Here is a 72,089-nt window from a genome sequence, read left to right on the forward strand (position 1 = left end):
AAAAAAAAATTAAGCATTTTTTTCTACAGCCTTTTCCGCAAAAAAAAATGCTTTTAAAAGTAAAAAAAAAAAAAGTCTGATGATCACGCGGCTCAGCTGGGATCGTCAGAGGCTTTTAAAAGCATTTTTTTTACAATCTCTTTGGCCGAAGAGGTTGTAGAAAAAATGGTTTTTAAAAGTAAAAAAAAAAAAGTTGGTTACGCCCACCCAGTCACAATACCCCACCACCACCACCACCAAGCCACGCCCACAGAACCGGTAGTAACAAATTTTACATTTCACCACTGCTCTGCACTATATTTTACAACATCTTGAATCTCCAAAGACCTATGCAAGGGTCCTCTTTGTAGACTTTAGCTCAGCATTGAATAGCATCATTCCAGATATTCTTCTACCTAAACTAAATCAGCTAGCTGTGCCTGGCCACACTTGTAAGTGGATCATAAGCTTCCTAACAGACAGGAAGCAGCAGGTGAAGCTAGGCAAAATTACATCAGATACCTGTACAGATACCTGCACAGTGCCCCCCCGTCTCCACTTCTCTCTATATACCAATGCCTACATCACAAAAGACCCTTCTGTTAGTTTGCAGATGATACAACAGTGATTGAATCTCCATACAGATGGAAGGTTGAACAATCTTGAACTAAACACACTCAAAACCGTAAAAATGGTGGTAGATTTTAGGAGAAAGCCTCCTATACTACCACCTTCTTAACAATACTAGACAACACAGTATCAACAGTAGAGATCTTCAAGTTTCTAGGTTCTATCATATGTCAAGACTTAAAAGAGACACCAAACATCAAAAACGTCATCAAAAAATAATGTTCTTTTTCCGCCAACAATTGTCCTCACTGTTAGGAAGTTTCTCCTTAATTCCAGGTTGCTTCTCTCCTTAATTAGTTTCCATCCATTGCTTCTTGTCCTCCCTTCAGGTGCTTTGGAGAATAATTTGACCCCCTCTTCTTTGTGGCAGCCCTTCAAATCCTGGAATTCTGCTATCAGGTTGCCCAAGGAGCTGCTGATAACAGTTCTACAGAGGAATTATTGAGTCTGTCATTTGCACCTCTATAACTGTCTGGTTTGGCTCTGCAACCCAACAGGACAGACACAGACTTCAACGGATAATTAGAACTGCAGAAAAAACAATTGCTACCAACCTGCCTTCCATTGAGGACCTGTATACTCTACGAGTCAAAAAGAGGGCTGTGAAAATATTTACAGACCCCTCACATCCTGGACATAAACTGTTTCAACTTCTACCCTCAAAACGACGCTATAGGGCACTGCACATCATAACAACTAGACACAAGAACAGTTTTTCCCCTCCATCAAGTCTATGTGGGACCTGGAGACAGACTTGGAAAAATTGTAGCAGCAGGTGATATGTTTTGCAGCATATCACAGTTTCCATTTAGAATAAAATAGAATAGAGCTGGAAGGGGCCTTGGAGGTCTTCTAGTCCAGCCCCCTACTCCATCAGGAGAAACTATACTATTTCAGATAAGTGACTGTCTAGTGACTGGTCTCTTCTTAAAAACCCCCAGTGATCATGATTTCTGAAGGTAAGCTGTTCCACTGTTTAATTGTCCTCACTGTTAGGAAGTTTCTCCTTAATTCCAAGTTGCTTCTCTCCTCGATTAGTTTCCACCCATTGCTTCTTGTCCTCCCTTCAGGTGCTTTGGAGAATAATTTGACCCCCTCTTCTTTGTGGCAGCCCTTCAAATCCTGGAATTCTGCTATCAGGTCGCCCATAATTTTTCTTTTTTAATTTTTGTAATTTTTCTATTACAAATATTATTTTTTCACGTAGAAATCTTTTTAAGAAATTGAAGCCAGCAGCCGTTCTACCGAGGCGCTTAGGAGTGATCTATGGGCATGTTTGTAACCTTAAATATATGGGATCCCTTCCTTTTGCTAACAGCAAAAAACGCCTCAGGGCTTGTAGTCGCTTTGGAGAAAACGTGTTTCCAAGGTCCCATAAACATTTCCCAGGCTCCCTTAATCGCTAAAGTCGATCTCGAGAACATGCTTCAAAGGTCTCAACAATTTGACAACCTCCCTTAATCTCTAAGGCCGATCTTGACTCCAAAGGCGGTTAATCTTTAAAAGGATGTGGGGCGATGGCAGAACACACCCGTCTGCAAAAGGGGCCGGGAAGCAAACAAGCTACTAACTAGACTCTAGTAACTATAGGGCCGTGCCTTTCCCAGCAGGTTGGTAATTGGATCGCTTTAACGGGCGGCTTTGCGAAGAAGAGGTTATACAAGAATTTAAACGGCCGTCAGCCAACTCGTCTCCAAAATCCGAGCAGTCGACCGAAAGGAGAAGGAAGCGATTCGCTTCGGGAATTTGCGCAATAGGATTTGTTTCGGGCTGCCGCGCAGGTGAGTCGATTGGGCTGTCGGGGATCCGGGTGAGCGGCGGAGTGGAGCAATAGAAATCCTCAGATTAACAGAACGGGAAGGGAACCTGTAGGTCATCTAGTCCAACCCTCAGCCCAAGCAGAGACAGGCGATCTTTCGTTGCATTTGGGTTTTGCACGCGACCCGTTTTAAGAAGATCGGGGTGGGTTTTTAAAAAAAAATAACGGCAGAAATGAAAAGTCTGGGTTTGTCGCCCGAGAGGACTCGGAAAGAGCTTCGTGGCTGTTTTGTAGAACAAATGATTGGCCGATTCATGTAGATATTTACACACACACACACACACACACACACACACACACACTACTCTTTTCAGAGTTTGGAAATTTATGCAGAAACTTAGGGTAAAGGCGCCACGCGGTTTCAGAGCGATGCTGCCCTGCATATTTGTTTGTAATGGAATCATTATCATTATTAGCGAGATTATACAGATTAACAGAGTTGGAAGGGACCTTGTAGGTCATCTAGTCCAACCCCCACCCCCGACCTCGAGCAAGAGATCCTACACTAATTCTGACAGACGATATTGCTTTCATTTGGGAAGTCCTGTGGCAGGTGATTATTTTATTTTATTTTATTTATTTATTGGTTCGATTTATATGCCGCCCTTCTCCGGAGACTCAGGGCGGCTTACAATGCGTTAAGCAATAGCCTTCATATGGTTTGTATATACCTGCTTAGTAGGGCTTTCGGCCCCCCTCCCAAGCGGTGTTCTTTTTTATACAAAGTCATCTTATTGTCCCCACAATCCGGGTCCTCATTTTATCTATCTCGGAAGGATGGAAGGCTGAGTCAACCTTGAGCCTGGTGAGATTTGAACTCATAGTAATTGCAGGCAGTTGGCAGCTAAGTGCTACTTAACAGCACTTTAGTCCCCTGCACCACCAAGGCTCATTTTAAATATGTCGGGCTAATATGTCGGATTAAATATGTCTGGCTAAGTAACTGAAATGCAGGAGGTAAATTTATCAAAGGTTGGGGTCAAGTGATGGATAGAAATGCTCAAAAATGTATGTGTGGAGGTGGGGGGAGTTTGAAAACCAATTACCTGCACTATGAAAATAAAGGCCAATGCAGTATTGCAGTGGGAAAATCACATGAACTTTTAAATTAGGGAGCAATTTCTAAGTCATTATACCTGGCAATGCCAGTTTGTTTCATTTCAGTCCCACAATAGAGTATGTTTCAAGATGAAAGGCCTTAAAAAAGATTTCATTAAAGTCCCACTGAATTCAGAGGGGGCTGACCCTTAAGGGAGTTGGATATAGGATTGCAACCTAAGCTGGAGAAAGGTAAGCAAGTATTAAAAGGAACAAAATCTAGGGGAAATAACTGGAAATTAACGTTGAGTTTGCATATTATAGGAAACTGCAGATTAATTTTTGATTTTTAACTTTTTAAAAAAAGAATTGTATTTTAACTTTTTGAATAAAATAAAATAGACTGCAGATTAACCATGGTTCATTGAGTATGCCACAAATTCGCTTGATTCACAAATCACACTAAGCCATGAGTACCAAAAGAAACATAGCTGTGGTCACAGAATGCTAATCTAAATAAAAAAAACATATTTCTGTTAACATGGTTATGTTCAAATCATGATTTATGACGCGACTTAACACACTTGGAGTTACTCATGGAGGAACTGTTTCATGTGAGCTCCACCACCGTATTTCTCTCTGATTTCTCTTCATCAAAGTGACTTTTCATGTGGTGGAAAACAATCTTGGGCATGGAGTCGCATGCAGTCATATGAATATATTGCCCAGAGATTTCATATGCTTTGAAGAAAAATCAGACAATGAACTAATAGTATAGGATAGGATAGCCTTTATTGTCATTGTACATAATATATACAACAAAATTGGTTTAGCCTCCCTGGTGCAATCCATAACAGAAAATACAAAACAACATACCCGTATTTTTCAGACTATAAGACACACCGGAGTATAAGATGCACCAAAATTTCGAAGAGGTATACAAGAAAAAAAAAGGTTTTTCCCTCCTTGGCCCCCATGAACACTCTGCAGGCCTCCCAAACCCACTGCGCGTCCTGTTTTTCGCAAAAACGAGGCCTGCAGAGGGCTTGGGAGGCCTGCAGAGTGCTGCTGGGGACTGGGGAGGACGAAAAAAGGACACGGGGGTTTGGGAGGCCAAAAACGGGCCCATTTTTCGCAAAAATGGAGTCCAGAGGATTTCGAAGGCCTGCAAAGTGTTCCTGGGGACTGGGGAGGGCAAAAACACCCCTGTTTTTGCAAAAAACGGGCCTGTTTTTGGCCTCCCAAACCCCCCACGTGTCATGTTTTTGCCTCCCCGGCCCCCAGGAGCACTCTGCAGGCCTCCCAAGCCCTCTGTACATCCCATTTTTGTGAAAAACGGGCTTGTTTTTGGTAAAAACAGGACACAAGGGGCGGGGTTTCGGGATGCCAAAAATGGCTGTATTTGGGGTATAAGATGCACCGACATTTCCACCCTCTTTTAGGGGGGAGGGGGAAACTGTGCCTTATACTATGAAAAATACGGTAAATAGTATAGAGAATAATACCTATACAAGTAGAGTAATATCTATACAAGTAATTGGGGAAGAAAGACTAGTCATACGTTTCTGTATGTTCGTGGAGTGATTGTGATTGTGTTTCAGAGTTTTGATAGCCCTTGGGTAGAAGCTGTTTTTAAACCTTTTGGCTGGCTGCCTATGCTTTGATGTCTTCTGCCCAATGGTAGAAGAGAAAAGAGACACTGCCCAGGGTGTGAATCATCCCCAAGTATCTTCCTTACTCTGCTAAAGCAGCGAAACCTGGCAATGTAATCTAGTGGTTTTAGAGGGCAACCGATGGTTTCTTGTGCCGAATTGATCACTCTCTGTAGTGCCTTCATGTCCGCAGCTGTTAGACCAGCATACCATACTGTCCACACAGTATGTGAGGACACTTTCTGTCGTAGACAGATAGAAAGAATTCATCAGCCGTTGTTCCACCTGATTTTTCCGCAAGACTCTGAGGAAATGAAGTCTCTGTTGAGCCTTACTAACCACCAGGGACTAATGTTTCTGAGGCTGTCACTAATATACATGCAAGCATGGGATTAAATGTACTTGAGTTTTTCATTTTATCAGCTCTAACTGTATACAAGTAGTCCTCAATTCATGAGCACAACTGAGCCCAAAATTTATGTCGCTAAGTGAGAAATTTGCTTAGTGAGTTTTGCCCCATTTTACGATGTTTCTTGCTACAGTTGTTAAGTGAATCACTGCTATTGTTAAGTTAGTAACATGGTTGTTGAGTGAATCTGGTTTCCCCATTGTCTTTGCCTGTCAGAAAGTCACAAAAGGTGATCGCATGACCCCGGGACACTGCAACCGTCATAAATGTGAGTCAGTTGTCAAGCATCCGAATGTAAATCACGTGACCATGAGGATGCTGCGACGGTCATACGTGTGAAAAATGGTCATAAATTACTTTTTTCAGTGCTGCTGTAACTTGAACGGTCACTAAGCGAATTGTTGTAAGTCGAGGACTACCTGTAATTGTAAGGGACAAATGTTCTAGCACATCCTATCCTAATATATGGGACGTACTTTTAACATTGATCTGAACTTAATAAAGATATGAACATAAGTCAGATCTTTAATACTGATCTGAATATTGATCTTGAACAAAGAGATTCATATTGTTTGAGAGCATGACTCTAACCCGGTGGTGAAATCTAAAATTTGTTACTACCGGTTCTGTGGGCATGGCTTGGTGGGAGGGGATAATGTGACTGGGTGGGCGTGGCGAATTTTTTTTCTTTTACTTTTAAAACCATTTTTTCTACAACTTCTTCAGCGAAGAGGTTGTGAAAAAATGCTTTCAAAAGGCTCTGACTATCCCAGCTGAGCTGCTTGATCAGTAGAGCCTTTTTTTCTTTTAAAAGCCTCTGCCGATCAGGCAACTCAGCTTGGATCGTCAGAAGCTTTTAAAAGAAAAAAAACCTCTGATGATCGCGCGGCTCAGCTGGGCATGGGGGGGGCAGGGATTTTTGCTACTGGTTCTCCGAACCACTCGCCTCCATCGCTACCGGATCGGACGATCCGATCCGAACCCGGAGCATTTCACCCCTGATCTAACCCTATAAATCTGGGTGTTGAAGCAGTATTCCATTCTGAATTTTTGGAGTCTGACAGCCATTGGTCCTGGTATGGATACTGTGGAGTTATGGTTGAGCAATAACTGAAGGGATCACAATTTTCTCACCCTTCCTCTAATATTGCAAATGTACTTTTGTGAGGGGGAAAAAGTCTTGGCTATATGCTATCTCTCATGAAGTTTAAAGCAGTGTTGAAATGTAAAGTTTTTTACTACCGGTTCTGTGGGCGTGGCTTGGTGGTGGTGGGGTTTTGTGACTGGGTGGGTGTGGTCAACTTTTTTTTTTTTAACTTTTAAAACCATTTTTTCTACAATCTCTTCAGCCAAAGAGGTTGTAAAAAATGCTTTTCAAAGCCTCTGACGGTCCCAGCTGAGCCGCACTATCATCAGAGGCTTTTTTTTTTTTTTACTTTTAAAAGCATTTTTCTGCGGAAAAGGTTGTAGAAAAAATGCTTTTAAATTTTTTTTAAAAAAGCCTCTGATGATTGTGTGGCTCAGCTGGGCATGGGGAGGGGGGCAGGGATGTTTGCTACCAGTTCTCCGAACCACCCGTGGACTATTGCTACCGGATTGGGCGATCCGGTTCGAACCAGGAGCATTTCACCCCTGGTGCAGAGCCATATTAACAGCATCATATGCCGATGGTTTTCAGGTGGGCCAGCACTAGCCTTTCAAAGGTTTTCATAACTACAGTTGTTAGAGCAACCGGTCTGAAGTCATTCAGTTCCTTCATGAACGGTTTCTATGGCACTGGGATTATAGTAGAGCATTTGAAGCAAGAAGGAACATAGGACACCTCTAGTGATTTTTAAAGATGCGGGTGAAGATGGGGGCCAGTTGGTCAGCACAAGCTCTTAAGCAAGAAGGAGTTATCTTGTCTGGGCCTAGCGCTTTTCCTGGCTTTTGTCTGTGAAATAGACCTTGCACATCATTTTCTGCAATCAACAGAGGTGGGGGGCCCAATGGGATGGGATCAGTTGTAGTCTGAGATGGGGATTGTGGAGATAGGTGGCAGTAGTTTCCTCTCAAACCTACAGTAAAACACATTCAGGTCTTCTGCCGGTTGTCGATTTCCTTCAGCATGGGAAGGAGGTCTGCTGTAACCGGTGATATTTTAAAGAGTTTTCCACATGTTTGCTGGTTCGTTTGTTGAGAACTGATTCCTTAGCTTTTCAGAGTAGCTTCTTTTTGCTGCTCTGATCTCCCTTGTTAATACATTTCTGGCCTGATTGTACAGAATTTTCTGTAGGCTTCCTCTTTGGGACAACATAGCCGCTTAAGTTTAGCTGTGAACCAAGGTTTGTTGTTATTGTATATTCACAGGTTCTGGTTGGCATACATAGGTCTTCACAAAAACTGACATATGACGTTAAAGTATCTGGGAGTTCATCCAAGTCTGCAGAGGTATCTTCGAAAACATTCCAATCAGTGCAGTCAAGGCAAGCCTGTAGCTTTAGCTTTGCCTCCTCAGTCCAAGACCTCACTTTTCAGGTCTTCTGGATGAAACAGGGGTGAAATCCAGCAGATTCTGACAGGTTCTGGAGAACTGGTAGTGGAAATTTTGAGTAGTTCGGAGAACTGGCAAATACCTCCCCTGGCTGACCTCAGAGTGGGGTGGGAATGGGGATTTTGCAGTATCCTTCTGCCACGCCCACCAAGCCACACCCACAGAACCATTAGTAAAAAAAATTGGCTTTCACCACTGGGATGAACCTAATCACTCCTTGCGTAAGGTGTAATGATTAAGTCTGTACTGTGTTCCCAGGTGTTCATAACTTATATGTGCAAGTTAAGAAATCTGCAAATATTGCCACATATATAATCTGATTCCCCCCCCATAGCTGAGCCCAAAAAAGCAAGGAGGGAGGCATTTCATGTTGGAGTTGTCTATTTAAAGTGAGGTAGTAGCCTCGTTCTCTGCCTGACTTGGTCTCCTGTGGACCCCAACACTACAAATAGGCTAGGCATGATTTAAGTTCCAACCTAACAATGTAGGGAGGATCATTATTTGTCCATCTAAGTTATTTTGTAATTTAAGATTTGAAATTTTTTAAAAGCGAAGAACATTTGCTATTAAAAGCTCCTTAAAATACAGGAGTTGGCTTGCATCTTCCCCCCCCCCCCGCCCATGGTTTAGTTTATCTAAGAGTTTGGGATCGTTCTGCAAAAACAAATTGTAATTTTTAAAAAATAGTGTAACTAAAGCTGGTGCTCCTAAACCCGGGGATATAATATCAGTCCTTGCCTTATCTAAAGCTTATCTAAAGCTTTTGCGTCCAATCTATGAAGGACTAAAAGATCCGGTCCGAACCGGGAGCATTTCATCCCTAGTTTAAAGTAATATTAGAATTGTCATTGCTTATCATCCTTATGAACAGGCTGGGAACTCACTGGGAGCAATGGGATTCGATACTACCACTGGCAAGTGCAAAGAGACTACATATCTTTTTTTGGAAAAGATTCTCTTCATTGTTATGTCTGAATAAGGAAGGGCATGTGTTATGAATTGGATTGTTTTTTGCCTACATTGAGGACATCTATTGTTCTAGAACTAATAAAACAAATCTGGGATTTTCTCAGTTTCTAAGTGAAAGGTATTGCCAGCTTTGGCCAGGAGAAAAATAATTCTTGGGAATCTAAACTTCAGGAAATCACTGCACTAAAGGAAAGGCAAAAGCCATGGTGGTGCAGGGTTAGAATGCAGTATTGCAGGCTGACTCTGCCCACTGCCTGCAATTCGATTCTCTCTGGCTCAAGGTTGACTCAGCTTTCTGTCCTTTCGAGCTTGGTAAAATGAGGAGCCCGATTGTTGGGGACAAGATGCTGACCCCGTAAACCTCTTAGAGAAAGCTGTAAAGCACTGTGAAGTGGTACATAAATCTTAGTGCTATTGCCATTGCTTTAAAGTTGCCAAATTCTTATTTAATCATTCAGGTTGTGGACAATGATGAGGGCAAAGGCTTGGATTCTGAAGAAGCATTTTGAAGGGCTTCCTAAGCAGAGTGACTTTGAATTAATAGAGATAAACCTACCAGATCTAAACGATGGAGGTAAGAGGAATCATTTGATTGTGTATTTGTATTACTTGTTCCCTATGTCAACAACCTTTGTCCTACTGTTTTTTTTTTAAATGATGATTCCTGCCCCAAGCATATCTTGCAGAAAATATTCAATATATTACACTAAGAAAATTGCTTTGAGAAATTGCATTATGAGAAGTGCCTTCAAAGATATTAATTTAGGGGGCAGAAGATAAATCCTGAAAATTAATATATGACTAGTGACTTTTTTTTTTAAAGTTCACAAATGAATGTGTGTTCTGCCCCAGCTACGGACCCCAAAGAACGCAGCACACACAAAGTCTGTGCAAACCTTAGTTTACTAAAATAAAATCAGTTTTTCAAACAAAGGCTGTTAATTAACTTTCTGAACAGCCTGCAAGAATCCAAAGAATAGATAATCTTAATCTTAGTATGGTTGGCAGAAAGCCCAGAAGCAATTTACAGAGATCTAAGTTCAAGGCACGAAGGGGAGTGAAAGGTTGTTCTCTGCAAATTGCTTCAGTCAGCATTCCTCCTTAAATAGGCTAAGGGAGTGGCCAATTAGCCCCAAGCCTTACTCTTGAGGAGACCTCCTCCTGAGGAGCCACTCCTGCCTTTTGGCAGCTCTGCGTGCCCGTGCATCGAGAAGAGGCTCCTCCTCTTCGTCCTCTTCACTTAAGGGAGCTTCTGGAGGTTCTGAAGGCCCTGGCTGAATCCCCGCCTCTGGCACCACATCTTCTCCAGCCTCATTGTCCGACTCGAGTGCCAGCTGCACAGGCTGCTGGCACAGCACCTCACTAGCCTCCTCGCTGTTCGAATCAGCCACCAGCCACATAGGCTGTGTACTGACCACAACAATGTGGAAACAGTACAAATGAAGTCAAGATTGGAAAGTGAGAAACTGTATCATTGAAAGCTGATTAATTAAATCATGGACCAAGAATGTTTGGATATGACTATATAAAATGAAAGACTGTTTTCAGTGTTGAGTTGCTGAATTTAGAAAATACGTTTTTGAAGTGACCTGCTCTTACATAATTTGGCCAGAAAAATTCATTGAGGAAAGCATTACACAACTTAGATGAAAAGAACGCTGTCGAACATGCTTTATTATCTATTCATCCAACTCCAAAATTTCTAGGTTTTTTTGCTCTCCATCCCAGTCCTCTAAATTGAATGAATAAACAAATAAAACAAATATTTTGAAATGTGTAATTCCTTGCTATTCCCACTTCTTTATTGGTATAATGTATTTCCATTTCTTACTTATTTTCTCTTAACGCATATAACAATAAGAATTTTAACAGAAACATAGTATAAAACTACAGATTTTGTATAATTGGTAAAATGGCATGGGATAAACTCTTTCCCTCATGCGCATAGATTGCATTTCCAGACTAATGCACTTCTCCAGTTTTCTGTCCACTCCTTCCTGGTTTCTTTTAAAAGAAAACAGAAGATAATCAAATGGTAGTTCTCTCTCCAGTAGTATATTAGCTTGATCTTTCATAATCTTTTCTTCTGTGTTTCAGAGATGCTGCTTGAAAGTGTGTTTCTCAGTGTTGACCCCTATATGAGGTACTACTGTTTGTTTGACTTTGTGTTTCAATACTAAAACCGCAGTTTATTCTGACATTTAATTTAATTAATTAAATTTATATGCCGCCCCTCTCCGAAGACTCAGGGCGGCTCACAATACATTTTAAAAAATCATTATAAAAAAACATTGAAAAATTAAAAACATTAAAAACATTAAAAACTCATTCACACTTTTCATGGCCGGATCTCGCCAGATCACAAGAGCGAGATCAACAGCCCCAGGCCTGACAGAAAAGTGAGGTCTTCACCGCTTTTCAGAAGACCAATAGGGTGGAGATGGTCCGGACCTGAGGAGGTAACTGGTTCCAGAGAGCTGGAGCAGCAACAGAGAAGGCCCTCCCCTGCAGGCCCGCCAGCCGGCATTGTTTAGTTGACAGGACCCGGAGGAGACCAACTCTGTGGGATCTTACCGGTCACTGGGAGCTATGCGGCAGAAGGTGGTCTCGAAGATAACCTGGCCCTGAGCCATGTAGGGCTTTAAAGGTAATAACCAACACCTTGAATTGTGACCGGAGACCAATAGGGAGCCAGTGCAGCTTGCGGAGAATTGGTGTAATGTGGGTATAACTAGGTGCACCCACAACGGCTTGCGCGGCTGCGTTCTGGACCAACTGCAGCCTCCGAACACTTTTCAAGGGTAGCCCCATGTAGAGCGCGTTGCAATAATCTAACCGTGAGGTGACAAGGGCATGAGTGACTGTGAGGAGAGCCTCCCGATCCAAGTAGGGTCGCAATTGGTGCACCAGGCGAACCTGTGCAAAGGTCCCCCTAGCCACAGCTGTCAGATGTTGCTCTAATCTTAGCTGTGAGTCTAGGAGGACACCCAAATTGCGAGCCCGTTCTGAGGGGGACAATTTCTCCCCCCCCCGAACCAATTGACCTTTCTCCTAATTTACCAATTATTTAGCCATCTCTCAACAGCCTTTTGAGCCACTGAGTGGTGGCTCAGTGGCTAAGATGCTGAGCTTGTCGATCGAAAGTCAGCAGTTCAGCGGTTCAAATCCCTAGTGCCACATAATGGGGTCAGCTCCCATTACTTGTTCCAGCTTCTGCCAACCTAGCAGTTCGAAAGCACGTAAAAAAATGCAAGTAGAAAAATAGGGACCACCTTTGGTGGGAAGGTTACAGTGTTCTGTGTGCTTTTGGCATTTAGTCATGCCAGCCACATGACCACGGTGACTTCTTTGGACAGTGCTGGCTCTTCGCCTTTGAAACAGAGATGAGCACCGCCCCCTAGAGTCGGGAATGACTAGAACAAATGTGCGAGGGGAACCTTTACCTTTACTTTTTCTGTGGGCGTGGCTTGGTGGGCATGGCAGCAGTGGTGGGTTCCTCCCGGTTTGGCCCGGTTTGGCCAAGCTGGTAGCGGTGACGATATGACGTCACCGAATCTGTTCTCTTTGTTTGGGAGCTGGGCCCTCCCGCCCCGCCCGCGTTATTCTTATCTTTTATTTGGCCCCGCCCCCAATCTATTCGCTGCCTCCCGAGTCCCAGCTGATGGCTAGAAGGAAAAAAACTGTTTAAACTCTTGCCGCAGGGCTTCAAAGGGCTGCCCTACAGCTGATCAGTGTTAAAAGGCAGTGTGGTGATAGACCGGGACGGTCAAAAAACAAATGGGTAGACCAGGACACTCCAAGAACAAATGGGTAGACTGGTACAGTTCTGCAAGCAGTTAAAAGCCTGGTAGACCAGTACCTCTGCTAAATCCTAAAGAATTATCACATGACCATCAAACCACGCCCACAAAATAAGCCACGCCCACAGAACCAGTAGTAAAAAAAATTTGAACCCATCCCTGCATGGCAGGGGAAGGATACTGCAAAATCCCCATTCTCTCCCCACTCCTGGAGGAAGGATATTACAAACTTTCCATTCCCACCCCACTCTGGGGCCAGCAGAGGTGATATTTGCTGGTTCTCTGAACTACTCAAAATTTCTGCTACCGGTTCTCCAGAACCTGCTGAATTTCACCCCTGCTTGTAGGCAGATCCCTTTGTTTCTACATTAATCTGGCAAGCCAATCGTTTTAGATAGGCCTTGATCTATTCTTTTTTCTAACACTTGCAAGTAAGCCATCATCATTACTGAGTATAAAGTAGACTTCTCTGCAGTTTGACCAGCCCTTCTCTTCATGTTACACCAGAATTTGATGTCCTGATCTACTGCTTAGAGCGATTCTAAGCAACTAAACACGCATATATGTATGAATGTATGTATATGTGTGTGTGTGTGTGTGTGTTTAGTTGTTTAGAATAGCTGTAAGCCAGTGATGGTTAACGTTTTTGCTATCGTGTGCCAGGACCGGGGGGGGGGGTGTTGCGTGTGTGTGCGTGTGTGTGCGCGTACACCCCATAATTTTATGCACCTTGCTCCCGCACATGCACGCGTGACACCCCCCCCCCCCCACTTCCCCTACTCCTGGCACCGATGGCACGGTAGGCCCGTTTTTTGCTTTCCCCAGACTCCAGAGCCTTTCTAGGAGTCTGGGGAGGACAAAAACAGCCTCCCCACCCCCAGGCCCTCCGGAGGCCGAAAACGGCCCATTTGCCAACTTCCGGTTCCACTGGAGCTGAGCTCGTGTGCCCACTGATATGGCGTGCCATAGGTTCACCATAACGGCTCTTAAGAAGTAGATCGGGACATCTAATTCTGGTGTGTGTGTGTAGGTTGGACAATAGGTCAATATAATTACTTCTGCTCCTCTGGATCATCAGATTCCCATGCAAGCAGAGATAGGATAGATAGCAATTGTTTGCTGCAATGGGCTTTGGCCCAAGTCCATCTGGACTTCCTTAAGAGAATAATTGCTATCACCCCAAATACAAGAAATAAATGCTATTATTAGATATGATGGATGGCTAAGCCTGCTGTTCTAGCCAAAGCAAATTATATTGGCATATTTTTGTTGTTTCTCATGGTCTGGAGAATAGAGCATTTAATCATTGTCTGTACACACCAAAAGGCTTTTGATGTAGTGCAAACAGGTACCTACATTGTGTCCTGAAAGAATAACTCCCTCTCCAAATTTGAATTTGTTGTATTAATGTCTAATTATGTATTTTCATGTGACCTAAATAAAAAGTTGCCACAAGAAGTGGCTTATGCTGCCGGATACAAAACATGTCATAAAAACCAGGCTCTGCCCTACGTTCATTGTGAAATGAATTTGGCGTTAATCCAAGTTAAATCACATTTATGTCCCTCGGCCCTAACGTGGATTAAGCCTGTCAATCATGCCAGTCATTAATTGGCCCCATGTACAGTAGTGGCCAAAATTGTGGAAACCCTTTGAGAAAAAAGTATTTTCTAAAACTAGTTAATAAAACCACCTTTTTTTGGAGGAGTACCGTAAAATTATATATCAATAGAAAAATAATTAAACCAAGAATGTAATGCAATAACATTTATGAAGGATTTGCTATTAGAATAGCAGTTAAAGTATAAAGAAAAAAACTGAAACACGTAGAAAAAAACGAGATATACAAAAATTATCACCATAGAGAAAAGTGAGATATACAAAAATTATGACATCAGTTGATACTTAGTTGGGTAACCTTTAGCATGAATTACGGCCTTACAATGTCTTCCCATGGAGTGAACCAAGTCTTTTAGTTCTGCATCTGTTATAATGTGAAACCAAGACTGAATGATTACTTCTATTAACTGGGTTTTATTGCTGGGTCGCTTCTGACTAACAAGTTTCTTTAGTCAGCTCCATAGATTTTCAGTTAGGTTAAGGTCTGGGCTGTCAGGCTATTCCAGCAGTGGAATATGATTATCTTGAAACTCAAAAAAAAAGTGGTGTTATTAGCCATCAAACCTCAAAAATACACTTTTCCAAAAAGGTTTCCACAATTTTGGCCACTATTGTATATCTTTAAACAAAAATGCATACATTGACTTTTGCTTTGTTTTTGTTTTGCAGAATATACAGTAAGAGATGGATGAAGGAAGGGGACACTATGATAGGGTCTCAGGTTGCAAGGTAAGATCTACCTTGATTTATTTCCTGTTCCTACTGGTCTTCCTTTCTTCCAGGTGAAGTTATTGGGCATTGGGCAATAAAACGAAAAGTAAAACAACACTCATATTTCAGTGGTGGGTTGCCCCCGGTTCAGACCAGTTCGCAAGAACTGGTATAAAAACCGGCAGGAGGCTCCGCCCACCGACCTGGACATCATCATAGGTGATCTGCACATGCACAGAAGCTTCTATGCATGCAAAGAAGCGCATACGCTTCCGATGCGAACCAGTAATAAAGGTAAGTAGAACCCACCCTTGCCACATTTGTATCTGTTTTCTGTTGGAAACAAGTGTGAGATGAATCAAAGAAATTGCCCAAGGTCCTCATTAAGGCTTCAATATAAAGAATAGCAAATAATACACAGTCAGTAAGGCCTGCCAATTTGATAGACTTCATGGTTTTGTCCGGATTGAAGAAAACATATGCATAATTAAGAATATTCAAATGGAATCTACAGTAAAGCAAGCTGTATTGCAAGCTGGAGTTGTTCCAAGGATACCTGAAAAAACATTAACAAAAGATTCGGGGTGGGGGGGGGATGGTTCCCAGCACAATAAAAGTAATAAAATCAAGTTCCGAATGCATGAAAAGTTCTTCACTTGACATTGAAAATATTCCAATTCAGGGATGATGACTGGCTTCTCTTCTGGGGCCTCTTCTCAAATGATGGAAGGAAATGCTGCTTCAGATATTTCAAAGCTATTCAGGACTTTACAGAATAATAGGAATGCTTTGAAATACGGTCAGAATGGTCTAATAGCACTCTCAACATCAAAATTTCCCTGCGATGGTTTAGTGCCAGATTGTGAGTTACACTGCTCCTTCATAGATTCTTTAGAAAGAATTATTAAGAACTGGTTATGTTTGCAATTTGTTTTCAAGTTTCTTTGTTGACTAGTATAACGAGGTACCTGTGTTCTTTTCAAAGGATTTTGGAAAGCAGAAATCCTTCATTTCCTGTAGGAACTTTTGTTGTGGCAAATTCGGGCTGGACAACACATTTTATTTCCGATGGCAAAAATCTATTACAACTGCCTCCAAATTGGCCAGAAAGTCTTCCAAGGTCATTGGCTCTTGGAACAATTGGCATGCCAGGGTAAGTGTACCCTAATCATGTACTTGATGGAGGTGATGTGATGGATTGTAACCCAGTCTTAGAATTCTGCTACATGGGACTTGAGCTTGTATTATTTCAAAATTCCCATTATGTTTACTAGCCCTCAAAGTTGAGGAATGTCACCTTATTCTGTGGTGCTTTTAAAGACATTCTTTGCATGTAACCAGGTTATTCCCATTAGTGGTGAATGTTTGTATTTGAGTCCTATTTGATTTTTATGTTTTGGACATGTCATGGTGTCAGTGTTTAATTACACAAGCTTTTAATTCCTTTTCCTTGCAGTCTTACTGCCTATTTTGGCCTACTTGAGCTCTGCAGGCCCAAACCAGGAGATACGGTCCTAGTTAATTCAGCAGCTGGTGCTGTGGGCAATGTGGTTGGGCAGATTGCTAAAATTAAGGTAAGTGAATGTTTTGGACTTCAATTTCCAACAGGCTGATCAATGGATAAGAATTATGGACAAGAATTATGAAAGCTCTGGTTTGCTTATCTCTGGTCTATTTACCTCCATGTGCTTTGATTGATTGATACTGCAGAGAAGATTCTGCACATAAATACCTCATTTGCAACATGCCCATTTAGTCATTGGATGGGGGATATGATACATGACATCACACATCTCATGATAGCATCACTCATTGATCCCAACTACACTGTATAACCTTCACATTGAAACATTATGATGTGACTTATGCCAATTACATTATTCTCATTTATATAATGTTTTCGGGATATCACTGTGGCTTCTATAGGATGTCTATGCTTTATGTTCATTCTTTGCACCCAGAAAAGTACTCTTTTTAATCGTTATTAAAGGTTACAATTTACAACAATAGAATTTAATACAAAAGAAAAAAAGAGAAAATTGAAGATGCAGAAAACAATTAATATGAAAAACAAAAATCAAAAATATAATAAGAACTACATAAGTGATTTTCCTATTTCAAGATAAGTATAAACAATTTTAGAAACTTATCACCTTCTCTTACACTACAACCATCTCTTCTCAATGTCCCTTCAATATCAATGATCCCTTCAATAATCAATGATCTCTTCTCAATATCCCATCTCTTATTTATAAACAAATCTACAAAATCTCATCATTTTGGCCTTGAGGTTAGCAAAAGTCCATTAATGATTACCAGAGATAACATCCATTTTAACTTTGATTACATAAACAAAATTCCTTCATATTTCTTCCTTTTGCTTCAACACTTTTGATCTTCAGTCCTTTCAGATAATGTCCTAGAACAGGGGTGTCAAACTCACATCGTCACGGCGGTGTCACATGACATATCAGGACTTCTTTTCCCCTTGCTAAATCGGGCATAGGCGTGGCCAGCGTGTGATGCGTCCGGTCCGGAAGCTGGGAGTTTGACAGTCCTGTCTTAGAACATGATTCTTTTTTTCTTTGTCCCTTTCTATAAAATTCTGCAAAACTTTAATAAGCTGCTTTTGTAAATTCACTTTGATTATCTATTTTGATTATTAAGACATCATCTGGTGTCTTTTGTATGTCCAGTGTAACATCTTTTTCTATGTCATTCTTGCACCTTGCTGTTTCAAAAATTATTTTCAACTTAGTCTCAATTGTGTCAGGTAACACTTGTTCCATCCATAGTATCTTTTCAATATACTCTCTCCCATAGAGGCAGATATGCCTTTTAGCACTACCAACCTATTTTTATTCTATATGGCTTTGCTGTGTTTTGCTCCAGTGGGAAAATTTCATTTAGCTGTGTTTTTATTCTAATTAAGTAATTAGATTATCTGTGGAAGCTTCTTCCATAAAAAGTTGGTGTTATTCTTTTAAGTGTCACTGTGATGGAACGTAGTGATTCCCAGGAGGGAGGGGTTGCATTCCAGAGGAGTAAGAGGCAACTCAACCCAGACATTATGTGTCAGAGAAAGAGGGTGAAGACAGATTCTCCCTAATAGTTCACAGAGTATATTGGAGGTGCAGAAAACAGAACCCTCAGTCTGGCAGGCTTTTTCTATAGGTGTGAAACAATAAAGATGTCAGGATTCCAAGTAACACCTCCAACAAAAGAAAACTCCGAAGCTTGAATTTCCTCAAAGTTACATTTTATTAGAGATTTCATATTGGCACATCTGGGGAAACCCGAATCTGAAAGCTTCTAGGTTGTCCCCACCCAAAAGAAAGTTCAAGTCCCTGCCCAACACCCACATGTCCATCACATGGTCCAATCCAAACACCGTCCCAACTGAAGATGCCTCCCAGTTCCAGCTGTCCAGGTGCAGGGCAAGATGACCTTGACTTTCTGAGAATGGAATGTTGTTATGACTATATAAAACCCTGCCTCCATACAATCCCCCCTCCCTGTTTCCCACAGTAGTAAATATGGCAGGCCTGAAGGCCCAACGAAAAAGATGGCTTCCAGGCCTGAGAAAAGAATTCAGCTTGGAAGAATTGCAACATGTCATTCTTGGTTTTGTGCCCTACAGCCACGATACTCTCTATGTGATCAATGGGATTTTATTTCTGCTAACATGGCTTTTTGTTTTACTGTATGTCACACCTTGACCACACCGGAATTATAATTCTTGGGTGTTATTTTAGTTTTTACTTGCTAACTCATTCTTTTTGAATTGGCTTATACTATGGTAAAGTTTCTCTCTCTTGCTCTTTCTCTCACCCCCCCCCTCCCCAGCTATCTCTAATCAATTTAATCCCGTGAATCTAATCCAATCTCTCCTGTCCATCTTTGCCTGCCTGTCATCACTATCTGTTGAAGATGGTTTGTGAACAAACTTGCATAGCCTTGCCAAGGAACCTGGCCCTCATTGTTATTTTTTTTTTAACCGGCAGGGTTGTAAAGTGGTCGGCACTGCGGGTTCCGATAAAAAGTTGGATTACCTTAAGGAGCTTGGCTTTGATGAAGTCTTTAACTATAAGACAGTGAAATCCCTGGAGCAGGCCCTGAGGGACGCTTCCCCTGATGGCTACGACTGCTATTTTGATAACGTACGTACAAGACGGAGCTCAGCTATGAACTGGTCTAAGATAGGAAGGGAAGCTGATCTAAGGAACTTCCTGTGTTGAAAACTGCTTTGGCCCAGGCAAAGAAAAGCAGCCATTCATCTTTAAGTCTCTCCTGCAGTCCCCAAGTCAGGCTTTTTTATATTTTGGGACACCTCTCTCTTTCCTTGCATTCAGGGGAGTGATGAAATCCAATTTTTTTTACTACCGGTTTTGTGGGCCTGGCTTGGTGGGCGTGGTATGGCTTGGTGGGCGTGGCAGGGGAAGGATACTCCAAAATCTCCATTTCCACCCCACTCTAGGGGAAGGATACTGCAAAATCCCCATTCCCTCCCCACTCCTGGGGCAAGGATATTGCAAAATCTCCATTCCCACCCCACTCTGGGGCCAGCCAGAGGTGGCATTTGTCAGTTTATTTATTTATTTATTTATTGGTTCGATTTATATGCCGCCCTTTTCCGGAGACTCAGGGCGGCTTACAATGCGTTAAGCAATAGCCTTCATACTTTTGTATATTTATTTTATTTATTTATTTTATTTTATTTGGCTTATATGCCGCCCTATCTCCCAATGGACTCAGGGCGGCTGACAATAATAAAAACACAAGCCACAATGCAAAATAAAATCTAAAATCTAAAAATTTAAAATTTAACCCTTAAAAACCCCCCATCAGACCTGCTGATATACCTGCTTAGTAGGGCTTTCGCCCCCCCCCCCCCCAAAGCGGTGTTCTTTTTTTATACAAAGTCATCCTATTGCCCCCCAAACCGGGTCCCTCACATGACTGGGGATGCTGCAAAAGTTGTAACTGTGAAAAATGATCATAAATCATTTTATTCAGTGCCGCTGTAACTTTGAGCAGTCACTAAACGAATTGCTATTAGTCAAGGACTACCTGCATACTCTTGAGTCTTAAAGGATTGCCTTACTTTAAATTTGATTAATTGTTTGGTTTTTCTTCTTTCCTAACTCTAAAAAAAGTTGTTTTTTTTCTGGTTGAATCATTTAGACCAGTGTTTCTCAACCTTGGAAGCTTGAAGATGGGTGGATGCTGGGGGATTCTGGGAGTTGAAGTCCACCCATCTTCAAGCTACCAAGGTTGAGAAACACTGATTTAGACTGTTGGGATGTGCGTTTAACTGTTTTGAATTTGATACAATTGAAGCCCCAAATGATTGTTTTGTGTTCAAAAAGAGTTGATCTTACCATTCCCAAAGTATTTGACCTTTGACAGTTTTTGTGTGACTATTTCAAACTCAAAACAATTGTTTCAAACTTAAAAAATAGATAGCAATAGCACTTAGACTTATGTACCGCTTCACAGTGCTTTTGCAACCCTCTCTAAGCGGTTTACAGAATCAGCATATTTCCCCCAACCATCTGGGTCCTCATTTTACCCACCTCAGAAGGATGGAAGGCTGAGTCAACCTTGAGCCTGGTGAGATTCGAACTGCCAAATTGCAGTCAGCCTGCAGTACTGTATTCTAACTACTGTGCCACCACTTGATCCTGTGATTCAGATGGACATACGTAGTCACAACTGCACAGAGAAGACCGCCCCCCCCCCCTCGCTTACTCATAACAGCTTGTATCTTTATTCATTCTCGGGGTAATCCCCCCCCTCATGATTATATATGATTATTTCTATCCAGCAGAAGGAAATTCACTGGCAGCTCAAATTCCTCTTCTCTTTTTCAGCCTATTCTGGGCTTCCAGAACTCACCTGCTGGGTTAGCAGTTTATGGGGAGCAGTTTTAGGCAAACTTGCCAAAAAGAAAAGGGGAAGGGAAACTTGTGGCAGAACTGAAAATTCACCGCCATAGTATTAGATGTGACCTCCTGTTTCCTCCTTTTGGGAGATGTTTAAGTGCCTGAAATTCCCAAAGCAAAACCCTGCATTTCTTTCCTGTGATCTCTGTTTCTAAGAACAGATTATGGGTATTAGTTGAGCTCTTTCAAAATAATTCCATGTAGATCAGTCAACAATATCCCTTCTCTGTGGAGTATTTTAGTCTCGGCAAATGTTGTGTTGTCTTTGTCTCCACCAGGTGGGAGGAGAATTTTCCAGCGTTGTTTTGGAGCAAATGAACACATTTGGGAGAATTGCGGTGTGTGGTGCTATCTCCTTGTATAATGACACCCAGCTCAAAAAAGGTACAAATCTATTTTTCTTTCTGCATGCTGTTTGCTTTAATCTTCTTCTTCCCCTTCTCCGTCTTCTTTTCTTCTCCTCTTCCTTCCTCCTTCCTCCTCAGCCTCTTCTTCCCTTCCTCCCCCTCCCCTTCTTCTCCTTCCTTTTCCTCCTTCTCTCCCTTTTCTTCTTCTCTTTCTTCTCCTTCCCTTTCCTCCTCTTCCTGCTCCTCCTCCTTCCTCTTCCTCCTTCTCTACCTTCTCCCTTTTCTTCTGTTGTTTCTTACAAATATTGTTATTAAGGTTCAAAATCAAACATTAAATACAAACTAAAGGGGAAAAAAGCAGGGGAATAACAGGACAGATTAAAAAGTGGCAAAAATTACAACAAACAAATATATAAGATGACCTCCAAATTATTTCAGCGTAGAGACAATAATACAACAGTGTTTTAAATTTAAATGAATAATCAATATTTAAGTTACCTTCAAATACTAATAAACATTCTAAAAGGTCAATATTCTTATAGTGTTCTCTTAATTTTAATCTAACACATAACAAATACATTGCCAAACATGAATAACTATATATATTTTTAAAAAAACTACTTTTGAAAGGAGACTAAATACATAAAATGTTCTACCTCAGGGTAGAAATTAATAGAGGATTTGATGCACCTTGTATCTTTTCTTTTCAGTCTGCCCTCACCTCATCTTTCTGTCAGTTTTTATGAAGATGGGGGAGGAAAGCTCATTTTCCTCCCCAATCTTTATAAAAGGTTTCTGAGCATAATAACAATTTGGTATGATTATCAGCCAAATTATATGGTAGCAATATTTGTTAGTGACTTGAGAACATGGATAGATGTTGCTAAGTAGATCTTCAGTGCGAACTGCACTGGTTCCCTATTGGTCTCCAGGTGCAATTCAAGATGTTCGTCATTACCTTTAAAGCCCTATATGGCTCAGGGCCAGGCTATCTTCGAGACCGCCTTCTACCACATAGCTCCCAGTGACCGGTAAGATCCCACAGAGTCGGTCTCCTCCGGGTCCCATCAGCTAAACAATGTCGGCTGGCGGGCCCGCAGGGGAGGGCCTTCTCTGTGGCTGCTCCAGCTCTCTGGAACCAATTACCTCCTGAGGTCCAGACCGCCCCCACCCTATTGGCCTTCCGCAAAGCGGTGAAGACTTGGCTCTTCCGGCAGGCCTGGGGCCGTTGATCTTGTTATAATGATCTTGCGAGACCCGGCCACGAATTGGAGTGCATGTGTTTTAACTTTTTTAACATTTTTAATGTTTTAATGTTTTTCTTTTTAACATTTTTTATGGGATTGTTTGCATTGTTTTATTCTTTGTTGTAAGCCGCCCAGAGTCCCTTGGGAGTTGGGCGGCATAGAAATACGACAAAATAAATAAATAAATAAATAAATTATTAGAGAGAAAACTTCATTTTTAATCCTTTTATCGATTACCTTTGTTTTACAATAAATATGAAATTTATTTAGGGCTACACTTTGAAAGAAAAATCCTGCATTAGAAAATATATTGAAGATTCAGTGCTTTAATGATTCTATTTATTAAAGCAGCAGCATCTATTAAAAGCTCATGTCCAAGACTGTGGTTTAAGAAATAGTACTACTGTTAAATTATTTTTGAAGAGAGTCTATCCTAAAAGAACATTTATAATAAGAAAACTAGGAATCAACTCCCTTGGCCATTTCACTTTTTAAAAAATAAAAACTTTAAGAATATACGTTTCATGTTATTGTGGTTTATAAAACATCTTGCCCACATTAGGACAGTTTGGCATTGCAGTTACAATAACTTTGAATATTTTGGTATATATATCTCGCTCTCCGGAACATTTAAAAGTTTAAAAAAAATTTATTTTAAAACTTGTGCTAAGCGTTCGTTGGCCCCTACCGACTTCGTCAGAGTATAAAATCACCATTGAAGAGCTGCTTGCTTTTATGTAATGCTGATCAATTTGGTCATTGCGCGCGTGTAACAGGCCCAAACCCTTGCCTTCCCCCTGTAATTATCTTATTTTCTGCCTTAGTCATGCTGACAGATGACTATGCACTCATTGTTATGCCTTTCCCTCCCGGAGAGGGAGCCAGGAGTAATACCTTCAAAGCAATGCCTGATAACCCTGCGTTACCCCCCAGGGAGAGAAAGAGGCAACACACAATGGGGCAGGAGGCAGGGGAAAGTGCATCGTCATCTGTCAGCATGACTAAGGCAGAAAATAAGATAATTACAGGGGGGAGGCAAGGGTGTGGGCCTGTTACACGCGCAATGACCAAATTGATCAGCATTACATAAAAGCAAGCAGCTCTTCAATGGTGATTTTATACTCTGACGAAGTCGGTAGGGGCCGACGAAAGCTTAGCACAAGTTTTAAAATAAAAATTTTTTAAACTTTTAAACGTTCCGGAGATCGTGATGTCTATCGCTTCTTCTACAACTATACCTGGAACTCGCATCTTTAGGACAATTCTTAATATGTATGTATGTATGTATGTATGTATGTATGTATGTATGTATGTATGAAAGCACTTTGCAAATAATTAATTTATTTATTTATTGGCTACCCATTTTACAGGGTAATTGGGCAGCTTATAATTACATATAAATTAAATAACAAGTTAAAATCAAATTTAAAATTCTCCTGCAAAGGTATTTCTTGGTTACGTACCAGCCCTCTCCCAATTTGCAGAGTGCTTTCAGATATTTTATATATATATAAGATGGGCAGCCAATAAATAAATATATATTTGCAGACTGTTTTCATTCATTTATTCATATAAATATATATAATATTTATTTATTTACTCACTTATTTACTTACTTATTTATTTATTGGCTACCCATTTTATAGGGTAATTGGGTGGCTTTTAGTTACATATAAGTTAAATAACAAGTTAAAATCAAACCTTACAGTCAAAGACACATGGGGAGGGTGGGGGCGGAGTGGGAGAGAAGGTGGAATTTATTATTAGTCAATCAACCACCTCCATTGCAATCTTCCTCCACTGGGGCACCAGGACGACTGGCAGAGCCATGCCTTTAGGCCCTTATGAAAAGATAGAAGGTTGGGGTCAACCTCACATGGGGAGGGGGGGCAAGCTGTTCCAGAGGGCAGGAGCAACAGCAGAGAAGGCCCCACTCCTGGACCCAGTCAGCTGTAATAATAGGGCTGATTGGGACCATGAGTGGTACCAGCCAATCACAGTGGGGTGAATAACCTGGACCCATGCCATGAAGGGCTTTAAAGGTGATCACCAACGCCTTGAATTGCACCCAGAAGCAGACTGGTAACCAATGCTGCTCACAGAGCAGTGGTAGTAGAGGGGCCACCAAAACTACCCACACTGCCACACTTTGCACCAGCTAAATGTTCCTTACTAGTTTCTCATTCAGGCACTGACCAGATCCAATCTTTCTTAGTTTAGCTAATATAGACAGGATACCAAGGATAGATCTTTCTTTTCTTTTCTTTTCTTTTCTTTTCTTTTCTTTTCTTTTCTTTTCTTTTCTTTTCTTTTCTTTTCTTTTCTTTTCTTTTCTTTCTTCCTTTCTTTTTTCCTTCTTTTTTCTCTTTCCTTCCTTCCTTCCTTCCTTTCTTTCTCCCCTTCCTTCATTCCTTCCTTTTTCCTTCCTTCTCTCTCTCCTCCCTCCCTCTTCTTTCTTTCTTTCTCCTTCCTTCTTTCCTTCCTTCTTTCCTTTCTTTTTCTTTTTCTTTCTCTCTTTTTCTTTCTTTCTCTCCTTCCTTCCCTCCTTCCCTCCTTTCTTTCTCTCTCTCTTTTTCTCTTTCTCTCTCCTTCCTTCCTTCCCTCCCTCCGTCCCTCCCTTCCTCCTTTCTTTCTCTCTCTCTCTCTTTCTTTTTCTTTCTTTCAACAAACAACCTTTATTTTGAAACAGAATTCATTCAAAGTAACCTGACTGTGTGGCAACAACAACTGTGAACTTGCATATTTGAAATTTAATAAGTGATGCAAATCATCGCAGGCCACTAGAGGCCAGTCATGAAGTGATTACTTGGATCTGGTTTGTTCAATAACCCACCAGAGTCACACAACGCTGAGCCAAAAACCAAACCACCCATTTTATGTAGAAGGTTCTGAGAACCAGAGTCAATAAAAATCAAAGCACTTAAATATCTTTCTCTAAAGTCTCATGAAGTTATGGAAAAGTAAATGATTATTAGGAAACACTAGATAGTAGCATTTTAAAAGCTGAACATTTCCTTATGTTAATTGTGACTTGTGACTATGACACAGTGGTGTTTATCATTTTGTTACCAACAAAACTGAAAGCTATTGTCTGCCTGGATGCCTTTTCAACTTTGCATTCCAACTGACCATTGTGGGATTTTTGATGGTCTCCCATTCAGGTTTTAACCCAAACTGATCCTGCTTATCCCCCAATCTCAGATAAGATTTGTTTGGTGCTTTTACCTGCTGAGACCAAAGTTGTATATTCTTCAAGAAAGATCTGTGATACCTGTATAAAACTGGTCCCTTGGTATTCAGTCCCTAATTATGTCTGTCCTCTTGAACTTTCTAATGAGCTAAGGAGATGCATCTGGTCAGCTACCATTTCAAATGACTCTTTTAATTTTGATTTTCTGCCAGGTACAGCCAGGAAAGTTTAATTGCTCAATAATCTGGTTGAGAAACTACATCGTTTTCACCATACAGTAATTCCTTGTAGAAGTTACAACAAGCCATAAAGAAGTTTTGATTTTTGATTAGTTGTTTGAACCCAATTGCATCCAGTTAGGAAGGACCACCTCTGAAGACTTGGTAACTCCAACCAATATTTAGGATTTATAGGAAGCAGAAATAGCAGCAGAATAGTGTTCTGAGCTATTTTTAATAACAGCGGGAATCTTATACTGCTGCTTTCAAACCATTTAAAGAAACTTGGTTACAGGTGGTAACTAGACCAGCCTTTCCCCAGCTAGAGCACAAGACTGAAATGAATGTTTTACACTTTTAGAAGGCAAGAGATACAGTGACTTCTGTATGCAAGTCCATCTCCCACTCTCCAATTATTTCATTTGTACCAAAATGCCAAAGCTTCCTCATAAATACATACCACCAACAGTGGCTGTTTTAAGAGTTAGATCTAGATAGATAAAATGTGGGATGGAAAATATGACTTTTTGTTGTTTATCAGAGTTATATCCTGTGTTTTCTTTTAGGAGCTCAAGGCAGCATACACTGCATTCCCATTTCTAATTTTCCTCCCCAACAACCACATGAGATGGATTGGGCTAAGAGAGAATGATTGACTCCCTCACACCCAATGAGCTGCTGTAACTGAATGTGGACTAGACATTAGATCTTCCCGCTTAAGACAATCTTAAAATCTTCCTGCTTTCAGTTCAATGCCTTCCTTGCCGTATTATTTTTTGCTCAGTTCAGTTTTTAACAAGGTTTCAACGAAAAGACGTCCTGAAGTATATACAGGTAGTCCTCAGCCTACGGCCACAATTGAACCTAAAATTTCTGTTGCTAAGTGAGGCAGTTGTGAAAGCTGTTTCCCCCTCCCCCATGTTACAAACTTTCTTGCCACAGTTGTTAAGTGAATCACTGCAGTTGTTCAATTAGTAACCTGGTTGTTAAGTGAATCTGGCTTCCCCGTTGACTTTGCTTGTCAGAAGGTCGCAAAAGGAGACCCCAGGACACTGCAACAGTCATAAATATGAATCAGTTGCCAAGTGCCTGATTGTAAGTGTGAAAAATGGACATGTCACTTTTTTCAATGCAGTTGTAACTTCAAATGGTCACTAAACGAACTGTTGTAAGTCAAGGACTATCTGTATATGGCAAACATAGTCTACCTGTAGCTGTTTCTGTTCAAGTCAAACATTCAATGGGCCAGTTTAAGTATGAGAAAAACATCAGTGTATTGGTAAAGAGTGAGATAAGATGAGAGAGCTGTGAAACAGATATGTGAGATGTCACTGTTTTCATTAAAACACTTGTCACCTGCTATGCAAAAATGGCACAGCAAGTCATATGTTCACAGGGATGAGACAAACAACCAATGCAAGTAGAACAGCAAAATCGTGCAGCTGAGTTTGATAAAATGTGACCAAGCCACTGTTGTCTCGTTCAGAAAAATTCATTCCAATGATTCTTGCATAACTTTAACACTGCTGTTTTCTTAACCTCACTTTACAGCCTAAACCAAAATTGGCTGTATTTGAACAAGAAAATCAGCCTAGATCTAGTTCATGAGCAGCCTTGGATCACAAAACAAAGGATGGCTTTGATGGGCAATCTTGCTGATGTTTTATTTGCACGTTTGGTCGTATTTGGAAAGAGACACACTTAGTTTTATGCTTCAGTTGTGGAGGCTCAATACAATTTCACTTGCAAAAATTTGACAAAATCATGTTACGTTGGCCAGAATGGGCAGAAACTAGGAAACATGACATATGCAATGTTGGGTAAGCTTTGGGTAAGTTAGGAAAGTTTGTGGCACCACTTCTGGAGATATGCTGTGACAGAACAAACCTTCCTAACTTTTTCTTCTCTGAACGTTCTTCTAGGCCCATTTGTTCAGGTCCCCATGATCACGAAACAGTTGTATATGGAAGGTTTTCTAGTCACACGTTGGGACAATAGGAGAGATGAAGGGATAAATGCAATACTGAAATGGATTCAAGAGGTAAGCTGATAGTAAAAAAGTCTCTCTCTCTCTCTCTCTCTCTCTCTCTCTCTCTCTCTCTCTCTCTCTCTCTCTCTCCCTCTCCCTCTCTCTCTTTCTCTGTCCCTCCCCCCATCTCCTTGTGTATAATCCAAAGGAAAAAGATTTGATACCTCACCTTTTCCTTGGGAGCCCAAGGTAGCATGCCACAGGAATTCTCTGTCCTCATTTTATAGCAAGTTCAACCCTTTGAGATTGGCTGGGCTAATTAGTCAGTTCTGTGATTGACTACAGAACCTGGGTCTCCCTTAGCCAAGTCCAACCCACCTCAAAACTACATATTACACTTGCTTCCCTTTGCCACGCTCCTTGGCCAAGGAAAGACTTTGGTCTGCAGCAGGGGTGAAATCCAGCAGGTTCTGGAGAACCGGTAGATTTTACAGTATCCTTCCCCTGCCATGCCCACAAAACCACGCCCACCAAGCCACACCACGCCCACCAAGCTATGCTCACAGAACCAGTTGTAAAAAAAATTGAATTTCTCTGCAGACAGAAAAAACATGCAGGAGTTATTGTGAGTATTGCTCATTATTTTTATTCTCAAATATATTTAGGAATAGACCTACATGTACTCCAGTGTAATGTGCGGCTGTGGGTGTGTCTCTAAAACACATGTGTAATGCTTTCTTTTTGTCTCGTCCCTTGCTATTTTGAGCAGAAACTTATTTTTAGATTTTAAATCCCAAGGAAGAACTGCATACATTTGAATGTTTCACTTTTCGCACAGGGGAAAATTAAATTCCGCGAGGACATCACCAAGGGTTTCGAAAACATGCCAGCTGCATTTATGGGAATGCTCAAAGGAGACAACTTTGGAAAGGCAGTAGTAGAGGTATAAAAAGCACTCTGTTTGGCTTGTGAAAACTATAAATCATTGTATCTGCACTTCCTTATGGACTGACTTGTCTTCTTGCCAAGCATGATCCAAGATTAGGCTAATCCACTATGCCACTCCAGCATGCCTCAAGTGCAGCCAAAACCACAGAACATCAGGATTATCATGGGAAATCTGAGGACAAAAGAAACAAATGCCTCTTAGAAGATTTGTTATATTCTGTTTTCAACAGGTTATCCAGTTTGAATAAAAGAAGCAGTCTGAAAAACCGAAGCACACAGAATCCTTTCTTATCCATCAATAGTTTCTACATCCAGATTTTGTATTCATACATATTATGGACGGTTCAACTTGTGTTAGCTGACAAATAACATGAGATGCCATAATCAGTTTTATTTGTTATCCTATAGCTTTCACGAGCAAACAACAGAAACAAGAATAAAAATAGATAAAACACAAATATGCATTTACAGCTATCCATCTTCAATCTTACTATGGCTGCCCAGCTGAAGCCCCACTGCTAGTCAAAAAAATGTGGATTGTAGAAAAAGCCTTTTGGGCAAGCAGAAATTCAACAAAGGAACTGGGAATTTCTGCTAGAAGGAGAAGAATAAGATTTTGGCACAAGGTTATATAAAATGTACAAAACGGGTAGTCGTCACGTTACAAACCTAATTGGGACCAGAATTTCTCACTAAGCAAAATATTAAGTGGCAGTGGAATATAGCAGCCTCTTCAGCTCCACCATGCTGTGAAGGGCACCAAAAGGCAGAGATGAACTAGAGGCAGTTCATACAGGGCAGAATGTGACCATATTCTGTGGTCACATTCTGCGTGCAGTAATCATGGGGTTACTGCAATGGTCATAAGTAGGAGGACTGGTAGAGCATCCTTTTCTTAAGAAGGGTCTTGAGACCCTTCTGTTTCAGCAAGCCGGACTGGCCTAGTATGAATTTTTAAAATGTATGTATGTTTTAATTCGCGGCCAACTTTTATATTCGATTTTAATTGGTTTTAAATTTTATAAATCTATGTGTTTTAATATGGCCGTACACCGCCCTGAGTCCTTTGGGAGAAGGGCAGTATAGAAAGCTAATAAACTCTTAAACTCTAAACTCTTCAGTGCCATTGTATCGTTGGATGGTTGCTGAACGAATGGATGTTAACACAAGGGTTACCCGTTATGGGTTATCATTCCAACTCTGAATGCCACAAGGGCAGAGACAATGAACCATAGGGAGATTGCTGTATCTACTCTGAAATAATGGAGAAGGAAGGTAAATCCCCAACAAAGTTGGTCAGGGAGTAAATGTAGGCAGGCATGCTTCTTCCAATTGTTTTTGATAACTACCAAAGCTGAGCAGTCATTTCAAATTATACTGTCACTCAATTTCAAGTGACTGAGCAATCAGATTTTTTAACTGGAAACCAAACAAGTTTGTATGAAGTGTTTGAGAAATGTCACAAGGAGCTTTTGCTTAAATTTTAACAGATTAACAGAGTTGGAAGGGACCTTATAGGTCATCTAGTCCAACCCCCCGCTCAAGCAGGAGACCTTACACCATTTCTGACAAATGGCAGTCCAATCTTTTCTTGAAAGTCTCAAGTGATGAAGCTCCCACAATTTCTGAAGGCAAGCTATTCCATTGGTTGATTGTTCTATCAGAAAGTTCCTCCTCATTTCCAGGTTGAATCTCTCCTTGTTCAGTTTCCATCCATTATTCCTTGTCTGGCCTTCAGATGTTTTGGAGAATAGCTTGACCCCCCTCTTCTCTCTGGCAGCCCCTCAAATATTGGAACACTGCTATCATGTCTCCCCTGGTCCTTCTCTTCACTAGACTAGTCATGCCCAGTTCCTGTAACTGTTTTTCATATGTTTTAGTTTCCAGTCCCCTAATCATCCTGGTTGCTCTCCTCTGCACTTTTTCTAGAGTCTCAACCAGTGGTGGGTTGCTATCGGTTCGCCTCAGTTCAGGCGAACCGGTAGTAGCGGTGGTGGGAGGCTCCACCCACCTGCCCGACACGTCATCAAATATAATCTGTGCATGCGCAGAAGCTTCTGTGCATGCGCAAATGTGGCACGCGCATGAGTGAACTGGTAGCAAAGGTAAGTGAAACCCACCCCTGGTCTCAACATATTTTTTATAGTATAGTGACCAAAACTGGATGCAGTACTCTAGGTGTAGTCTTACTAGGGCTTTATAGAGTGGTATTAGTACCTGAGTTGATCCCTCTGTTAATGCAATTTAGGATTGCATTAGCTTTTTTGGCTGCTGCTGCACATTGCTGGCTTATATTTAGCTGGTTGTCCACTAAGACTCCAAGATCCCTCTCACAGTTACTGCTATTGAGCCTGGTTTCATCCAGTCTATATGTGTACTTTTGGTTTTCCTTGCCTAAGTATAGGATTTTACTTTTCTCTACATTGAATTTCATTTTGTTAGATAGGGCCCAGTGTTCAAATCTGTCAAGATCCATCTGGATCTTGAGCTTATCTTCTAGGGTGTTAGCTATTCCTATGACTTCTTCCAAGTGGATGGGAAAGTACCACTGAACAGAGCAGCCTGGTGGCTGACAGATAAACTTATGCCAATAATGAAAGATTAAAAGTCAAACTCTTCTTTCTACTTTGGTTCTAGCCTAAAAGCTGCATTTGAGATGCATTTGGGAATACTGAATCTAGAGTAAGGAATTTGAATTGAATAGAGTCCAGCTCGGTAGTCAGAACATGGATCAAGAGTTGCATAAAATAATAGTTGCAATGAAACTTTTGTCTGGTGGCACCTATTATCTTGTGTGGAATGATAGGGTGGGATTGCTGCAGTAGTTCTTTGTGCCACACTGGCGATATAATAATCACTTTTTGCCATTGGGTCCCCCCCAATATTTAAAAAAATGTTTTTTCTTGACATTGGTCTGACTAAAGTTTTTAGGTTTTTTCAATAATCTTTATCTTAATTTTTGGAAGTTAGCTATCAGATCTCCTTAGGATTGTATTGGACCAAGATAGTAGGGCTGGTGCTTGATAGAATAAAGATAGGGAGATGTCACAGATTATGGGTTTTCAAACATTGAAAGATGGATTCAAACAACAGGCTTACCCACACGTGCACAACAGTGGTGGGTTTCAAATTTTTTTACTGCCGGTTCTGTGGGTGTGGCTTGGTGGGCGTGGCATGGCTTGGTGGGCGTGGCAGGGGAAGGATGCTGTAAAATCTCTATTCCCACCCTACTCCAGAGGAAGGTTACAGCAAAATCCCCATTTCCTCCCAATCAGCTGGGACTCTGGAGGCAGAGAATAGATGGGGGTGGGGCCAGTCAGAGGTGGTATTTACCAGTTCTTCGAACTACTCAAAATTTCTGCTACTGGTTCTCCAGAACTGGTCAAAACCTGCTGAATACCACCTCTGGTGCACAAACTCCCTTTGAGGAGCATCTTTCAAGCATTTTTATCTTTCTCTCCTTGCTCAACCCCCCCCCCCCCCATTGTTCCTATTCAGTCTTCTTGCTATTGTGAAAAGTACATTTTGGTAAGAATACAGGTAATCCGCAATTTATAGCCATTTCTAGCAATCTTTTAATGTTATGACAGCACTGGAAAAAAAGTGACATATAACTACTGATAGTCCTCACATGTATGACAGGCAGTTGCAGCAGTCCTGCAGTCATGTGATCAAAATTTGGGCATTTGGCAACCAGCACAAATGTACAGTGATTGCAGTGTCCTGGGGTCCCATCTGTAACCTTCCCAGCTAGCTTCCGACAAGCAAAGTCAATGAAGAAAGCAGGATTTGCTCAATGACTGTGTGGTCCATTTATCAACCATGGTGATTCTCTTAATGACTGCAGCAAAAAGGTCATAAAACCAGGAGTTACTCACTTAATGACCGTATTGCTTAGTAACACAAGCGCCAGTCCCAATTTGGTTGTAAATTGAGGATTACCCATATAGACGAAAGGGATGCAGTTGCCACTGGTGATCCTTATTTTTAATCCGAATGTTCTGATGTTTTCCCTAAATATCAATTGCTTATGTTTTTTTAAAAATCCTAAATTATACACAAATTATTAAAACTAGAACCGGGCAGACAATTTCCCTCACCCCCACAAGACTTATATGGTAGAAGAAAAATGTTTCATAGCTAGAATGTTACTTCCCTTTAGTAATGAGAGGCCAAAGAGTTTGTAGGAATATACCGATTTTTATTTCCCACTAATCTTTCCAGATATCCATGGCCTCTTGAGTTTCATTTAAAACTCTTCAGTGAGATTATCAGGAAGAAATACCTGTAAGACTCTCTAAATTGCAGAGCTTCTGCCATTGCTATAGGGCAGTGATGGTGAACCTTTTTGGCACCGAGTGCCAAAAAGGTTGTGTGGAAATGTCATGCGTGCGCTCATCAAGGCCAGAAAAGGAACTTTTGGGTTCTAGCACACATGTGCACTCAACAATCACCTGGCCAGTGCACATGTGCAGACTGGTTTTCGGCACTGTTGCACACACGAAGGGATCGCGCTCTGGAAAAGCCAAACTTCAGGGTTCTTTCACGCATGCGCATCCAACAATCAGCTGGCTGGTGTGCATGTGCATGCCAATTTTCAGCACTGCTGCGCGCACAAAGGACAGCTGATCGTCATGTGTGCATGCGAGCCAGAAACCCAGAAGACAAACAGGCAAGACCGCACGTGCCAGGCAACAAACTTCGCTTGCCACTTTGGGCATGCGTGCCATAGGTTCGCCATCGTGGCTATAGGGCAGTGATGGCTAACCTTTTTTCCATCACGTGCCAAAGGCGGGGGGAGTGCAGGAGGGTCGCGCGTGGGTGCCCACACCCATAATTCTATGTGCCCTGCCCCTCCGCACATACACGCATGACCCTCCCGCGCTCCCCCCGCTTTTGGCACGCGATGGCACAGTTGGCCCAGTAGGCCCGTTTTTTGCCCTCCCCAGGCTCCAGAGGCTTTCTAGGAACCTGGGGAGGGCAAAAACGGCCTCCCCCCCCAGAGGCCCTCCAGAGGCTGAAAACAGACTATTTGCCGACTTCCGGTGGGACCGGAAGGCCCGAAAATCAGCTGGCCAGCACACACATGCATGCCAGAGCCGAGCTCACCCGTGCCATAGGTTCGCCATCACGGCTATAGGGGATAAATCACTAGACTTCTCCATTCCCAGGAGAGCTGTTCTCTGAACTTCCCTATTCCTTGTTTTGATAGAACACTATAAAAGGCTTGTCCCCAGTTCTAATCTAAGAATACACAAAAGATAATATAGGGCAGTGATGGCTAACCTTTTTGCCATCATGTGCCAGGAAGGGGCGGGGAAGATTTGTGCGTGCGCGTGCCCACATCCATAATTCTATGTGCCCCGCGCATGCGACCCTCCCTCCCCCCCCTCCTGGCATGCGATAGCCCAGTAGGCCCGTTTTTCTTTCTCACCTGGCTCCAGATCCTCTCTATGCATCTGGGGAGTTGAAAAACGGGCTGTTTCGGGCCTCCGTGGGGGTGGGGAAGGCTGTTTTCGCCCTCCCCAGATGCATAGGGAGGATCTGGAGGATCTAGAATGAGAAAGAAAAACGGGCCTTCCACACCCCTCCTCCAGGCCCTCCGGACGCAGGAAACAGCCTGTTTCCCTACTTCTGGTGGACCCAGAAGGCCCGAAAATCAGTTGGCCAGTGCGCACATGTGCGCTGGAGCTGAGCTGGCGTGCCAGGCAACATGGCTCCGCGTGCCACCTGTGGCACCCGTGCCATAGGTTCACCATCACGGATATAGGGTGTGATACAGTACATGCAGGGCTTGCTGCATTTGGTTTTATAACATGAACATATGGCTGCTTGTGTTGTGGCCCGCCAGCGGAGCTGGTGGCAGACTCAGACAGTGAGGAGGGTGGGGAGGAACATGGGCCAGTCCTGGAGTCTGGGGAAGGCTCTGTTGAGTGCTCTGCGTCGGAGGCAGAGATGGGGCCAGGGCCATCTGACAGTTGTCAGCTGCCTTCGGACTCGGACATCAGTGGGGGAGAAGAACAGCTGGAGGCCGTTCCCAGTGTGCGCATGCTGCCAGAAGTGAACAGCTAAGGAACAAGGGTCGACTCGGGAGTAAAGCCACAGGTGGACAGTGAACAGCCTCTCCCATATGGAATAAAAAGGAGCGAAAGGGGAGAGGAGTTTCCAGGAGACAATTAGTTGGCTTAATTGGTTTGTGCCAAGTTTTGAAGTTATCTGCCTGGCAGCCCTCCAAGCCAGATAAGGTCTGTGACTGTAAATTCTCCCTTGACTTTGCTGGATGGGAATGAAAGGAATTCACAGTAACTTTAAAAAAAGGGTTTTTTTGTCGGAACAAGGAGTCTGCTTCATGCTCTTGGGAAGTCTAGGTCAGAACAGCTTGCTGGTCATTTCACCTAAGCAGGCAGGCAGAAATCTCCCTTTCAAAGTGTCTATGGAGAATCTCGACCATCCAGGTCATGGATGTCCCAAAGGTGCTTTTTTCCAAAAGGCAACTGGACTTCCTTAGTTCTTTTCTTTGAAAATATTTCACTTCTCATCCAAGAAGCTTCTTCAGTCTTCTTCAGAACCAAAGAAGCTTCTTGGATGAGAAGTGAAACATCAAGGGGTAAAAACCCCCAAGAAAGTCCAATTGGAAAAAACATCTTCAAAGCTTCCCTGGGAAGAGTTAATGTAGGAAAAGTGCCAATATATGGCATATATGTATAATATTTATCTATAATGCATACAATACGTATGCACACAACCCACTCACCCAGACAGTCACAAGCTCTTGAAGGCAGACAAGATATGGAAGCAAGATTCCTTACTCAGGTAAGTTGATTTGGCACGAATTCAAGCAAGACACAGAACCTTTTATCTATTTTTTTATTATTCTTCATTTACAGACTGGAAGGGTCAATGTGTATCTGAATACATATTCTAACTTGATCAGTGTGTTATGTAGAAAAGGCTATAATTTAACAGTCAGTCGTGAATTAAGAACCTTTGGTTACATATGCTTCTTAATGGCTTCTTCCAGCTTTTCTTTATTTGCTCCGGAAAATTCATGCACCTGAAATATAGATAGTTCAAGTTTAAGGCTTTTTACTTGAAGAGTCGTCCCTCTGTTAACAGACATTGTCAACATTAAATGATTAAGCTGATCATCAAGGAAGTGAACACTGCTTAACAATTTCCTTCCTCAAACAGTTTACCATGAAGAATATAATTTTCTAAAGTATACAGTACTTAAGAGGCTTATGGTCACCCAACCTATAAAAGACAACTCTGAAAAGCTCACAATAACAAAACCCCAAATCTGCTTTCAACCATCATTCACCACACCATCTAACACCTCAATCCTCAGACTTCAACCTTACCATATCCCAACACTTGGGGAGAAACCAATTCTTTATAGCTTTCTGAAAGGCTAAGAGATGAGTGCTCTGAGATTCCAGAGGGAAAGGGTGTTCCAGAGAACTCCAGCTGCTTTGGAAAAGTAACTCTTTCTAAGTCCTACTGGGGGGGGGGGGGGGCGGCAAGAGGATGGTAGCATATACCGTATTTTTCAGAGTATAAGATGCACCTTTTTCCCTTCTAAAAGAGGCTGAAAATTTGGGTGCATCTTATACTTCAAATGTAGCCCCACCCACCTTCCGGCCCCCACCCTTCGACCTCTGTGCGTCCTCTTCCTGGCTGCAGAGATTGCCACTGACAATGGCTTGTGGTTTTGGGCTCCGTTTGTTGCGTTTTCAGCCTCCAAATGCTCCGTTTGAGAGCCCTTCAAGGCTGCGGGGATCACCAAAGCACATTGCCACTGATCACCGCCCAAAAACGTGATGTGTATGGAGACTGAAACCATAATGCGCGGTGCCCAAAATGGCTACCTGGAACAGCTGCTACCTTCTCATACCCCTTCCGCGTTTCACCTGCTTTAGTCACTGGTGCTCCCTCCAACGATCAGCTGTGCTTTAGAAGCTGTTTTTTAGCCCTAACCAGCTCCAACCTCAAAACCAGTGAGCGAACTAGTAACAGTATAACAATAACAGAGTTGGAAGGGACCTTGAAGGTCATCTAGTCCAACCCCGTTCACACAAGAGACCTATACTAGGGATTTGAACCGCCGAACTGCCGACCTTTCTGACTGACAAGCTCAGCATCTTAGCCACTAAGCCACATAGTCAGGCTGCCACTGAGCCACCTAGCTGAAGCTGGTCAGGCTAAGGATGGTAGCCAGATGAATACCTGGTAGGTAGAATTTTTTTTTTCCTATTTTCCTCCCCCAAAACTAAGGTGTGTCTTATTCTCTGAAAAATACAGTATTTCGATCTTGGTTCCCCAAACCCAAGGTTACTGGATTTTGTGGCCTAATTCACAAGCCTGTTTAAAGATACTATATTAGTATTATACACAAAAGAATACCTCTTACTCAATATTTAAAGCTCATCTAGAACTCATGGGGAACAAAGTACAGGTAGTCCTCAATTTAAGACTACAATGGAGCCCAAATATATATAGTGCTAAGTGACAAATTTGTTAAGTGAGTTTTGTCCCATTTTATGACTTTTCTTGCCACATTTGTTAAACGAATCACTGAAGTTGTTAAATGAGTAACATAGTTGCTAAGGGAATCTGTTTTCCCCATTGACTTTGCTTGTCAGAAGGTCACAAAAGAAGGTTACGTGACTCTGGGACACTGCAACCGTCATAAATGTGAATCAGTTGCCAAGCAGCCGAATGTAAATCACATGACCATGGGGATGCTGCAACGGTCATAAGCCTGAAAAATGGTCTTTAGGTCTCTATTTGCAGTGCCGTTGTAACTTAGAACGAACACACTGTTGTAAATTGAGGACTACCTATAAGCGTGGAAGCTTGGACAGGATTAATGTACCCACGTGCCAGATTTCAGACTAAATCTTTTAAAGGCGAGAATGCATTTGGATCCCTCTGCAAGTAACATTCACACTCAACGCATGTTTTGCCGGAAATCTGAGAGCAAATACCTTTTCATTATTTTTGTAGAACTGGAATGTTGGCATGCACTTCACATCACAGTGTGAGGCCACATCCTAGAAGAGATGAAAAAGGTTACTCCAATCAGTCTGACATGAGCAGAATTCTTTGTGCCCCAGAATCTTTCCCTTTCTGTCATTCACACACTGCAACTAAGACAAAATGCAGTATTGGTGCCTTGCAGAGATGAAAAGACAAAAATATGTATCAAAATGAATCACAGGTGGACACTTTCCTCTTGAGTATCTCTGAGGCGAAGAAAAGTGAAACAGGCTCTAGTGAGATAAGAAACCTGGTAGCTTCCAGATATCACAAAAGAGATAGAATTCTTTCCAGGTAACAAATTTTATTAGTTTATCAAACTATAAAATACAAAACATATGAAGAAAAATAAAGATAAGGAGGGAAAAGGGGAAGAGAAAAAAATTCAGGACAGAGGGAAAAAGAAAAAAATGGCATCTTCTGATTCCTTTTGGTATAATAAGATAACACAATATCTCAACTGTTTACTTTTATATACTAATATATACTAGCCATTTCTATAACATCAGACCTATCTAATTGGCAAAATCCAACTTTTTTCCACCACAAGCACAAAGTCCAGAAGTGGTTTCCAAGTAGAAAAAAAAAAGTTAATTGTATTCTTTTCTCTAAGTAAAGCAGTCAGTTTGGCCTTCTCTGCTTACTCCATCAACTTTTGCAGCCATTCGTCTGTTTTTGTGCATAAAGTATTCTTGCTGCTATCAGCATATACAACATCACACTTAGAATTCTTAACCATTGACAATACGAATAAGACTTATGGAAATTATAGTCCTGGATATCTGAAGGTTATGACCATCTGCTGTAAGAATACTACACCCACCTACCTGTAAGCCTCTGAATACCTATCAGAATTCCTCTTATCATATACTTCCAAAGCATTCTTTTACCTGCCTTATATTTCTATAATTTGTCTTATGTATAATTGGAAAATGGCAAGAATCTTGTGAAGTCTCAGGCCACATTTTCTAGTAAACTCCTTATCAGAATAGGCTTGTGGACTTTACGTTATTCTGACAGCATTGACCAAACTACAACTCACAGAGCTCCCTAGTAAGATTTCCTAGGCTAACAGTCTGATTTCCTAGCCTAGCAGTCTGAGAACGTCCTTTATGGTGAAAGGAATGCTGCAATTTCAGCATTTCAGGATGAATTACAAATTGTCATGTAATGTGTCAACACTCCCTTTTTTTTTTTTTGTTTACTAAAAAAAACATTCCCATCCATTTTCACTCCACCTGAGGGAAGCAAACATAGCTTTCTCTACTCCAGCAGTTAATTTAGATGTCATCTACGCATGTTAAGGGCTTTGTTAAAGGCCAATTGCAGACTCTATTATGTGTAATTTTAAGCTTAGACAGTACTGTTTACTCATCAAGCTAATAAAAGCTTATTACTTCTGATGGCCCTTCTTGCTTTCAAACTAAGTAAAACAAGTTTAATTAGCACTCTGCCTTATACTTAGGGCAAAGCCATACTTCATCTTGCACATCTTAATCACTGCCAAATATCTCACTATTGAGAGATCAAAAACTAAGTTGTACTTTTATTTCAAGTGAGTCGGATTCATTTATATAAAAAGGCACACTTGGGAAAAATTTGTTTCACATGCCACATTTCTAAATTAACTTGTTTGACAAGATAATAATTCGATCAACAAAATATGTTACTGATTTAATATCAGACTTCCCAATGCAGTTTATGTACGGTAGGCAAATATATGAAGCCTACATGCTAAACTATAGTATGTTCAGTTTTGGCTTAGTATGTTATGTGGATCCATCCTGAATGGCTCAATGCACTGTTGAGTCTTGACTTGTTCAACAAAATTTGATGAAAGTTGTCTAAAGTTCTGGCTTGTATCTGCACAATTCAGAAAGCAATTTCACCCAGACCTTCCTTTCAAAGGGAGTGGCTATACCGCATATTACATGTATTTATAGTATATGTAATATTTCAGCACTTAATCTATGGCACCTAAGTCTTTGTTTGAACGCCTGATACTTGAACTAGTTAGAGTAGATAGTGAAACAAATGGGCTTGGTTTCTGGGTTTTGAAAGAGGAGCCATATTTCAAGTTTTTAGAGCAAACTATTAAAAATACATGTTGTATTTGCTACTAAGCTGCTGCATTCACTGGTTTTAAACATTCACTGGTTTTCCTCAATTTATGATGTCAATTAGTTTAGATCAAAATTCCATCGCTAAATGAAGCAGTCGAACAGCATGGCCACATCACTTAGAAATGGCAATCCCTTCGGTCCCCGTTATCGTTGTTAACTGAATCCCATGGTTGTTAGGCAAGGCAACTTCCAGATGGCTTCCCACAATGACGACAGTGGGGAAACTGGCAGGAAGTTGCAAGTCCCAGGACGGCAGGCAGGTTAAGTGGCTACTGCTGAGTGGTGCCTGGGGCTGAATTGGGAAGGGTATGTGAGAAAGACTGGGGAAGGTGCATGAGAGGTTTGATGTGGGCTAGGCAGAGTGTATGATTGGCGTGGCACAATTTTGGCGTTCCCCAAAATGGTCAGGGTAGAATGGATGGGAGGGACTTATCCTAGTCACTTGCAGCCTTTTCTGCTGGCTTCCCCATTGATTTTTGGGGGAAGCCATCAGGGAAGGCTATAAGTGGTGATCATATAATTGTAAGGTGCTATAATTGTTAAATTTGAGCTACTTGCCAAGCGCCCAGATTGTGATCATCTGCAGGGGTGCTTGGGTGGGCTGGAACTGCAAGGATTATTCATAACTACCATTCTATCAACTTTGAATGGTCACTGAATGGAAGATTGTACCTGTACTGTAGAGCTGTGGTGGTGCAGTGGTTAGAATGCAGAATTGCAGGCCAACACTGCCCACAGCCTGGAATTCGATCCTGACCAGCTCAAGATTGACTCAGCCTTCCATTCTTCCCAGGTCAGTAAAATGAGGACCCAGATTGTTGGGGGTAATATGTTGACTCTGTAAACCTCTTAGAGAGGGCTGCAAAACACCTCTCTAAGTAAAGTGCTATTGCTATTATTCTGCAGTTCTGAAACTTACACCAAGTGAAGACTGTGAAGTTAGTACATCCACCTTTTAGCAGGACTCCATTCCATCCTTGCTTAGTGCTTGCACTGCCTTTGTATTTCCATATCCTTTGCTATGCCCTACCTTATTAATTTTTGTGTTGTGTTTTTGTATGAGCTGCATATTTGGAAGAAAAATGCAACTTTCTGATGGGCACTTAGGAGCAACATGTGAACCGTTTATTATATCTAGAGGTCATCTATGTTTTCTGTAGAGTACAGAATCTATGCAAGTGCAACTAAACTTACAGCATCTTCCAGATGTAACAAAATTTCAGACCCTAGAAGTCTCAACTAGCCTGATCAATGATAATTTTAGGTCACAAATTCTGACAGGTCACAGGTTCTCTACCCATACTATAGATCTTCTGCTATTAGAGATTGTTCTCCTCAGTGTTTCCATGTACTTCACCACCGAATTGAAAAAGAGAACCAAAACTCTTTTATGTTTCATCAACACTATTTACATAGAAAACTATCTGAAGTCTGCACATTTTTAAAACTGCTTTGAAGCCATTTTAAATTAACTGCATATACATTCCTCCACACCCAAATTACAATAAGTTCACTTTGTGCTATAAAAAAATAAAGAACTTTCTCACCACCCAAAAGCTAAGTTCCTCAGCCTTACATAACTACAAGTTATACAAATCCAAGGATTTTATGAGAATATATTGCATTGCCTTTGTCCAAAGTTGGGAGTGCTACTCTAGAACTTACCTGAGCTTCATCTACATCAATTTCAATGAAGACTACATCTGGATATTTTTCAACCATGCTCTGTAATGAAAGAAAAGAAAAGAAACTGTTGAACACAAAAATATGCTTGCTGATCTCAAATAGCAATTAATACTCTTATTCCTTATTAGGCATGTGGAGCTTAAATTTAAAACCACAATTGGTTAATATATATATCTGGGCTTTGCTAGATCTTCCTGAACGTCTAATCCGACATATTTTACCGTTAGCCATACTATGCATTTCCACTTTAGGAGAAAGTATCCATTTCTACCCATAATCAGGGTGTGAAAGAGATCGTCAAGTATTGGGAACAAGTAGACAAAACCTCAAACCTAGAGGCAAGTTTTTAAAGGAATTCTGAACCTATCTACACCCACCATTTTGGAGAAAAACAACCTACCTGACAAATTTGGGAGGGGGGGAGAATGACCCATCTTATTTGCTGAAGACAAATAAAGAGAGCCTTATCCTTTCATTAATTAAAGCAGCAAAGACTATGGAGACCAATTACCCTAAAACAATAAACACATGGTGGGATGAAAGCTCTTGTTGATGCCGAATTAAATAGCCTGCAATGCATTTTTCTCCCCCAGGCTTAAAGCCCAAGAGAAATAGGGCTGGGTACCTAGCATCTTTTTGTGTGCTTGAATTAGCACAGTGCTAAGGAGACTGAGGAGCACATTAAGGATGCGTTATTTATTTACTTTATTGACTGGCTGATTGATTTGATTTGATTTATAGGTTCCTACAGCAATATCTGTTATGATTAGATGAAAACTGCCAAGACGCAATAAGTGAGACGACATGCAATTTTGAAGGATGTCCATGTTAGAAGATAAACTTCACTCCGAGGCCAAACTCTCTTTGCCTTTTTGCCTAGTGAAATGAACAGGATTCTGCCCAGTGAGCAAAAGATAGAAGGTGAGATTCCCAGGACGGAATAGGAGAAACTTAAGTTGCTTCCTATTATAGCTTTCATACACTAAAAAGCCCAATTTTTTCCCCTACTGTTACATCAAATAACTGGATTAGCCATAAACTACCACTCCATGTCTCCAAGAGTGTAACCAAAAGGAATTATAATAATTCTGCCAGCTCTTATGAATACATGGCCTATTGTTATTAGATTTGTTCATTTTTGAAAGGAAACAGACTGCAGTTCAGAATTGGGTTGTGTCCCAGACAAGGAATGCTGTCATTCAAGATTATTGCAGCAGCTAAGATCAACAACCCAAACAGCTTTTACCTTCGATGGGGCCAGAAAAATCAGGATTGCAGATGCTGCAATACTGTTTACATTTTTTTCCACAATCCCCACCTTATTATAAACATATTTCAATGGACGTATCCCTTTAGCTCTAATGCTTTTAAAACTTGTGGGACTGGTTAGTCTTAACTCTTGCTTTCTGTGTGCTTTATCGTATTTGATTCAGAGGACATTGCCTAAAATAAATAATCAAATCTATAATCTCTATTCTGAGACTGACTTTAATTTACAGACCCCTGGAAGAAAAAACTCAAAAGTTGCTGTATGTTTTCCTTTCTCATGGTTTTGTGTCCCTCGGACTTTAAGAAAATAAAGGACCACACTTTGAACTGTAGGGAAATGAAACAAAAACAAAAACTCTGAAGATGTGGAAGTTGTAGAAGAGAGAAAAGAAATTAAGTTGGAGAACTAAAGAAGCAGCCAAGTTTGGATGAGGTGGGTCTGGAGACACTTAAGCTACCACAGCTGAATAAGGAGTAGCAGAGCCTCACAGCTCCCAAAGATGCAGACTGCTACAGCCAGCCAACCGCAAGTTAATTGTAGGAGCAACCCTCCTACACACTGATAAGACCTGAGAAACAAAACAAAACAAAAACAACTCATATAAAGGAACAACCACAAAGCTAATTTAATTACAGCAGGGCCAACTGAAGTATAAGGGCTGGAGAGGGGAGGATAATATACAGCTAATTGTAAACAGACACAAAAGCCCTGGTAAAAAGAAGCAGAATTCCCAGTCCTTAAGAACTGTGGCTGACTTTCTGCGAGCAGCATGGCAGAGTTGATGTCTTGTTGGCTTTTGTAGCTGGCAAGACAGATTTTGCAAAGGGAATCGTGGCTTGATGTTGGATATGAGCCATAATTTCTCCAGAACAAAGGAGAGAGAGTCAAAAGCATCTATATGACACTGGACAGGCTATCCTCATGAGTAGTCCTTGGAAAATGACTTTTTTTTTGCCGCCTTATGAGCAGAATGGCTAGAAATCAGGATTATATCACGCACACACTCGCCAAACAGCCTTTATGGACATTAGGCTCAACTAAGCCTTATATCATTATCATTATCATTATCATTATCATTATTATTATTATTACTTTTTTATATTGAAGATATACTGTATTCATCAAATGAGTTTCCATCTCCTTAAAAGATGGTACAAGTTTGATGTAAATTTTTTAAAATTACATGAATTCTTTTGGACTATGTAGAAAAAGGATGATTAGTATACGGATTTTGGAAACTTAACAATGGATTAAGGGGCCAGAGGATTCAGAATTATACTTCTGAATTATTTAGAAAATATTTTCTCATGGGAAAATGGAGATTGCTTAAGGGTTTTTTGGTTTTTTTTTTATGATAAGGATGCTTGAATTTTGGACACTACAGCAAGGGAATAAAAAAAATGGAACAGAAGTCCTTAGCGCAAATTTTTGAATACCTCCCAGCCAAGCATTTGGACAGAACTGATACAATCCTTGATAAAATTGAAAAGGCCATGCTCTAATGAATTTATAAAACAAAAACGAGTTGCAATGGACATCTATGAAATTAATTTGAAGAGGGATTTAAATATAATGCAAATGGATCTGATGGATGACTTATTGTCTAAAGATGAACAAATATTAAATGAGGTTATTGATTTGGATATTTTTTTTTCTCTTCTGCATATACAAGAGAGCTCTGCTAAGATTTGGAAGGACTTTTTAAAAAAGTGACAAACAAAAGGATATATTTTACTTATTGATACAAAAGAAATCTGCTAAAGATTTTTCACTTTGAAGCACAAATGCTCAGCAGACTACCTCTGAGACTTTTTTTGAAGGGGTTAAAGAATAATTTAAAAAACTCAGGAAAGTTTTTTAACACTTATATACACTCAGGAAAGTGTATATAAGATTGGCTTCTTTGACCATGGTTAAAAGAATAAAATAATTATATCTGGTTGCCTTTACTGGAAAAGGTTGATTGATGCAGCATTTAGATTTGTTGTCTTTACCTAAGAGATGAGCTATTATAACCTCATTAAGTATTGTCATTTCTCATTTACAGATCTAACATGGTCACTTATATTATTAGTCATGCATAAGTAGATAACTTGTAAATATTAAGGTTAACACATAAATGCATATTTTGTATAATAAGCCTGCCCCCCATACATAGCTAAGAAAAAGCATTCAGCCTTCCGGTCTGTGGTTTGTATCATAATTTAATTATAACACTGTCACAAGACTGTTGCAATGTAACATGTGGTCTAATTTTTGTAAGAGAGTGTTCCTTCCCCATTATTGGTTTTGGTTAACATTTTCAGTACTTGAAGAGTACTGAAACATCTGAAACTTGTACACACTTTTATATCCTTTGATCAGGTCCTAATAAAGCTGCAGCATTACTCTGGAAATTATATTTTACTGATTTAACTTTTATTGCTATAATATTGTTTTAATCTGTGCAGAGGACATTGGGCAGGAAGTGTTTTCCAGCGGTTTTGGTCATCCGCAGCATCTTTGGCATCATTCCAAGGGCCTTTAGTAGAACATTAATAAGATAGTAATAGCACAGGATCCAATGATGATGATGGTGGTGATGGTTTTAATCTGAATTAAGGAAAAATCATGATTGGAATGGCATGTGAGCCTGACAAACAAAACCAAACATAAAGTAAATTTTTTCTGTTGACTGAAACATGCCATTGTTTCTATATATCAATGCTGTTGTTACTGACAGCTTGGAAAAGACAACAACCCCCTTTTCACAAGATGAGGATGAGCAGAGGCACATAAATATTTCAACCCCTCTAGGTTCAAGAATTCTTACGCATCTCTTTCAGGTAACCTTGGTTTCTAAGGAATCCCCATCTACAACATCCTGCTCTCCCTCATGCTTTATTAAACAAAATGTTGAAGGAATCCAAATTACTTACATGGAAGAAAGGCTTGATCATTTTACACGGCCCACACCATGTGGCGGAGAAGTCAACGACTATGAGCTTGGTCCCAGCATTTGTCAATTCAGCTCGGAATTCAGTCTGGGAAAAAAGAGTCAAGACCATTTTATAGAAGCAATAAAATACTTCCTTACACCCAACACATTACATCAGGAGTGTCAAAACTCAATTTCATTGAGGGCCGCATCAGGGTTGTATTTTACATTGTGGGGGGCATGACCAGGGGAGGGCGTGGCTATCTTGACGTCACTCGTGTCAGGAGTGCCTGTGGTGGCGCAAGTGCTCTGCCAGTGAAAACGGGCTCCCAATCTTAGTTTTCGGCTGGGATGGCCTCCTGCAACCTTCCGCCAGTGAAAACGGGCTTGGGACGGCTGCATGCCGGTCTTTCGCTGTTTCCAGGGTGGCCCCGCGGGCCAGATCTAAGCACCCCGTGGGCCATGAGTTTGACACCCCTGAATTACATCTTTCCTAAATTGCATTTGGGATTACCTTCTTCAGTGGTTTCAAAACTGCAGGGAGACTTTCTATCTCACCTTCCAATCACAACACTGTCAACATATTTTTTTTAGAAAAACACCATGAAGTACAAGTATTTCTTGACTTACGACCACAACTGAGCCCCAACTTTCTGTTGTTAAGCGAGACAGTTGAGTGAGTTTTACCTTATTACACAATCTTTTATTGACATAGTTATTAAGTTAACAACTTAACTGCAGTGGTTAAGTTAGTAACGTTGTTAAGCAAATCTGCCTTCCCCATTGACTTTGCTTGTGAAAAGGTGATCATATGACCCTGGGACACTGCAACCATCATAAATATGAGTCAGTTGCCAAGTATCTGAATTTTGATCATGTGATCATGGGGATGCTGAAAGTGTCATAAGTCTGAAAAACAGTCACACAGCACTTTTTTCTGGACTGTTGTAACTTCGAACAGTAAATGAATAGTTGTAAATTGAGAATTATCTGTAAAGATTCCAAAAAAGGGACTTTTTTTTTCTGGCAGGGAGTGTTAGAAAATGGTAGGTTAAATATGCTTGCCATAATTGGAGCATATGCATTGGTTCAAGTTTTATAATCTATGAAAATTTAATAGTCCAAAAGATAAAAATATTCCAATTGTTTTAACTATTTATTTGTGATATCTATGTACTGTCAGAATCCAAATATTCCTGGCAGTTTACCATCATAAATACACAAAAACAATGGCCCTTGAAAAAATAAAAACACAATAAAATTGTATTTCCGCTATTATTTTAATCATCAAAGACCGTCTATCAGCAAAGAGTAACTTTAACTACTTTAAAATAGTTTCATCTTGCCTGCCTTTCAAAAAAAAAACAAAAAAAGATCCAAGGTAGCTGCTGATCTAAATTCCAGGAAAAGGTGCTTTTTGGTACTGGCCCCCACAAACCTCACTTCTCATTAAATAGGAATCCACAGCATTTCATCTGCAACGATCATACTCAAGAAGTCAGTTCTAACTTGAAAAGGTGTCTTTGCCGGTATGTGGCAGACAACTCTTTTAAGGGCTTCAAATGTCAAAACCAATCCTTTGAATGGTACCTGAAGCCAACAGGCAATATGCAGAGGACCTACAACACAGGTGTAAAAGACTGATTTCCCCTGGCATCATGCAGACTGCTCTGTACCAGCTGTAGGTTCTAGGAAACTTCAAAGGCAGCCTCACATATTATTGCAAACCCAAATTATCTGAACCATGGTGTAAACCAGGGCTGTCAAACTCGCGGCCCGCAGGCCAGATGTGTCACGTGCTGGCCACGCCCACACCCAGTTTAGCGAAGGGGGAAAAAGTCCCGATACGTCATGTGACACTGCCATGACAACGTGAGTTTGACACCCCTGGGGTAAATCAACCCAAAGCTCTAGGTTTATCCAACATATTCCTAAACCACAAACTTGTGGGGGGAAAAAACAGGTCAGGTAAGGTTAAGTGCCCAATTTCTTTAGATTAAGCCCACTGCAGTTACTGGACAAAATGAAAGAAAAGGTGACAGGAATTATTCTACAAATCAGAGACACCTCAGATTTAAATTACCGTAGGTTTCAACTTCTGAGCTCAAAAATGGTTGTAAGTCATATCTTGTCATATGGAAATCATATGGATTTCTCTTAGGAAATAAGAATAACATTATAAATGTTAATGATGACAGCAGTCTTGCAATATTTGAGAGGCTGTCACAGAGAAGAGGGGGTTGATCTATTCATCAAAGCACCTGAGGGCCGGACAAGAAGTAATGGGTGGAAGCTCATTAAAGAGATCCAACATAGAGTTAAGGAGAAATTTCCTGGGAACGAGAACAATTGATCTTGCCTCCGGAAGTTGTGGGTGCTCCATCACTGGAGGTTTTTAAGAAGAGATTACACAGCTGTCTGTGCGGAATGATATAGGGTCTCCTGATTAAGCTTAGGATTGGACTGGAAGACCTCCAAGATCCCATCCAACTCGGTCGTTCTGTATTCTAAACACTGTCCATATGAAGCAGATAAAAATGGAAAGAAATTACTCCAGGGATTAGTTCTGGAGTCTGAGAGTTTGGGGATAGAAGAAACAGCCTGTAAATCTGAAAGACACATAGAGGAAGGGGAAAAAATACAGAATGATTCAAAAGGAAATGGGGGGGGGGAATCTCTGACAAATGTAACCAAACAGCAAGAGCCGCTGAAATCCCCACTTCATCCCCCTCCCCACTGGAACAGAAAGTTGTGCACAATAGTTGAGTGCCCCAAAATGTTGGACTCTTGTTCCTAAACTTAAGACTTCAGCAAACAAGCCAATTCCTTTCTTTTTCTTCGCTTCTCAAGAAAGGAAGTCTTCAGAATGTTCTCTCAAATTTCTTGGATGCACATACCAGCTTTTCCAGATTAAACCTGCCCATCAAATTAATCTGACTAAACATTCTGGGCACTATAGTAGTCAGTTTAGCCAGTGGGCACTCTTCCGGATTCTGCTGTCCACCTTTGGTTCAGGTCCAGAACAGTGAAGTCCTTGCTCTTTTCCCACTTTCTTCCTTCTGTCAATCTCTGCACTGGGTTATTGGGAGTGTCTGAAGTTCCAACTATCCATGCTCTTCTTTGCCAGGAGGCAAAGAACACCCAACACCCAAAGAACACCCAATTAATAAGAAATCTGATTAAAATTCATGTTGAGGCATGTTTAGCTCAACTGTGCCATCGCCTCCATTTGTTTATATTTGTTTATATTCCGCCAACACACCTTCTTCCTCCTATTTTCCCCACAAAAAACAACCCTGTGAGGTGGGTTGGGCTAAGAGAGAGTGACTGGCTCAAAATCACCCAGCTGGCTTTCATGGTGGTAAGATGGTCTCCTGCTTTCTAACCTGATGCCTTAACCACTAGGCCAAGCTGGCTCTCAATCTTAGAATGAACACATCACATTTCAGAGTCTTTCCCACCTTGCTTTACTTTTTTGGAACTGACCCACCTTCTTTATTTTGAGTCTTATCTTGTAAATTCTAAAAGGCTCTTAAAAGGGCCCACCCACCCCCGATCCTGTCCCCCCAGGTCCTTTAGAAAGCTGAAAGAACCACTCTTTTAAGTTGCAGTTATTAACAACAATTAAAATTATGTTAGTGCTGGGGTTGGTTAACTTAATAGTCTCCCCGTAGAATCAGCAACTGGATGAAGCTTAATTAATACAGCCCAGTCAGAGAACCAGCATACAAGTTTTCCTATTTTATCTGCCTGAAAATCAAGATGTAACTTTCGAGTCACATTCAAGGATGAACCAATGTTTGTGGCTGCATTCCAAAGGGCTAACACTTTGCATTTCATATGCTTTCCCACATGCTTTTAAGTTAATATATTACTATCACCTTGTGGATCGTTCCCTAGCTGCGTCCCCACAGAGCAGAGTTGGCAAGATTTTGTTTTCTCGAATTATTTAGGCCTCGGCAAAAAGGAAAGATTGTAATGAAGGAAAGTCTGCCATTTCAAGTCATGCAAGCAGCCAGTTGATCAGCAGGGGCACAAATAAGCCATTGTTGGATTTATCTACGCTATCCAGGTTAGTGGCTTAACAACTATTTCTTCTTCTTTCTTTGAAATCAACTATTCAGCTGATCAATGCTAGTGAAAATATTTTCACTAGCAAATGTGAAAATTTTAGTTTGATCTAAGTCATATTCATTGAGGAAGAAGCAGCAGTTGCTTGGGCTGGTTTTTGGTCTTCTGTGTCTGTTCTTGGTCTTATTATCCTGTACGCCAATTGCCAAACACTGAAGGTTTCTATTGGCACCATCAGTATAATATACATTAGTCCTCACTTCATATCCACAATTGGGACTAGAAACACCATCACTAAGGAACGCTGTCATAAACCAAGACATCTTGCGATTGTGCCTGACTTACAACATGGTTTTTTGTTGCAGTCATTCAGCAAACCATTCTGGTTTGGTATGGATGACATCATGTGACCACAACTTGTGACTTACTGCCAACTTCCCCATTGGCATTGCCTATCAGAAGCTGGCAGCAAAGTTTGCAAATGTCAATCATCATGAGTGACCACAAGACATTGTGGCTGTAACAAAGTTGCCAAATGACTTCGGGGACACTGCAACGGGTGCAATTTTGGGGACTAGTTGTAAGTTGACTTTTTTTTAAGCATCGTGGTAACTTTGGTTGTTGAGTGAGCAGTTGATAAGCAAGGACTACATGTAGAAAGCTAGTTTCTACATGCATTACGGCCAGTTTGTTCTGACCCAGTCTTAGCAGAAACAAGAAACAGACTCCTTGTCCGGAAAAAAACCCTCTATTTATCTTCTGTGAATTAATGGCATTCACACACCTAAAAGTCCAGGCAATAATCCTTAAAAGAGTTGACTGCAGTAACAGACCTTATCAGTTCCTTGAGATAATTGCCAGGCCCGGAGCTTCCAACCGCAAAGCTGTAAATTAAGTTCTGGCAAGCAGTCTCTGAAGCATGAAACACAATGAACCAAATCTTCCGAAATCTGAACAGTTGTCTCCTACAACCACCACCACTCCCCTTTCCTTCTATTTCTCCACCAGCCAGGGAGGGGCCATTCAGCGTCCACATGTGCCCTGCTTCCCAAGCCGACTCCTTGTCCTCAGTTGTTCTCCTCTCCTAACAGCTTTGCGCATATGTGCAACTGGAACAGGCCCCAGCTGTTCTTCCTCCCCACTTATCTCAGCCTCCCAAAGGCAGCTGCCTCTCCCATGGCTGGGAAATAGTAAACAAAACTGGCCCAGCAATCAATCATTTGGTTGAGTATTTATAACGTAACTGTCATACCATGCAGCCCACTGAAAAGCCTTTTGCAACTGAAAAGTTTGTCCCTTCCATCTCCATAGACCAGGGGTGTCAAACTCAATTTCATTGAGGGCCACATCAGGATTGGGTTTGACCTGGGAGGGCCGGGAGTGTGGGGGGGAGGGATGGGCATGGCCATGGTGGGTGTGGCCATGGTGGGTGTCACCACACTTCCGCAGACATGGTTTTATAAACTTATAAAAATAGGGAGGCGTATGTTTCTGTGATTTTGGTTTTTTAATACTTACTTGATCTACTTGATTACCTTATGAGAGAGACCAGATCAAGAAACTGACTCCATAGGAAGACTAGAACTATAAATTATTGACATAGGCTAGTAGCAGAATCCTGCAAGCCTGAAAGGTTAAATATTTTACTTTTCCTCTCTTTTATAACCTTCTGAGTCAAGGACGGCCTCCTGCAATACTCTAGAGGCCCTGTTTTGGGCCTGGAAGACCTCCTGATGACTCCAGAGCCCCGTTTTGGGCCTGGAAAGCCTCCTGGGCAACTCCGGAGGCCCTGTTTTGGGCCTGGACCGTGTCCTGGATCCTGCCTGTGCCCCATTTTTGCTAGCAGTGGTACCGCACGAATCCGGCCCATGGGCCTTGAGTTTGATACCCCTGCCATAGACACTACAGCTCATCATCTATCCTGAAGATCATTTGCAAGCTTATCACATTCAAAGGATAACAAGGTCCTTTTTGTAGTATCTTGAGGAGAATAATTCAACCTATACTTAGTATATCTACTGACTTATATTGTATATACAGATGGTCTTTGCTTAATTTGGACTGGCAAGTCCATTGCTAAGTGATGCCATCATAAAGCAAAACATCACATGACCGAACTGACTTATGACAACAGTTCTGGTTGTGGTTGTTGGCAAATCACCCAGGATTAAGTGCAATGTCACATGACTGCAGTTTGTGGCTTCCTGCCAGCTTTGCCTTTGCTTGTTGGGAGCTTGCTGTGATCATGTAACCACAACACGCTGCACCTACTGTAAACATGCATCGGTTGCCAAGTGCCCAAATCACAATCATATGGCTGCAGGAACACCGCAATGGCTACAACTTCAAAGAACGGTCATAAGTCTCCCTTTTCTTGTGCCATCCTAACTTTGAACAATCATTGAATGAATAGTTGGTAAACGAGAACTACTTGTAACATAATCTATAGCAGGGGTGTCAGGGTTGTGTTATTGCCTCAGGGGGTGGGGGTGGCCAGAGTGAGCATGGCCTGCTCAGTGTCACTCATATCAGGGGTACCTGTGGTGGCCAGAGTTTTATGTCAGGTTAAAGCTATAATGTACTCTTGATTTTGGCTTCAGATGTTGCAGGAACCTCAGCTCATTAGACTGTGCTGAAGTAAACCATGACTTAGTTTGATGTATTAGCAAACTATAGGCCCGTGATGGCGAACCTATGGCACGCGTGCCACAGGTGGCACGCAGAGCCATATTGGTGGGCACATAAGCGTTGCCCTAGCTCAGTTCCAGCACGTATGTGTGCGCTGGCTAGCTGATTTTTGGGCCTTCTGGGCCCAGCAGAAGTTGGCAAACGGGCTGTTTCTGGCCTCCGGAGGGCCTCCAGGGGGGTGGGGAAGGCTGTTTTCGCCCTCCCCAGGCTCCTAGAAAGCCTCTGAAGCCTGGGGAGGGCGAAAAAACAGGCCTACTGGGCCCACAGTGCCATCACATGCCAAAAGCGGGCGGAGCACGGGGGGTGATGCGTGCATGTATGGGGGCAGGGCACATAGAATTATGGTGTGGGCACGCACACGCGTGATCATCCCGCACTCATCCTGCTTTTGGCACGCGATGGCAAAAAGGTTAGCCATCACTGCTATAGGCCATCTTAAAAGGAGCACCGATATTAGTTGCAATGCTTTTGGATTAATCTGAAATCCATTTTCTATTCCATTTACCATATTGCAGCCAATACACCTTTGCAACGGGCCTGACAGTTTGCCGCAGATACTTCTAGTTTTCAGATGAATGCTTAATAAGAGTATCTATTTCCAGATTTCTGGCATCATGCTGTTATTTCTCTAGCATAGTGCTAGGTAGAAGCCAAAAGCATTCAATTCGCTTCTAACCTGAATCAGCAGGATTGCTGGCCAGTATAACTGGACTGTTAAGAAGAAAGAATGCGAAACATTTTAACGTGCTACCTTGCTCATTTTCAGCTTGTGCTTGAAAAAAAAAATACCATGAGGATCATGAACTGGTTTTATGGTAAATGAATAATATATTTCTTGCTACTTCTCATTTGCTTTTTAAAAATATCCTTACTGGACTTCAGAGTATAAAAAGATCCATGCAGTAGGGGGAAAAATAGGAACTGGCTCCCAAACTAGGTCAAACTTTGTGATACCACTCTCCCCGCAGTTGAGAGCACAGGATCTCAATGCTTAAGACCAGATACAGGTAGTCCTCAACTTACAACAGTTCATTTAGTGACCATTACGGCAATGAAAAAAGTGATTTATGACCATTTTCACACTTACAACCGTTGCAGCACCTCCATGGTCATGTGATCAAAGGTCAGACACTTGGCAACTGACTCAAATTTATGACGGTTGCAGTGCCCTGGGGTCATGTGATCCCCCTTTTGTGACCTTCGACAAGCAAAGTCAATGGGGGAGTCGGATTCACTTAATAACTGGGTTACTAACTTAACAACTGTAGGGATTCACTTAACAACTGTGGCAAGGAAGGTCGTAAAATGGGGCAAAACTCACTTAGCAAATGTCTCACTTAGCAACAGAAAGTTTGGCCTCAATTATGGTCATAAGTCAAGGACTACCTGTAGTGGCATACATGAATGATGGGGTGTGTATTTAGACTAAGAATTATGAACATGACAAATAACCAAAGCGGATTTGGAAAGTTTGTTTACCAATTGACTTAGAGCTTCCTCATTCACAAGAAATGACACGAGAGAATTCAAGAAGTTGCCCTCAATTGTGGCCTGAGCCAAAAAAACAAGACATAAGCATACAAATTAAGACCTTCCTTCAGCTTTTTTCCACTTGCAAATATTGTCTTAGATCGGACGGCTAATGGTCTCTATAGACTGACACCACTGCCTGACTTTACAGTTCAGATCAACATCTGAAAAAATGAGTCATTTTTTCTACAACCCAAGTTTTGTGACACCCAATTAAAATGGGTCATTCGTAAGGTGAAGAACAGAACAAATGCAGTACAATATGGAAGAAGAAAAAAGAAGCTTACAGGACGGCTGTATCACTTTTGCATATTAAACACAAAAAGAATATTTAGGGCTGGAAACATCGTCTTCCCAGCCAACTTTCCCATTAAGGGTTATTAAATTTTAGCTGAAGTACACCCTGGCATCTGCCATTTGTTGCTGGCTGAACATTATGTATCTGCATCAAATATTAATTCCCTTATTAAGAAGTTTCGAGAATACCCATTTCAAAATGATAATGCAAAGCTGACTTTTATAGCTGTATCCTTGTCTCTGCAGTTTATAAGGCTTTTTGCCTTATAAACTGCAGACACAAGGATACAGCTATAAAAGTCAGCAACACTAACAACAAGTCTTCTCAACCTGCATGGAAAAAAAATGTAACCATGTCCAAGATACACTATTGTAACAATTGTGTAGAAGAAGGCATACTTAGCACTGGGGCTTGTAGCTTCCTCTTTTCTCACCCAGGACTGGGGATACCTAGATGAGGGCTGCAACACATTCCCCGATCAACATATGGGGTAGAGCATTTCAGACCATGGTGTAATGACCTAGACATTATTTCTTAAAGTAGGCAAGTTTGTGGTCCAAAATCAAAGCAGAAACTGCCTTGCCCTATTACATGGAAAGAGTCTCAGTATCCAGGAACTGAATCAGATTTGACTAAATAAACAAAAATTCATTGTTGTAATGGAAAAGTGGTGGAACTGTAGCCTTCTAGATCAGTATTTTGCAACCTTGGGAACTTTAAAATGGAGGTGGACTTCAATTCCCAGAATTCCCCAGCCAGTATGATATTGTTCAAAGAGAATTCCCAGCTGCCAGGAAAGGCAATGAGGAAGAATTGGAGAACTGTTCTTAGAACCACATGTGGCTGCCAATCTTTCTCCCTTCTTAACCAATGAGTGATTAAGGCAATCACTCCTGATTTCTTATGTTACACTGTGCATCTGTGACAGAACAGTTGATTTCCAGAAACACCTGACCAAGGGGACCAATACCATATTTGAAACCTCTTTACCTGGACTGGCCAACTTCATAGATCTTCCAAACCATCAAACTGCTTGAATAAGACGTTCACTTTTAAATTCAACAGCTGAATTTCCTGATGCAGAGTATATCCAGCATGGACATTTCCTGTTATCTTTTCTGGGTCCTTGGTCAGCTAGCAGTACCATACTTTCCCTCATGCAATCTGGCAAATCACTCTGGTTCTGAGAATTTCTATTCTACAAACTCCCTTTGTATCTCACCTGTGGTTAACAGGAGGCATTTCCCTCTACTCATAACAGTAGAGAAGTCAAATGTGTTGACCATCTGTGCTGCCGCACCCAATCTGGGGAATTCCATCAAATTTAGCCACATTGTTGGCTAAATTGCTCAACCATTTCCAGAAACTCTTGTTCTGCCCTTCAAAGGACTGGACCGTGTTTCAATTAGCAACTTCAGTTTGTCTAATGGGAACACCTAGAAATTTATAATTATAAAAGCTTGGTCCCCAAATTACAAGCCATTCTGATCATTAAACAAGCCAGGAGAAAGGAGGTGCAGCATAATTATTAATGTAGTAACTAGGCTGATTCTAATTTATAAGACACTCAGAATAATAATCTTACAGGAAGGGGAAGGAACACCCAGCAAATTTTAGCTTATTGGAAGCTTAATTTGAAGCTTTTCCCAACCTGATGCCCTCCAGATGAAGGCATGTGTTGCCTCATGTGTTGGATGTGTAATTCCTAGAATTTAGCTGCAACAGGAATTCAAAAAGTTGTAGCCATCAAATACAACAGAAGTATAGCTCCATTAGTTCACCCTTCTCAAACTAGTATTCCTAAATGTCAGAGATGGGTCATCATTTGATTCTTGGGGCACACTTAATATTTGAGGAAGCCAGAAATTGCAGTGGGAAGATAGATGGACAAACAGCACAGACCTATCAGCTTTTATCCCACTCTAATCTTTCAGACTCTGTATGGCAAACATATTTGAAAGCTGATAGGAACAAGAAATGATGCCATTTCATGTTACATAAAAAATGTAGTAATAATACATTATACAGCAGAAAGGGTTAACTTGAATGCTGCATCAAAATAGAGGGACACTGAAAATCTAATCCAACAGGATGTCTCCTGCAAATCTTGTTTCAGTTTATAAAACAAAAAGAAGTTCTGATACGGTAGTACTTTGTGCAAATTTTCTCAGGATTGCTCTTCTCTAAGACATCCATTTTTGACTGCTTTTATATATTTAATCTGACTATATAGCAAACAAAGACTGCAAATTCCAAGAGATTTAATTTATTCAAAATGCCAAGGAGAACAATTCATTAGTTATGAGAATAAATCAAATAGCAATATTTTTCAGGAGAAAAAAAATTAGGCTAAAGATCAAGAGAAAAAACCATCAGATTAAGGAAAGCAGCAGATCTTGGTTTTTGGCTGAATTCTTACCAACATTTCAATACTGTAGGATGCCACATATTTAGCATGTATTCCTAAATCACCATGTATTACAGAAAGCTTAATGCAAAACCACAAGCCAAAAACATCCTGCTTCTACTGTCATCTCAGGTGATCTTATCAGTTTACTTGATTCATTAATCCTTCTTCATTAGATGGAGCTATAAATGCTGGTATCCCTAAAATATTTCATAAGAATCATTTTTGAAGAAGAGTGCAAGAGAAAATGCCTTGGTCAGCTTTTCTCAACCTTATGCTCTTGACCATGCTGTTTGAAAAGATAATTAAAAACTCATGGACTAGTGCACTGGCAGAACACAATGCTGATGCTTGCAGGTTTGATGTAGGATATTTCCAAATAGCACTAGAAAAATTCCTGCCTGAGATCAAGAAATAAAGCAATGTTGTTGACATTAACAAAACTGTGTTGGAGGCATTTGAATCAGTAAAACAAATTTTCCTATGAGAAAATCAGATTGTGGAAAGTTAATCTTCTCCCATTCCCTTTCAACTCCAACTCTCATTGCCCTAATCCTTCAACACTACTCCATTAGTCAGCAACCCTTACAGCATGTAAAAGTTTCTCATGACAATATGATTCATTCTCAAAAACTGGCCAGGCAATCCCACAGATTAGTGGGATAGGAAAACGAAAAGCAGGTCGTAGTAAATTTTGTGTCCCGGTGAATAAAATTAAATCCAAAAGATGGCCACACTACTAGATTTTAAGATTTCAGGGTAGCAAGAGGGATAGGAAAAGAGAAGCAACAGGAAGAATATGGGTAGAGACAAAGAAAAAATGATTTCTATGTTTTCTGTTTCTAAGGTGTGTATTATCATAATACATAAGACATAGCTGCCAGATTAATAATCAAAGTAGATCACCAACTAATTAAAATTCAAGTCATGCTATCAAAAGTGATTTCCTAGTTTGCAAAAGTACCTAGGTGTGTCAGTTATCAGGAAAGCAGACAAACACATATTCAGTATTAGTCAAGTATTGTACTGAAAATCTGCTTCCTCTGATGATTCAAGTTTAACATGGCAATCCTGTCAATCAGCAGTACCTTACATGGTTTCTTTGCTTCCAGGAGAGGCTACAAACTTGCAAGAGACAACAAACTAAGCCCAAACAAGCCAGACCGATGATGTATCAAGTTGGTGTAGACTCTTAATGTCCACACAGATTTTTCTCTTGGAAAACCTAACCCATTTCCCCAACCTAGTCTTTTCAAGTCTTCCAAAGGCACACCCAGTTCTTCTATAATGGAGTCCATCTTACTTTGCAAGCCAGGTTTATATTAAGACAAGTAAGTGTGGGGGGGGATTTTTTAAGTACAGGGATAAGGAACCTGCAGCCTACAGAAAGTCACTGAATTTCAACTTCAGTGGACAAGGGTAGCAAGAGTTGCAGGTCAGTAACTTCTGAACAGCCAAAGGGTTTCCAACCAGATATAGACAGTCAGAAAAAGAAAATCTCCAAGTGACCAATGAGCAAAGAGATCCCCTATAGATCAGTAGAGGTTCCATTTATTTCTGACTATAACAATTTGCAACCTTTCTCTTGCAATTTCCCTTATCTGTCTTCCTGAGCACTGGGTAGGCTAGAAAGTCTGTTGCAAGAAAGGATGGTTTCAATCAGGCAGTTGGGTAACAATTGCCTGATTGACAACCTTAATGGGGAAAAAAGCGGGGAAAATCTACATACACATATATATATATACATACACACACATCATGTGGCTCTGATAAGGCGTTTTTACCGTTGCTTCAAAACCAATTATAAAATACGAATTTCTGAGATCTCCCGATTGGGCCATTTATAAAGCTGCCCTCCTTGCACCTCATCAAGGTTTAAGAGCCTTGGTAGTACAAGGGTTTAAGGCATCCTGTTATTAAGCTGCTTAAGACCAGCTGCCTGCAATTACTGCAGGGTTCGAATCTCGCCAAGGCTCAAGGTTGACTCAGCCTTCCATCCTTTCTAAGGTAGGTGAAATGAGGACCCAGTTTGTGGGGGCAATAAGCTGACTTTGTATAAATATACAAAAGGATGAAGGCTATTGCTGAGCACATTGTAAGCCGCCCTGAGTCTTCGGAGAAGGGCGGCATATAAATCAAATTAAAAAAAAAAAAGCCTTATTTATTTCAGGTGGGCCTTCCGACATGTTCACAACATTGCATTTTGAAAGAGGGAAGGAAAATCCCATGGTATTTTTTTTTTAAAAAAAAAGAAAAATAAACATCGAAAGGCCGAGAAGAGCGAGTCGTTTCTGGCTAAACCAGCCTGCCCGCTCTATGCCGCTCTCCAGGTCTCGCATAAGCCAAAAAAAGCGATCAGAATGAACGGCAGCCCCAAAGGCGCAGACGCCGCCGCTGATTTTTTTTTTTTCTTTTCAACCCGGACAAGGGGCCCCAAGGAGCCGAGCCACCAAGGGGAACAAAGTCGGGGAAAAGCAAAGCTCGGTCAAATCCGGCCCGGTGGAAGAAGTCCCCTTTTGCCTGGCGCTCAGCCCAGACGCCGAGTCCACAGAAGGCGCCTCCAGGGCAAATTTTCGAGAAGGAGCAGAGAAGCCTGGAAGAGGCGCGCCCTGCCCAACCTTGTTGGGACTCCGGGCTCCAGCAATTCCCACCACCCATTTTCCCCCAAAGCCCCAGAACGGGCAAGACAAGAAGCAAACGGGTAGGGAACTAACCAAGGAGAGAAAGCAACCTGGAACGAAGGAGAAAAAAATGTCCTAAAAGTGAGACCCAACCAGTTGGAACGGCTCGCCTTCAGAAATGGTTAGGCGCTTCCATATGGTTTTTTGGGGTTTTTTTTAAAGAAAAGGCTGGACCAGCCACCTGCCTGAAATGGTACAGTACAGGCTCTCCTGCTGGAGGTAGGGAGGGGTTGGACTAGAAGACCTCCCAAGGTCCCCTTTCCAGTTCTAGCCTTGATTGAAAGGGCATGGTGGTCGCTTCCAGGCATCTGGAGGGTTAGGGCTTCCCCAAAAAGCCTGTCCTCCTAAAGCCAACGTGGTTAAGGCTGCAGCCACCTCCCCGCGCGAAGCGCCTCCGACGGGGTGGGGGTGGGGGTCGGAGAAGCGCTCCGGAGGCGCAGAGCTATCCTGCTCTGCGCGTTATCCAACAGGGGTCCTTCTCCCCTCCGTCCACCACGAGGCCTACTGTAGTCAACGAATGAAGCCTTCTCCTCCCTTACCAGGTCCCCTACGATCTTCACCATCGTGGCAGCCTCCGATTGCTCGCTTGTAACGCTGTCCTCGTCCGCCTCTGCCTCTCCCTCTGCCGCCGCCTCTGGCTCCGGCTCTGGCTCTGGCGCCGCCGCTGCTTCTGCTGCTGCTGCTGCCGCTTTTTCTGGCGCCGCCTCTGCTGCTTCTACTAGCGGTGGTGCTACTGGTGGTGGTGGTGGTGGTGGTGCGGCCGCCTCTCCCTCTTCCTCCTCCTTCTTCTCTTTAATGGCTGCAGACTGGCTCTCATTAGCGCCGCCTTCCTGCATCTTCTTATGTAGTGCGGACGCCAGGCCAGGGAAACGTTCTGCGCAGGCGCAGGCCGCTGGGCGGAGGCGATTTGCGCAGGCGCACATGACTTCCTTCACACACCCCTCTTCCTCCTCCTCCCGCCGTTCCACGCTTGGCCAAAAAAAAAAAAAATGTAGCTTTCGATGCGGGGCTAAAGAGGTCTTGTTCCCAAGCGGGACGCCTCGGTTGCCTCTTCCAGTTTTGGCCAGACAACGGGATTTTGGGCTTCCTCCTTTAAAAATGCCTTCCGCTCAGTGAGCTTTGCTTCCCCGGGAGTTAGTTTCTTGGGACGTAAATGGGCTTGCAGATGGTCATAGTTGCCATCCTTTTGGACGCTTGGGCCAGGCTGCCCGGGGGCTAAATGGCAAACCGACTTCGACCGTATTTGGAGCTCGACGCCTTCCAGTATTCATTTTTTTTCCCCACACGAAATCAGGGCGGGGAAGCCTTTTGCTAGCCTGAAACTTCCAGCAAGAAGCTGGAGTATGGCAGGGGGAGGTGGACTACACACAAGGAGAAATGGGTTTTTTTTTTTCTCCTTTTCCTTTTTTCCCCCTTATCCTCCCTCACTTCTCTTCCCCCTCTTCCTCCCCACCGTTTTCCGATTTACTTTCGTATTTTGCATCTTATTTTATTTTAAAACTCCATTAAAAATGTTAAAACTACAGAAGGTACAAGTTGCAGGCTTTCCAGCGGTGTAGCCCTGCAGAGCAGCATTATAGTGAATTCAGAAATCCGGTTTTTTTAAAAAAATATATATATTATTTTTTTTACTTCAAATGGCTTTTAAGCTCACAGATTGAATAGCAGCCGCAGAGCTTCCATCCCGGCCCCTCAAACAAACAAGCCCCTCTTCCCCGATTCTCTTGGGAGCAAACGAGACGATCAATAGTTGCTTCCGTGGCTTTGTTCTTCACGAGCCCTTTCACTTTTTAAGAGTTTCCTTAGCGTTGAACCTTAACCGTAACGAGCTTTCCACGTAGTGAAAAACGTATTTTTTTGAAGATGGGACAGGTGCAGGGGAGGGGGTGGAAATAATGGCAACTTTACAACGTAAGGGGGTTGAAGAATGCCAGATGCAACTCGTTCGCCCCCCCAGCTTTTGTAAAGTTATAGCATTGGAATCTGTTACAGTGTTTGCAATTCAAGGGAGTGGATATCAGTCTGCAACCTTAGGTTTGGATATCATTCTTCCCCCCCCTCCCCAAATGAGGTTGATCAAGGGTGGGGGGAAAAATAGCTAACCCATTCTCATTTATTTTAAAATCCACATTTACAAATATGGCAGGGATTGCAATGCAAATTGATCCCAGAGTGCAATACACTTGGTGCATTGCTATCCAAGTGCATGAAAACGTGTGCATAGAATAATGCACGTTTCTTTTCAAAGCGAGCTTTCCCTAGTTGCTTGTACCTAACAGTTAGTGCAAAACCCAGTAACCTGCAGTGATGGTGATAGCTGGGATGAAAGGTGGAGCCATTTTAGGAAACGGCTGGCTCAATGGCCAAAGGTGGCTACAGCAAACACATGGCAGTTCAAAATGAGGGACATCAGCTTCAAAGGAAGCATGAAGGGCAAACTGAATGAAAGATGCATCCCAGGTTTAAGAGAGTGTGCCCGGAAGTGTCTTGTTCCAAAGGCAGTGTGGAAAATAAGGGCTTGGGTCTTAAGCTCTTTTTTAAAAATCTCTTCCTTTTTTTAATAATATCTCCAGTTGTCTTTGTCTACCAAAAATCTAGAGTTCATAAAAGTTAAGATTGTGGGAGCAACTGTGTGATTGAAGCCCTGCCCCCTTTTTTGCTCAACACTCCCTGCTTTGCCAGCAGGGTACTTCCCAGCTTTAAAGATTTTCCTTTAAATGGGAGGGTGATTGAGATTCCACATCCAGCCTACAATTTACACACCATGCTCAGCTAGTTTCTTCAAATCTGGCATAGCATAAATTGTAAATTCAAACACTAAATAAACCATAGTTTAACCATCAGGGTTTAGCATAAGGGATGAATTCAGTGTAATTATAATCAGCCTGATCCAGCACTTTAGAAGAACACTGGATTATAATTGGTGGACATACAATCGGTGGATTGTAATCGGTGGATTGTAATTGGTGCACTACTATTAATCTTCTCATCATTCCTATCACCCATCTCCTCCCACTAATGACAATATGACTGTAACTTTGTTGCTTGTAGCCTTACGATTTATATTGACTGTTTCCTAATATGATTTGATTGCTTATTTGTACCCTATGACTATCATTAAGTGTTGTACCTTGTGATTCTTGACAAACGTATCTTTTCTTTTATGTACACTGAGAGCATATATACCAAGGCAAATTCCTTGTGTGTCCAATCACACTTGGCCAGGGGTGAAATCTAACATTTGTTACTACCAGTTCTGTGGGCGTGGCTTGGTGGTAGTAATGTGACTGGGTGGACGTGGCCAACTTTTTTTTTTTTTTTACTTTTTAAAAGCATTTTTTCTACAACCTCATTGGTCGAAGAGGTTGCAGAAAAAAATGCTTTTAGAAGCTTCTGACGATCAGGCAACTCAGCTGGGATCACCAGAGGCTTTTAAAGGCATTTTTTCCCTACAACCTCTTCGGCTGAAGAGGTTGTAGAAAAAATGCTTTTAAAAGTAAAAAAAAACAGCCTCTAATGATCGCGCGGCTCAGCTGGGCATGGGGGGGGCAGCTGCAGGAATTTTTGCTACCGGTTCTCCCAACCACCCACTGCCATTGCTACTGGATTGGGTGATCCAGTCCAAACCGGGAGCATTTCACGACTGCACTTGGCCAATAAAAAATTCTATTCTATTCTATTCTATTTCTAAATAAAAGTATCTGATCCTCTGAAACAGACTTTCTCTGAAATAGAGAAATGACCACAGTTGGTTTGGTTTTTGAATATATATGTGCATGCACCAACGTAAAATCCCTTTGTATCTTCAGATTTGTTTCAGAAAGACTCCCATTGCTCTGGATCAGGTCTGAGAATAGTTGAGTACTCAAAGGAGGAAGAGAAACTAGAAGTCCCATTGCACGAATAGACTTTTGTTCATAGTACACTGGGTTCAGAGTGCTTGGAAAAGTGTTGGCATGCTCCAAAAGTCAACTAGGAGGATACCCTTTTTAGTGCTATTTTTGTCCATAAAATCAAAAATCAATGCAAAACAATATCTTTACATACTTGGCTGTTTTTTTAAAAAAAATATAGATTCCAGTAAGCACACATTTAGCAAAATGTGCGAAGGCTTGGTGTACTCTTGCAGTCACTGTGACAAGGATCGTTTTATTTGCCGGGTAAACATTTCTATCTTACCCATTAATCAGTACTTCAAATGTCCTTTCCACTCATTTGTATACCTTATGTAGCATAAGGAAGTTTCGCAGGAAACCTGAAAGCTTTTGCTCATTGTTTCATGAACTCTTTATTGATCTGACTGAAACATTGATGCAGTATTGGTCTGGAAATAAGAAAATGTATGAGCCTTGTTGCATTCAGTGGCTTGGTGAATTTGTCTCACTAAGGCAGGGTTGCCCAACCTGAGCAACTTTAAGACTTGTGGACTTCAACACCCAGAATTTCCCAGGGAGCATGGCTGGCTGAGGAATTCTGGGAGTTGAAGTCCACAAGTCTTAAAATTACCAAGGTTGAACATCCCTGCATTAAGGTATGATTTGTTATTGGAATAAACCAACTGTAGAAGTTGACTCCTACATGTTCTAAATCCTATTCAGATTCAGTGCATTGTATGACCCAGACAACTGCTATCATCAAGATGATCTAATAAACTGAAGCAGTTGGTGTGAGCTTAAATGGATTCCGGGGGATGGTAGAAGACAGAAAGGCCTGGAGGAACATTTTTTTAATTTTTTTTAATTTTTTTAAAATTTGATTTATATGCTGCCCTTCTCCGGAGACTCAGGGCGGCTTACAATGTGTTAAGCAATAGCCTTCATACTTTTGTATATTTTTACAAAGTCAGCTTATTGCCCCCACAATCTGGGTCCTCAATTTATCTACCTTAGAAAAGATGGAAGGCTGAGTCAACCTTGAGCCTGGCAAGATTCAAATTTACTAATTGCAGACAGCTGGAGTTAAATTACAATGCCTTGTCTGCAGAGCTATCCAGGCAATTAACAACAACAACAATAAAAATATCTCTCTAGCCTCCTTGTCAACATAAATATGTCTGTCCTCATCTTGGAGATTCACTTGTGAACCAGCCAGGTTCACTCAACCCAACCTGCTTCATGGTTGTTGTGAGAAAAGTAGCATGGCTCACCCCTCAAGCTTCTGGAGGAAAGACAGGGTATAAATCTAACAAATATATATTTTGGCTACATATACATCTATAATTACTAGAGAATCCTATTATACTTGCCATTCAAGTTTGTCATGAGTGTATAAACTGAAAACAAAGTCAAGGAAACTTTGAAAAATGGAATATAAGATCTTGAAAATATTGGTGCTAATTATGGACTCTTGTGTTTACTGATTGATTGAGGTATTATTGAAGGTTAGTCATATTCATTTGAGAATCTATATTAACAAAAATATGTTACCATAGATATATTTAGGGCTATCAAAGTTCAAAGTGAATTATGAAAAGGATTTCCATGCAATAAACTCAACCGCACATTAAATTTAATTATAGTTAACTGAATCAACTACAGTTAATTGAATTTACACTATAGAAGTTCAAAACACCATGATTCAGATTGGAAAGAAATGTTTGAGAAGTTCAAAACACTGTCATAGGAGTGGAAAGGAATGTTTGAAAGGACACCAAACTGGAATGTCCCATTCTTCTCCTGGTCTGTACCCAACTTCTCCAGACCATGCCATTCTAGGGCGTTGATAGTTTTTAGAACTAAATCTTTCAAGCCCGAAGCACTTCAATATGTACAGGATATGAAACAGCTGGCGTTAGGGAGATGAATCACACTACTTCTGTATTGGAGGATTTATTTCCAGAAACTAACTAAGCACTCTTGAATTTATGGGCTTTATGTTTGGAAACCACCAAGTTGCTTCTGGAATGGTATGGGCTGGAAGGGGAACAGAATGCCCTGGACCAGTGCATTCCATTTCTGAATTTGCAAATTCACACATTTCTTGAAAGCAATAATTTAGTGGCTGATTTAATGGCTGGGGGTGATTTTGTGGTTGGTTTGGTTTGATTGTGGCTTAAGGCACCCCCACCCCCACCCCGAGGGATGGCATCTTGGCCTTTGAGGTGATGGCCACAGTCCAAAAAGCAATTGATGAGGGCCCCAGGAAAAATCTGGGTTTGTTTTGTTTTGATATCAATTAAGTGCAATTCAACTGAAATGCAGTAAATGTGATTACTCTCCAATAATACATTAAATATTTTTTTTTAAAAAAAATAGAAATTACAGTTTGAAATACCCCTGGATTGTGCATCCAAGGCTTGAGGGGTATATGTATGTCACTGTGAATGTCTGCTTAGCATAGTAGGTAAGCCAAATATCAGCTTTTCCTCAATTTGTACACAGATTTGTGCTTGCTAGCATTTTATAACAATGTTTCATGTTTAATCCATTCAGTAAATGCAAGCTTGCTCCACTGTACTATTTTCAGGAAGGGGGAACCAGCATTTTCCCCCATTTTATAAAGCATCTTATTTATTCAACCATGCTGCCTTGTTCACCACATCCCTAGAACACCCCTGTATATTCCAGCTCTGCTAAATCTTGCAAAAAAAAAAAAAAAGCCTCTAGCTCTTCCAGCTGTTCAGCCATAATTCACATCTTTCTGCCAAGGATAATTGCTGTCAACACCTGAACAATTAAAAGCCTGAGTTCTGTTACACAGAAGAGTCTGTGCACTGTTCTGTCGCTTGTTCTTTTTCTTGCACAGGTCCTCCTTCGGGTTAGGTTTTTCCTTGGTGCTGCAATCAACAGTCCACGGACACAAAAATGTGTGATGCATTTTGGCAAAAGGAGAAGGGGATGGCAGTGGGTGAGATAGTTAGATAGTGTCATCGGCACAATGAACATGAATTTGGGCAATCTCTAGGAGACAGTGGAGGACAACAGGACCTGGCATGCTATAGTCCATGGGATCGCAAAGAGTCGGACACAATTTAGGGACTGAACAAAAGTGGGGATAAATGATACCTCTTGGACGCTGCACCTGTAAGATGCTGCATAAAGGGACATCTTCTCCATTCCTTCCTAGGACACAGCATAAAATGCCCTTAACTCCCTCTGCTGCATTGCCATGATAAGGGATGGTAATAGTGTGAATTTAAATTTAAACAGAATATAATATTTACTAAAAATGTAATCAGAACTCCAAGTCCAGGAGTTTTAAATTCACCTACAGGTAGTCCTTGCCTTACAACCCCAAATCAGCCCAAAATTTCTGCTGCTAAGCAAGACAGTTGTTAAGTGAATTTTGTCCCAGCTTACAACCTTTCTTGCCACAGTTGTTAACTGAAACAGTTGTTAAGTTGATCGCTGGTTGATAAGTGAATCCGGTTTCTCCATTGACTTGTCAAAAGGTTGGGAAAAGTGATTACATGATCCCAGGACACTGCAACCATCATAAATATATCCCAGTTTCCAAGCATTCAAATTTTGATCATATGCTCGTGGGGATGCTGCAATAGTTGTAAGTGTGAAAAATGGTTGTAAGTCACTTTTTTCAATGCCGTTGTAACTTTGAATGCCCAGTAAATGAATGGTTGTAAGTTGAGGAATACCTGTAGTATATTGCTCTGCATATAAAGGCAGTGTCAAGAGCCAAAATTAGAATTAGAAAACCAATTTACGTAGTCAATTGTTTCACACTATTAAACATCTAGAGGAAATAAGTATGCAAGAGAGAGAGAGAGAGAGAGAGAGATCAAATACACAAATTTATTGAGAAAAGATAAGGAAACTCCAATGCTTGATGTTGTGACTGGATTAGGCAGAGTCTTCAAAGGAAAAAACAAAGTCCATTTGCCTCCTGAGAAAGCACCTTTGGGACTCCCTGTCAGATGGAGGAAGGAATTATTCAACTCCACTGCCCCAGGTACTCATGGATTCTCTTGGGTTTCTGAAGTAACTAGGGGTTATTCTAGAAACTCTAATGCATGTTGATTACACTTCTTGATGATCTCTGGCAGAGGTGGTGCATCCACCTCGATCCTTCCTGACCAATCAGGAGCCTTTGATTCCATCAATCATGGTATCCTGGACCAATTTCAGGGCTTAGGAGTGGAGGGGTCTGTGTTGTGGTAGAACTAGTTGGTGCTGGTAGAGGAATTTAGCCCTAAAGCAGGCATATCAAATCTTGGCAACTTTAAAATTTGTCAATTTCAATTCCATGCTGACTGGGGAATTCTGGGAGTGGAAGTCCATAAATCTTAAATAGAATAGAATAGAATTCTTTATTAGCCAAGTGTGATTGGACACACAAGGAATTTGTCTTTGGTGCACATGCTCTCAGTGTACATAAAAAGACAAGATACACTCATCAAGAATCACAAGGCACAACACCCAGTGACAGTCAAACGGTACAATAAGCAATCAAATCATACTAGGAGACAATCAATATCAATATAAATTGCAAGGATATAAGCAACAAAGTTACAGTTATGCAGTCACAAGTGGGAGGAAATGGGCGACAGGAACGATGAGAAGACCAATAGCAATAGTAATGCAGCCTAAGTGAATAGTTTGACAGTGTTGAGGGAATTATTTGTTTAACAGAGTGATGGTGTTCGGGAAAAAACTGTTCTTGTGTCTAGTTGTCTTGGTGTGCAGTGCTCTATAGCGTCGTTTTGAGGGTAGGAGTTGAAACAGTTTATGTCCAGGATGCGAGGGGTCTGTAAATATTTTCACAGCCCTCTTTTTGACTCATGCAGTATACAGGTCCTCAGTGGAAGGCAGGTTGGTAGTAATTGTTTTTTCTGCAGTTAAAGTTGCCAAAACTGGACACCCCTGCCCTAAATAATTGCTTTGAAAAGTTCCTCAGGACTCTCTACTCTCTATTCCTGTAAGGTTTTCATGAAGCCACTAGGTGAGGGCATCAGTCAATATGTGCTTAAGTACCATCTATGTTCTGATGATATTCAGCCATTCATTCATTCATTCATTCATTCATTCATTCATTCCTATTTAGAAACCACCCATCTCCCTCTCTCCCTACTTCATGCTGACCAAGTAATATTGTTAAGGTTCTTTCCCAGTGTCTGGAGGCTACATGGGTCTGGACAGACTTCTGCTTAACCCTAACAAAATTGAATCGCCGTGGATTTAAGGCCTTTTGGATCTAGGGTCCCTCTATCTTTCATTCTGGATGGGTCTGTCAGTATCCTTAGTGAAATCCATGATGATAAAGAAGTGCCGTGCACAGGACCTGCAGATAATCACTGATTCATATATCATATATATCATATATCATGATTTACTTGATCATGATAATCTGAATAAACTACATTGCATTAAGCCAGAAATTGTGATTACAAACTCAGTGACTTAATTTATATGATAGACTAACCCCAAATCAAGCAAATGTGAAAACAGCACCAGTATTTTTTTTATTATGCAACTACATGGCCTGAATTGTGGAATTTTTTTAGAGGTTCAGATGGTTGCATCCCTTAGTTGTGGCTTGTTTGCTCTTTTTTTTTCTTCCCAAAGAAAAAGCATCGAGAAGGGTAGGGAAAAAAACCCCATGACTGCTGCAGAATTCATTTTCATTGGTAATTGAGACCATCCGTCCCCAATCTGGTTATTCTCCCAATGTATTAGACTTCAATTCCCAGAATTCCTCACAGGCACAACAATTGATGAGAATTCTGGGAATTAAATACCATACATTCGAAGGACACATTTTTCTTGGCATCTCTTCCCCTGTAGCTATGCCACAGCAATTGAGGCAGGATCTGTTGTTAGTCAGAGAGTAGTGAAATTGCTTTTGAATAGACTGTGATGTAAACTAAGAGAAAGGAAATAAGCAGGAGAGATGGAAAAAAAGAGCAATTAGTTTTGAATAAAGATGTGAGAGAGTGATACACATTAGAATGCAAATTCATTTTGCCTCTAGGAATACCGAAAACAGATGCGAGAATACAGTACAGGTTTTATTTTTTTAAGACAGATTTCCCCTCCTTTCAAGAATATATTTACAAGAAGGGGAAAAAAATAAGTCTCTCTGCATTGAAATCTACCTAGCAGACAGCGGATAGCTCTGGGTTTTAATTGCATTACAGGTTTCTTTGCTCTTAATTCCCAGAAAGGGAGGAGGGAGAAAAACTGCTGTGTAACGATGAGCAGGAAGTTTTGCAAACACATAGTCCACATCCAGGGTTATCGTAGATTTCCCTCCCTGCTCTGCCTTGTCTGACTCACTGCATTATTGGCACCACTGTCAACAACTGTCTTCATGGAAAATATTCCACTGGGGTTATTATGTTAAGTAGCTTCAGATGAACCTCATGTCGCCGTTATGAAGAGGCCAAGTAATTTTTTTTCTCACAACCACCGAGTGCTGGGAATTCATGTGTGCAGTAAAAAAAAGAACCGCACACACATAAGTTCCTTCCGCTTTTTCATCTGCTATTGTCTGAACAAAACATAGTCTGCCTAAACTAAAGTAACATTAGTAGCATTACTGCAGACATTTTAAAATGTTCTTTAAAAAAAAAAATTTTTTTTATCCCATTGCCAAAACAACAAACTTGTGTTGGCCAGTTCTAAACATCCAGAAGGAAAAGTTATATAACATATCTCATTTTATTGCGCTTTGCAGATATTGCTTTTTTTACACGTCTCTCCAACAGGAAAATGATTATAACTTGCTAAAAGTTCAGATAATTAGCTTTTTTTTTTTTAGAATAAAGTACAGTATTTTTAAATTAAGATGTGTACTTTCCCCCTTCCCAGGCATAATGCTATTGTTATATTATGGTGGTCTGGAATCAAACCTGCAGTATCTCCAAGGTATGTCTGTATTTTAGGTTGTTTCTGAATAAAGCAAGCAGAAAAATGGAACCTTATCCTCTCAAACCTGACTATATTTACTCAGATCCACCTTATCTTATATCCTAGCAAGCGAGTTTAGGGTTACAATTTCAAAATACTTTGATTGATGCATGTGCCCTCTTGAACTCCCAGAGAAAAGACAGGATGAAAGTCTAAGAAATTAATCAAAATATGCACACACACACACACACACACACACACACACACACACAGATACAACTGATAAAAATGTTTGTAATTTGCAAACGCAGACAAGCACAGGCTACAATCCAATCTGCATCCCGTTTTGTAAAATGTCCAAAATGACGTGAGTTTTGACCCCTGTGCAGCTGAGCCTTTCACAGTGCGGTCCCATTGTCATTTACACAAGTTGTAACTATGGGCTATGAAAATGTCCCATGTGAACATTTTTAGGAGCCTGAACTGTATGGGTCTCAGGAAATTTGACACCATAAGTCAGCTTTTTAGCTAATGAATGTACATAACTTCAAAGAAATAACTATAACCCATCTCAGGATTTTCGCTCTTTTAAAGAAAATTTGCTTGTTATGTTTTGCATCCCGACTTTTTTATTCCTACAGATAACTCAAGGCGGTGAACACACACCTTCCTCCTCCTATTTTCGCCACAATAACCACCCTGTGACGTGGATTGGGCTGAGAGAGCATGGCTGGCCCAAAGTCATCCAGCTGGCTTTCATGGCTATGGTGGAACTTGAACTCATGTTCTCTTGCTTTCTAGCCTAGTGCCTTAATCACTAGACCAAATATGTATATCCTTGCATTTTCAGCAAGAACTAAAGGGCCAATTTGGTCTAGTAGTTAAGGCACCTGGCTAGAAACCAGGAGACTATGAGTTCTAGTCCTGTCTTAGGCATGAAAAACTGGGTGGGTCACTTTTGACCAGTCATTCTCTTTCAACCCAACTCACTTCACAGGATTGTTGCCGTAGCAATTTCTCCCCACAAATATTATGCGTTTTCCTACAACTCAACTCCCTGTAGTTAAATGCAAGAAGGCCGTTCTAAAATTCAGGGATTCTTTTCAAATAGACAAATTAAAATGTAGATTTATAAGTCACAATGTCTGGTGTCACACTACACAGCCAAATAGTTTATATTATGGCTGCCAATATTTTTGCTTCATTCGATTTGCAAACAAAGCCATATAATTCTGATTAAGCTAAAACCAAATTCATAATGAATGGATTAATATTAATCCGTTCAATTAATCAAACATTCATTAATCCATTCATGTTGGTCATAATTAACTAATGTTACCGTGAAGGATCCTCTTAGAAACCAAAGAAGGCCTGAACATCTGATTAAGAAAATCAAAGAAGTGAGAATTTTGGTCTTTCTGAACTTCAAAAAGACCAAGCTTGTAAGCACTGCAAAGGATGGAAATATCAAAATAGAAATTGACAGTGAAGAGATAGAATGTGTAGGGAAAAAAATGACTTTCCTAGGATTACAGATCAGTCAAAGTGGTGAA

The 72,089-nt window shown here is 41.2% G+C and overlaps 2 protein-coding genes across 3 annotated transcripts; one reads left to right on the top strand and one right to left on the bottom strand.

Annotated features, from left to right (window-relative positions):
* The first annotated feature begins 2,194 nt into the window (after nt 1-2,194).
* On the top strand, nt 2,195-29,316 carry PTGR1 (prostaglandin reductase 1). The gene is made up of 10 exons (XM_070935500.1): nt 2,195-2,390; nt 9,488-9,603; nt 11,127-11,172; nt 15,119-15,178; nt 16,146-16,313; nt 16,617-16,734; nt 19,165-19,320; nt 21,384-21,489; nt 28,030-28,148; nt 28,915-29,316. Exons 2-10 carry the CDS (start codon nt 9,498-9,500, stop codon nt 29,023-29,025), a joined length of 990 nt encoding a protein of 329 aa, XP_070791601.1. The 5' UTR covers nt 2,195-2,390; nt 9,488-9,497; the 3' UTR covers nt 29,026-29,316.
* A 6,561-nt stretch (nt 29,317-35,877) lies between these two features.
* LOC139313156 (thioredoxin) lies at nt 35,878-60,581 on the bottom strand. 2 transcript variants are annotated; one of them, XM_070938571.1, is made up of 5 exons: nt 60,274-60,581; nt 46,061-46,165; nt 41,852-41,911; nt 38,012-38,077; nt 35,878-36,078 (listed from the first exon to the last, which is right to left on the bottom strand). In XM_070938571.1, the coding sequence occupies exons 1-5, from the start codon at nt 60,568-60,570 to the stop codon at nt 36,016-36,018; spliced, it is 591 nt and encodes a 196-aa protein (XP_070794672.1). In that variant the 5' UTR covers nt 60,571-60,581; the 3' UTR covers nt 35,878-36,015. The 2 variants fall into 2 exon arrangements, with proteins under 2 accessions (XP_070794672.1, XP_070794673.1); XM_070938572.1 differs by lacking the exon at nt 60,274-60,581 and having other exon boundaries at nt 46,061-46,189.
* Between the last annotated feature and the right edge of the window lie 11,508 nt (nt 60,582-72,089).

This window comes from Pituophis catenifer, unplaced genomic scaffold (genome assembly GCF_029215685.1).
Source record: "Pituophis catenifer annectens isolate HBS135680 unplaced genomic scaffold, rPitCat1.0.hap2 SCAF_2, whole genome shotgun sequence".
Taxonomy (NCBI): Eukaryota; Metazoa; Chordata; class Lepidosauria; order Squamata; family Colubridae; genus Pituophis; species Pituophis catenifer.

Excerpts from the sequence above, each read along its gene's own strand:
- PTGR1 (XM_070935500.1), top strand. The coding sequence starts at position 9,498 with ATGATGAGGGCAAAGGCTTGGATTCTGAAGAAGCATTTTGAAGGGCTT. Across the intron at positions 16,314-16,616 it reads GGAACAATTGGCATGCCAGG|TCTTACTGCCTATTTTGGCC; the intron begins GTAAGTGTACCC and ends TTTTCCTTGCAG. Across the intron at positions 21,490-28,029 it reads TGACACCCAGCTCAAAAAAG|GCCCATTTGTTCAGGTCCCC; the intron begins GTACAAATCTAT and ends ACGTTCTTCTAG.
- LOC139313156 (XM_070938571.1), bottom strand. The coding sequence starts at position 60,570 with ATGCAGGAAGGCGGCGCTAATGAGAGCCAGTCTGCAGCCATTAAAGAG. Across the intron at positions 46,166-60,273 it reads TGAAGATCGTAGGGGACCTG|ACTGAATTCCGAGCTGAATT; the intron begins GTAAGGGAGGAG and ends CTTTTTTCCCAG. Across the intron at positions 38,078-41,851 it reads TTGATGTAGATGAAGCTCAG|GATGTGGCCTCACACTGTGA; the intron begins GTAAGTTCTAGA and ends CATCTCTTCTAG.